This window comes from Callospermophilus lateralis, chromosome 18 (genome assembly GCF_048772815.1).
Source record: "Callospermophilus lateralis isolate mCalLat2 chromosome 18, mCalLat2.hap1, whole genome shotgun sequence".
In the NCBI taxonomy this organism is placed as follows: Eukaryota; Metazoa; Chordata; class Mammalia; order Rodentia; family Sciuridae; genus Callospermophilus; species Callospermophilus lateralis.
Window position 1 is genome coordinate 22,166,432 of NC_135322.1, and position 71,754 is coordinate 22,238,185.

Here is a 71,754-nt window from a genome sequence, read left to right on the forward strand (position 1 = left end):
TTACTTTTTATTGTATTTTATTGCACTTATTTCATTGTTTACTTTCTTTTTTCTGAGCACCCAACCGTAATGCTGACCTGTCCCCCATCTTACACAGTCCTCCTTTCTCCCATCCCCAAATATTTTTTTTAATATTTTTATTTTAATTTTTTTTAGTTGTCGGCGGACACAACATCTTTATTTGTATGTGGTGTTGAGGATCGAACCCAGCGCTGCATGCATGCCAGGCAAGCATGCTACCGTTTGAGCCACGTCCCCAGACCTCCCATCCCCAAATCTTGAACCATCCTCAGGTTGTGGGATCCTGAGCCCTTGGGTCTTTCAGTCAATCTGATCTGCCCCTTGCTTCAGGAAGAACCCAAAAGCTCAGCCCTTTGTGATCTGTCCCTATTCATTTGCTCAGCCTCATTTACCAGGCCTTCTTGACCTCTAATAAACAAAGGGCCACCTACAAATTGAAAACAAACATGCAAAACCCTAATAGAAAAAATGGACCTAGATAGGATCAGAAATTCATACAAGGTGAGCTGCAAATGTCCTATAAGTATGTGAAAAAACCTGTGCTGGGAATATTTAAATGAAGACAGCATCCATGATTATAATAAAAATTCAAAAGAGCAGCAATATTCGTAGCTAGTGGGGATATGCGGCAGTAGACACCTACCCCAGTCACTGTTGATGGGAGGATAAATTACTACATATTTTGCAGAGTAACTGAACATTATTTATTACAATTAAAAATGTGGCAGGAGAGTTTTACATACTAACCCATGTTTTTCCCCCCACCTGTTATTTTCCTATCCCCATCCTCTCCTACCCTCCCCCAATGCAGGCAGCTAGGCCATTCCTTGATCATTATCATCTCAGTAAAGAAGCCAGAGAGGGAGGGCTGCAAGTATTTTTCCAGCTTTAGAAAATACAATCCCTTAAGAGAGAAAATGGTTTGAGGAAGGAAGCTCCTTCCCACCCTTCAGAGATTTCCCTGGGTTGGGGGTCTATGTGAGTGGCCTGCAGGGGGAGAGGAAAATGCCATAAGATATGTCAGGGGCCATGACACTGGCCCAGGGAGGACAGGGAAGGGATGCTGGGTGCCCATTTCTCCTAGAAATGCTGGACTGTGGCTGCGGGGTGGCAAGAAGACCTCTGACCATCTCCCCAACCCACTCCCAAACCTCTCCATGCCCCAATCACACAGAGCCAAGGCTGAAGTGCCAAGTATCTAGCTGCACTGCTGAAGCCCCAAGAACCAATGACAGAGAAACACACATTCTCATTACACCACAATGCCCGGGCATTTTTGAGGACCTGAGTGATTGGAATTGTATTGGTCTCCTTTTTCACATAAGCCACTTGTTTCATTTTCTTCTCTTATTGCATTGGCAGATTCTCTGAAATAATGTGGAATAAGCCATCCTTCTGAGGGCAGATCATCTATTGCCATTTCAACTCTTTTATGGTTCTTTATCTGCTAACATGTTTCTACCTATTATTGAGCCAACCTGGGTAATGTATGTTTTTCTAGAAATTATTCTTTTAATTTTTTGGTTCTGAGGATTGAACCATGGTATTGCACTTCCCACATGCTCTTTCACTGATCTATACTCCTGGCCCCTGTAACTACTTTCTTATTTCTAATAATGTTTTTGCTTTTTTCCTTTCCTTTGAAAAAGGAAGGACTCCCTTGAGGGGAGTCCATGTAATTAATTTTTTTTTAATAAAGCATCATATTTGGGTTTATTTATATTATTTTGTTTTCTGTCTCATTATACTCAACATTTACCTTTATTAATTCCCTCCTACTGTGTGTCCTTTTGTAATATTTTAATTTCCTAAGTTAAATACATAAGTGGGATTTTCTCATTTTATTTTTAATGACAAAATAATTTATGTACTGTAAATTTTCCTCTAATTGCAGCTTTATCTATGTCCCTTAGATTTTGATGTAGTTCCTTTTGTGATTCCTTAATGATTTGGGGGGGGGGGGAAATCAGGTTTTTTTTTTTTTTAAAAAAAAAACTCTTGCCTTCTGTTTTTGCTGAGATATGATCAGAGACTGTGACATGTAGAATCTTGATTTCACTGAAACTCTCTAAAGTTTTGCTTATGGACAAGAACATGCTTGATGTCAGGGAACACAAGAGAAGAAGGGATATTCTCTGCTTACAGAGTAAAGCACAACAATTAAACTAAGCTCCTAACTCAACTGTTCAAATCTTGTCTACTAAGATCTTCTATTTTCTGGAAGACATAGGACATCATCATTACCCAAGAACACTTGTACTAGAAGAAAACACTTTATAGTGAATCTACTGAGGGAAGGGCAAAATTTCATTCATAAGGCAAAAAGACTTTATTGCTATTATATACCGAGAAGTAAAACTAAATATTGTAAAAATGTAACTATCCAATATTACTGAAATTTAGATTAAAATGTAAAAATGTAACAATTTTTAAAACAAATATAAATTCAGTGTACTTTCCCATATGTATACTATACTTGTTATACTTCTTATTTTTAAGTTTTTGCTTTGCATAAAAGCAATAAACCTCAGCTGAAAACAGTGGCACACATCTGTAAGCTCAGCAACTCAGGAGCCTGAGGCAGGAGGATCACAAGTTCGAGGCCAACCTCAGTAACTCAGTGAGGCCCTAAACACTGTAGGGAGACCCTGTCTCAAAGTAAAAATAAAAAGGGTTGAAGATGTGGCTCAGTGGTTATGCACCCCTGGCTTCGATCTCCAGTATCAAAACATCAACAACAAAACAATAAACCTCATAATGACTTTCTGAAGTAGAATGTATCTTATAAAATCGTGTGATAACATGACAAGACAACTCTCGGTTCACATTTGACTTTGGCAATAGTATTATGTTTTGCAAAAGGGAATTTATGGTTTTAGCTATTGTCCTAAGGGCCTCTCAATCCTTTGCAGTCAGGATTGCACTCGACAGAAACCCAATTTAGAAACTTAAACAAAATAGGCACTTATTTTTCTCATATGACAAAAAAAAAAAAAAAATCCAAAGTCAAACAGTTGAGCCAGTGCTGTCACTTATGGAAAGAACTGCAAATTCAGTTCCTCTAGGTCCTGGCTCTGCTCTCTTTAAGTTGCTTCTTTCTCCTTGCCTTCTTATGATGGCTGCTACACCTCCAGACATCATACCCACATTCTGATTCAAAGAAGCAGGCAGGACCCGAGGGGGAAAAAAGTTCAAGACAGCTTACTCTCCTCCTTACTTATCAGGAAAAGTTCCACAGAAGCCCCACAACCAGACCAAAACATGGCCAAAACATGATCCCATGGTTATCCTAACAGCAAAAGAGTATGGGAGGTGAGAATTTTTAACTGAGCACATCATCACTCTGAGCAAAAATGGGTTCCAATCAGAAAGAGAGAATGAATTTTGGATAGCAATTACAACTTCTGACATAATAATAAAACCATTTAAAAATATTTCCTTTATATTCCTGGTAAGACTTCTCTGTTCTTACTAATCTCTCTTGGTCAGTGGTTTTGCATGTAACCTAGCAATTCTCCAATATATCTTCTTAAAACATCCTAAAATACTACTATTTTCAAAACTCATGGTTTCATTTGCAATTAACTTGGATTACTATGTATTATGTGGTTATTTCTACAATCATTGAGAGGCTGATCATCAAAAATATTGATGCATTTGCTTGGGATAGACAAGTAACCTGAAGGGATGTTTGAGCAGACAATAATTTTGTAGAAGCTCAGTTTATTGGCACCTGAATTCAAACTGTGGCTAAATCTCTTACTAGCTATGAAAATTTGGGCAACTTTTTCAACCCTTCTATGTCTGTCTGTTTCTTCATTTGCAAAATGGGGAGGGTTTATCAATCATCTATTTCTGCAAAAGAAATCACTCCCAAAACTTTAAACAACCACCATTTTATTTTCTCATGATTCTACAAATTAACAATTTGGACTGGGCCCTGCTGGTCTTCATGCAGCCACGGTCATCTGGAACTCAATCGGGGCTGGCTGATCTAAGACAACTCACTCACACATCTGGTGATTGGTGTTGGATCACAAGTCTTCAAAAGTCTGAACTTACCTTTTTAACATGATGGTGGAAATGTTTAAGTGTTCTAAGCAAGAATGCAAGATGCAAAGTCTCTTGAGACCTAGCTCAGAAGTCACAAAAAGTAACTTATACTACATTCCATCATCAAAGCAAGTCACAAAGCCAGACCAGATTCACAGGGTGAAAAAAAATAGATTTCTCCTCTTAAGATGAGAAACGGTAAAGTCACATTGAAAAGGTTACGTGTACAAAGGTGGAAAGAATGATGATTACAGTCACTTTGTCAAAGAGAAGGTAATAATCATGACACACAGTTTGTGGGAAGGACTGCAAGAATTAAGACCTGTAAAGTGCTTAGAACCTTGACAAGCACATATTAAGTGTTCAAAGTGTGTTATTTTTTATTATCATCATCATTGTCATTGTTATTATATTAGAAGTACTCTTGTTTCCCAAAGCAACCTCTCAATTGAAGAGACTTGAATAACAGAATGTTAGATCATTTGCCCTTTGTATTAAAACATCCTATTGTAATTGTATTTTATCTGAAGATCCTATGAGTTTTACTTTATGTGTTTGCTTACCAAATTGTTTGATACATATGTGTTTATGAAGGTTTTTAGTTTCTCAGTGAATATTCCTTCCAAATTTCACAATTTCCTTCTCTGTCATGTTCAATACTTTACCCCTTGAATTCCATATTGATGGATAATCAAACTGTCACCTTACTTGCTTTTTGTCTGAATTTTTCTGGTATCTATTTCTCAACAATTAATTTGTATCTTTATTTTTGATGCATCTTCTGTAAATAGGATCTACTTGAATTTTCTTTTTTTCTAATTTCATAGGAAAATTTGTAATTTTATTTATTTATTTATTTATTTCCTACTGGAGATTAAACCCAGATGCACTCTACCACTAAGCTACAACCCTTTTTGTTTTTTATTTTGGGACAGGGTTTCATTAAGTTGCTGGGGCTGGTCTCGAACTTGCAATCCTCCTGTCTCAACATAGAGTTGCTATGTTACTGACATATGCCACAATACCAGTCAGAAAATTCCCAATTTATTATGGTAGATGATATATATTAGGTTAAACTACCTGAATTTTATTTTATGTTTACTAATTTTAATATATACTTTCTATATTATGCTTACTAACTTATTGTTATTTTTCTCTTTCCTCTTTACCTTCTTCTGCTGGTTTTGCCTCAGGTTTATCACCATTCTTTTAAAAATCCCATGATACTTTCACCCCCAGAACAGTTACCTTTCTCTCCCTAACAATTGTAGAAAGCTCTATTTATTTAAAGATATTATCTATTTCTTTTTAATTGTTTGTTCTTTTTAGTTATACATAACAATAGGAAGTATTTCATCATATTATACATAAATGGAGTATAGCTTCCCATTCTTGTGGTTGTACATGATGTGGAGTTATACAGTTCGTATATTCATATATGAACACAGGAAATTTGTGTCTTCCCTTCATTCCCCTTTGTCTCATCCAAAGAACTTCTGTTCTTCCCTCCAACCCTGACACCCTTACTGTGAGTCAGTATCTGCATATCAGAGAGAAATTTTGGCTTTTGGATTGGCTTTTGGATTTTGAGGATTGGCTTATTTCACTTAGCATGTTAGTCTCCAGTTCCATCCATTTACCAGTAAATGCTATAATTTCATTCTTCTTTATGGCTGAGTACATATTATGTATTTCTGTGTAACAAAGTACTCCAAAGTGTAGCAGCTTAAAATAACAGTCATTAGTTACCTGATAATTTCAGGAGTCCTGGAGCAGCTCAGCTGAGTCAGGGTCCTGTCTTTCATTAGCCTCAATCAAGTGTCCACCAAGGATGCAGTCATCTGGGCTTGACTGGGACTGGAGGGTCCTTTCCAAGCTCATTTATGTGGCTGTTGGCAAGAGGCTACAGTTCTTTGTCTCAAGGACCTCCCTCCATGGGGCTGCTCACAACATGGATCAAGTGATGTGAGAGAGACAAAGAGAGAGGTATTGGTGACTTTTATGCCTACTCTTGTTCACACTTAATTACTATTTTAGGTTCTTTCTCTTGATTAAAGTGGGTCCCTAGGTCCACCCCACATTCCTAAGAAAAAGAAATTAAGGTCCATCTCTTGAAGAGAAGATCATCAAAGAATTCGTGGACATATTCCCTAAGCTATCCCATAGATATACTGATTTCAAATAACCACCCTCCCATCTAGATGTTTTTCTTGCGGTTCACTAAGATAGAAAGAAGCCCTACCTTGCCCTCTTCCCTATACCACGCTCCACCCCTCCTTCATCCCAGTGTCTAGCCTCATTCCAAATTCCACTTCCAGGTCATTTCTTGGTTTTTCTTATTGTGCCCCAATTCATCTGATTTGGGGGTATGGCATTTCTCCAGTTTTTTCCTCAGACAGGGTACAAGACTTTGCCTGCTCTGCAATCCCTTGCCATTGCCCTGATACGTGAATGATAACTTATGTGGAAATAGGATTCTTGGGTCACTGTCCTTGTCCTTCAAGAGTGAAATCAGTGCCCACTCTCAGGTCTTCCATTTTCCAAGGCAGCAGACAAGAAAGCCTATATTAACCTGTGGGTTTTTTTTTTCCTTTGTAAGGAACCCTCCTTTTTGTTTGGAAGTTTATAATTCAGGAATTACACCAGGGTCTGTCTATGTCTTTTTTTAATTAATCCTTCCTGGAACTCTATCAGCCTCTTTAATCAAGGCTTTCTTCAGCTCAGAAAATGTTCTTTAATTAATTGTTCAATTATTGTCTTTCCTTTATATGTTCTTTTTTTCCCCTCCTTTTTTCTTTTTCTAAAAGCCCCTCTCCTTTGAATGTTAGATCCCCGGATTTGTCCTCCAAATCTCTTTCTGGTTTTGCACGGTGGTGAGATTTTTTGTGCACTTTAACTCTCAGGACATTGACTTATTTCCTGCAGTGATAATTCTCTTTCTGAGTTCATTGGCTGAATTTTTAAACTGAGAAAAGCTTTCTCAGATCCTGACAATCCTCTCCCACCATCAGTTCATCTCCCTGAGATTTTTTTTTTTTTTTTTTTTTTTTTTTTTGCTATAGTTCTCTTCCCTCCTCAGTAGTGCCCAGTCTTCTGGTTTGTCAATTTGGACTTTCGCCCTCGGGTTCCTGGATTCTCAGATCGGATGCTAGTTTACCTAGCTGGGGGGTACCTTGACACCCATGCACGGTAGGCTGCAGGTATTCTCTGGGCAGCAACAAACCAGCATGCAGTTTCAGGCAGTTTGAACCCTTATCTGAGCAATGAGCAAACTGGTACATGTCCCCCTTCTGCCGAGGGATGGTGGTATCCTGAGATTTCCTGAGGCCAGCAGTGATCCACGGACTGCCAAATTCTTTTTTCCAGGGGTGAAAGACACAGGACAGAGAGAGGTCCCTGCATGGTAGGAGGAAATCCTGCTCCTTCTCCAGCACTCCACTGCAAGTTGGCCTCACTGCACTTTGCAGGCAGAGGGGCATTTAGGAGAGGAAAGCAAGGAGAAAGGCTGCACTCTGCATTTCAGGGTGTGCGGGGGGTGGAACCAAGAGAAGACCAGGAATTCTTCAGGGGCTGGAAATCTGAACCAGAAGGCTTGGGGCATATTAGAATTGCCTGCAAGCTTCTAAAATAGATTAAACACAGGCCACATTCCAGACCAATTAAATCGGAATCTCTAGAGATGGGCGCTTCAGCATCAGCATTTTAAAAGCTCTATAGCAGGTGGATTCTACTGGACAGCCAGGCTAGAACCACGGGTCTGAGATTGTTGAATCAGTCTTGCCTAAATCTTGAAGGTGGGTGTTCCACCCCCTCCCAATGTGCTGATTGCATTTACCTGTTGCCATGGTTTTAAGATGGTTTGCCCCCACCAAAAACTCAGGTTAAGACTTGATTCCTCAATGCAGCAGGGTTAGAATGTGGAGTATCACAGAAGGTGTTCTGGTCAGGAGACAAAATCCTCATTACTAGATTAAATTCCTCTGGTGGGAGAGATATCCTGCTTTGTAGAACTGGAACGGTTACCTCAAGAGCAGATTCTCGTATAGCAAGAGTACCCCTTATGCTTTGGCTCTTCTGCACATGCCCGTTTGCCTTCCACTTTTCTGCCATGCATGAAGCAGCTTTCACCAGAAGTTTTCACCAGAAGTCGATCAAGCCACCTGTTTATGTAGCTGTGAAGGTACTATTTCTTCCTATGTCCCAGAACCTGGCACAGTGCCTGACACGTGACATTAAATGTAAAAATCAATGACTAAATCTGTAAAAATCTGTAACTTAACATGACTGTAAAACTAAATCACTAAAAAGGCCCTTCCAGCCCATTCAGTCAACAAGTCCCATGTAAAAAGTTTACAGTTAGAAAAATTAAGGCCAAGGGAGAAGCCAGAATTCCCACTGCACAGCATCCAGGCCAAGAGGTCTCCAGGAAGCCCATCTTTGCTTCTCTTATTTTTGGTTTCTTTCATGTTCTCTAGAAGGCTACGGTGTGGAGAGGTTGGGAAGCATAGTTACCGCTTTGCTCTCCCTCTTTACAAATTCAGTTTCATGCCTGTGTTCCAGGAATGAGTCTAAATATAAACTGAATATTGGCAAAATTAGCCTCATCCTATTCAACAAATATTTATCAAATGTATGCTATGTGCCAGGAACTGTTCCAGTATCAATTATTGTTTTTCCTTTACATGTTCTTTTTTTCCTCCTTTTTTCTTTTTCTTTTGTGATACATCAATGAATAAAGTAGAATAAAAAATCCTTACCCTCATGGGGTTGCACGATAGTATGGTGTGGTAGATGGTCTCCAAAGATGGCAGCCAACAACTCTACCACACCCGCCTGTATATGATGCTCCTTCCATCAAAAGGTGAAGTCTAATTTCCCTCCCTTTGAATATGAGCTGATTTTGATTAATAGAATATTACAGAAGTGAGACTGAGCCAGTTTGGGGCCTAGCCCTTGAGAGAACTGGCAGCTTTTGATTTGGGTCTCTCTCTTGAAGACCACACTACAATATGAGAAGTATAAAACCTGCCCAGAAAGAGACCTACAACCAGTCAGCCTCCCCAGCGGAGGCACTGACACAATAGTAATATGAACTTGATATTCCAGCTCAGCCAAGCCCCAAGTTGAACGCAGCCATCTGAGTGACCCAGCCGACATTATGTGGAATAGAACTGCCCAGGGAAGCCCAGCCACCCACAGAGTCATTAGAAATAATAAATCACTGTTGCTTGAAGCTACTAACTTATGGGATGGTTGCACCAATAGAAAACTGAAACGTTAGGATATTCAGACAATAAAAAACATAGTAGGTAATTATTTACTATAACCCATTTGATTTGTTATCAATTATCAGTGACTCCCAATTCTTTGGCTTCAGATCCATGAATATTTTCCTTCCCTTCTTTTTGAGGTAAACATCCCCATACTCAGAACCTTCCTCATAAATCTCCTTTTGGGGGGCATGGTCAGGTGGATGAATAGTCAGCCCAGGAGGTCTCCCCCAAATCTCACAAGAGTGTCTGCCTGGTACATTGTAGGTGCTTTCTCAATAAATTGGGCTGGTTCTGTCAGAAACCCTCCATTGCCTCCTCTCAGTCCACATCATATAACTGCCCCAATAGAAGCATCTACCAACAAGGAAAGAAATAACCACATCCCAATGTTTCTCTAGTCTGGAACACATAATTTGCCCAAGCTTTCTCCCTTTCTGAGGCAGCCTCATCTCTGCTTCCTTCACTTGGAGGGGACCCTCTGGGTAAAACTTCCAGGGTGGGAAGGTTTTTAGGCAGTATGTCACTACGGTCACTTGCTTCTCCTTTCTGCTCCCATCCACTCAATATCCCTGTGAGAAGAACACTGTGGCCTTGCTTGGGGAAACTTCCTCTACCCAGTGCAACTTATTTCACATCCTTCATCCTGAGAGCACACGCCTCAACTGAGCCTATGTATGTATTCCAACCACTGCCAGTGATTGGCTCAGGAACAGCATATAACTAAAGCTCATCCAATCAGAGCTGATGCTAGAACTTCTGTGCTTCCAATAGGAAGAAAACTTCCTTCTTCCACTGGAATATCTTTTTGTAAGGATAATGTAAACTTGAAGCTGCTGGGGCTGCAACAAAAGGAAGCTTTGTTGGGGGAATGAAATCAACAGAGAAAAAGCAGAGCCAAAGTTCAGACAGTGACATCATTTGAGCCCCTGGATCCAGCAGTTCCAGGAGCATGCAGATCTCATCAGCAGGAGTAAGAGATGTCAGAGGGACTCATTCTTTCAGGCTCAGATGCCGTCTTTCATTCTGAAAGACAGAGGGCATATTCAAGGAACCTAAACATAGTTTGCTGGCAAGTCTCTAAGCTACTCACAAGAATCGTGTCCAGTTAAATAATTAAGTTATTTTTATCAGCATATAAGCTAGATGATTGCAATTGGGGTGTGTGTATTGATCAAACCTCTTTGGTTGCAAGTGACAGGAAACTGATTCCAATTGGTGTAAACACGCAGGGAACTTATTGACTCACCTATCCTAACACAGAAAAAAACAGGGTAGTTCTGTCTTTGGGAACAGCTGGATGCAGAGATCAGAGCACTGTGGGACTGTCTTGAGCTTTCTCTTTTCTCTTTGCATGTCAGATTCACTATATTTTAAGACTGGTTTCTCTTAGTGGCAGGGAACATGGCCTCAGGCAGTCTTAGCATACTTCCTCAGAGCCAGAGAGAACAATCAGAGCTGATGGCTACCCCTCTAACTTCAGTTACAAAAATCCTGGGGAAGGTTTCTGATTGGCCCAGACTGGGTCACATATCTACCTGTGTAGCTAGGGCCAAAATATGTCATCACAGGCGGGAAGACTGGTGCAGATCTGGCTTCCAAGGGGGCCCAGAAGCAAGTCTTGCTTGTGTCAACTTGAAGAGGAGAGGGAAGGAGAAAAAAAGACAGGAGAGCTCTTTGGGTGGCCACGGAGGGAACTCTGTCTACAGCACAGTCAGTCTGACATCTAATCAAACAACAGTGTCCAGGATATGGGATATCCTGAGTCTCAGAATCCAGAGTGAGTTTCCTTCTTGCCAGCCAGGAGGATTGATAGTACTGTTAGGAGGAGTGTTAGGAGCATAGAGAGAAGGCTGGCTTGCCTTTGAATTATGCAAAGTGGAGTGTCATGGTAGCTTTGATGGTGTTTAATTAAATATTTGGCACATTTAATTAATTAAATATTTAAACATTAAATACAGAATCGGATGTGACTTAGTGGACATTATATCTCAATAGCCATTAGTCATTCAGCAGCTCTCTGAATGGAGCCTCTGTGGCCTTAGCCTCCCTCTCCTGCATGAAGAAGGACTCTGGGAGACACCTGGGGAGCATCATTAATTAATTAATGATTGCAACTGCACTGGGCTCTGCTGTTTTTAGAATATCATGTGTCACACAGGCAAGGGCCTCTCCTGTTGGGTCTCAGGGCCAGATACAGGAAGGTGGAATAGGCCAGGAGCCTATGGGTGGCAAATGAACCCATGCCTCTGGGCAGAAAAATCTATGCCCAGTTTATGCATACATCTGTCCCCTCATCCATCCAGAACAGCCTAGATTTGCCAAGTGCAGAATGTTTCCTTGGTTCCAGGCCATGTCCCCTTCCCTTGACCTGCCACCTACTAAGGAGGGACTGTGGGCTCCTTAATAGTCACAAAAGAGGAAATGCTGCCCCCATGTGGGGGAACATGCTCCCTCCATAAGGCCCAGGATGAAGTGAGAAGTCTTCAATTTCCCCTTTGTATAATGCTCCAGGATCCTCTGAGGTACCTATGACCACCCACCAAAGCAATGGGAGTGGTTCTGTAGTCTCTTCTGGAAACTTCCTTGGGAATGGCAAAGTTATCTATACTTTGCTCTCCTTGGAACTGAAGGACATGCAGCTCCTCTCTGCCCATGTGAGGTGGGAGGAGGCATGGATGTGTCAGTGGGTGGAGGATGGGGGGATAATGAGATGACAGGTCAGTGATCTTTCCAAAGAGTAAAAAGATACTGCCCTTAAGACAAAGTCCAGACTCCACGGAGGTGGCCCTGGTCCAGCTGCTCCTAGGAGCATCAAGCATCATTTTGACTCCCAGTCCCTCTCCTATCCCAATATTCTACACTCCAGACACAGTAGCATCATGACAATTCTGGAAAGAACTAGGGTCTGGGTTCTCTGGATCCTAGTATATTCTGTTCCCTTTGACTGAAATACTTTGTCGTCTTTCAGGTCTCACTTAAGATGGAACGCTGAAGGGACCCTGAAACCTGGGTCCACATGCTCCTTGTGCAGATTTAAGATGCCAATTTCTCCAGGAAATCGCCTTTAGTATGGAAACAGGGATGGGAGGGGGTAGGGAAGACAGACTAGAGAAGGGACAGATAGATGGCCAATAGTTTCCAGACACATCCCAGGGACTGGATGTCAGGGGCTTCCCGCAAGCACCTGAGACTCAGTGGCAGTGACTTGAGGGGATGGGTGACTTGAGTGAAAGAAGGGTGGCCAAGTGGAAAGCTCAGAACTGCCACCTACTGGCCACTGAGAGAAAGGGTCTGAAAGTGCTCCGGAAACAGCCGACCTAAATAATCCCTGGATCCCCCAGGGGCATGGGAAAGGAGAAGCCCATCCACACTGTTTCCAGGATATGTAAAAAGAGTGGGGGCGGGGGGGGGGGTGCCAAGACAGGGTCACAAAAACCATAGCCTATTTAAAATGGAAAATTTAACAGTTTTTACACCAAAATATATACAGCACAATGCAAGTAGGATTTTCACTAAATAAATGAAGGATTTAATCTAAGAAATATTTGCTCATGAACCAGTACAGGTGTTCTGGAAAGGCAGTCACACCTCTAAAGTAATTGGATGGATGCCAGCTTCTCTCCCTCTTTTTCCTCTGACAATGTGTAACTCCATTTGGAGCTGGCAGTCCCTTTGGGACCCTGAAACCTGAGTCCACATGCTCCTTGTGCAGATTTGAAAACCAAGGCTCAGAACAGGGAGACTCCTAGTATGTTCTAGCCCAAATGGGGGCTCGCAGAGCAGCCCGTCCCCCACCCCAGCAGTTCTTTCCAGGCTCCACAGAACTCTGCACCCCACTCTGAGCTTGCAGCCCCGGCACAAACATGACTTTCCAGGATCCGGGGGTCTGGCCACGCTGCCCACCTCCCCAGGCGCTTCACCATCCAGTGTCCTCTGCCTCATTTCCCTGCCCTTTATAAATATGCATTGGGTCTGAGAGATGGGGGGGAGGACTCTTTTTGAGGGAAAATTAGGCACAATGACAAACTTAGTTATTCATGCAAACCATCAGCCTGTTATCCCTGATTATGCAGGATGCAAACTGTGAGTATCTGAGTGACTGAGCGCGCTCATCAAAGGCGCCACCAGGCAGCAGGGCTGCTCCCAGCCCAGCCCACCTTGCCCGCCGCCTGCCTTTGTACTCTCTTCTCAGCCCCAGCGCAGGCCAACGGGCCGCCTCCCTCTGACAGCGCGCGTTCCTGACGCAGGGACCCCTCCGCGCTCTATTTTAAAGGATTAATTAACCTTGTGAGATTGGCGGGGAAAACTCCACCTGGCTATCTACTGCATGAAAGCATCCGCTCACCAGAGTATTTTAAGCTCACAGTGCAGACCATATGGTATTTCAAAGAACAGAAGTTGAAAGTACAGTACATATTTATTCCTTCCACAGAGAGCATTAAAGGGGTTTAAGTATTTTATTAAAGCTTATATGTGCGGGCATGTGTGTGTGCGTCTGTGTGTGTGTGTGCGTGCATGTATGTGCGTGTGCGTGTGTGTGTGTGAAGCGAGCGGAAATATATTTGATGCATGGAAAAAATAAATTACACAGATTTATTTTCATCTCTCTGCCAACCCACCCCATAGCAACAGTGAAAACTTGGTCTATGTAAACTTGAGAAAACAAGAAATATTTTATCAAGTCGTCTCAACTCACGGCTATTGCCAATTTTTCCTCTTTTTTGAAACACCAGCAGTCTGCTAGTGTCAGTACGGAAGGCAGAGGGAAAGAAGTGGGGGTGGCGGGTGGGAGACCCTAAAAGAAGTCATGGGCTAGGTCAGGCCCTTTCTTCAGGAGGAAGGGAGTTCAAAACCAGGACCACCCAACTCATGACTAGATACTAATCTCTCTGAACCTCAATGCCCTTATTTTATGCAACACTGATCTCACAGGGTTCTTGTGAGAATAAAATTAGAACTACTATAAAGGTGCTGAGAGCAGTGTCTGACCGGCCTATGTCTAAAATGTAAGAGTCTGATGATTGCATTCTCTCTCCCTTCTCTTGATTACAAGAGCCCCACCACTGTCCTTGAGGAAGTCCCTTTCTGTCCAAGTGATAGGTTGGAAACAACTCCATTCCCTAAGAGGGAAGCTATGACCAGACTAGGCCCGCCAGAGCCCTGCATCTCCTTGATGGGTTCAGGGGTGAGCTCATGATTCAAGTCAGACCAAAGAGGCTCAATGCTGAGACTCTCACTAGAATTGAGAAACAGGTTCCCTTTCCCCAACAGACTTGCTAAACTGGAAGTTTAGAACTCAATGCTATCCTAGTCCAGGGGGGGGGGGTATTGGTAGGAGAATCTAGGACAGAAATTTTAAAGGAAAAAAATAAGGTAGGGTAGACAAGCTGGTCAGGTTCAACAGCCCAGGACCTGATGTTTTCTTCTAACAAAGTCACAGGCTGCTCCAATCCTCTGCGTACCAAGCTGCTCTACCTTCTATAGCCAGGATTCTGCCTGCAAACCCCAAAAATGACTCTGATGGGGAAGTAGCCCAGTTTCAATGGGACCTGAGACCTGAGAGAGGTGGGGCCTCCAGAGCAGGCGCCTGAGGAGGGGTGTACAGTTTAGGATGGAATTTCAGGCTGTGGACTTCCTGATATACACCCCTTTTCACTCTGTCAAGGCAGTTTGTGGCCTCAGAAGTTCATTAAAACCACATAGTAGCTGGGCACAATTGCACCTGCCTGTAATCCCAGCTATTTAGGAGGCCAGACAGGAGGATCACAAATTCAAGGCTAGACTTGGCAACTTAGCAAGACCCTGTCTCAAAAAGAACATAAAAAGGGCAGGGGATGTAACTTAATTGTAAAGCACCCGGGGGCTCAACCCCAGTAGAGGGGGAAAAATTATAAAGGGACTCAGCAGAACTTTCACTTTTGTTTCTGGAGTTATTTTCCAACTTTATAAAAAGGCAGACGTGTCAGGCATGGTAGAGCATGTCCGTCGTCCCAGCAACTCAAAAGGCTGAGGCAGGAGAACTGTGATGGAGGCCAACCTCTCCAATTTAGGTAGACCCTATCTTAAAAAATAAAAAAGGTTGGGTATATGGCTCAGTGGTAAAGCAACCCTGGGTTGAATTTCCAGTACCAAACAAACAAAAACAAGCCAAAAAAAGACCCGACATAGCACAGGTGTCAGAGCTTGAACTTTGAAATATTCCAGATCTTCCCTCCCCCTACCATTCTATTGAAGAAAAAAAAAAAAAAAAACACTGGTAAAAGTCTCTCCTGAACCCTACACTTACCATCTTCTTTGCCTTCCTATGTTGTAGGAGAGAAAGTATGTTCAGAACACAATTCTGAACAATTCTGAAATTGGAAAATGCAATTTTTTAAATTATGCTACAAATAAAAGTTGAACCTCCATTTTATATGGTGGCAGAAGTTAACCTAATCAGTTCCAGGTTTTCTCCGACACTTTGCACTTTGTTCAGGCATGTCAGATTTAAGCTCAGTCAGTTCAGAATTTCCTTTATTCCCCTTATTCCTTCTGTGTTTCAGAGGCATTGGGGACACTGGCACAGGGAAGTTGTTCTTAGTCATCCAGAGTCATCCCTTGGAGGTCCTGCTCTAGTTATGGTCAAGTGATTCATATCTAATTAACTCTTCTGTAGACAACCATGAATTCTAACACCAAGAAGGCACCTAACAGTGGCTGAAAGGAAGATTCTGGAGGACAGTCAATGACTTTAAGGAAAAGAACACTAGGGAAGTTTCCCTTTTTATGGGCTTAAGCCTGAGAGAAGGTTCAGTCTGCTCCACAGAGAACCCTGACAGAAAACCTTAGTAATGAACTATAGAAATGATTCCTGAAAGTAAAGTCTTCTTAGGCAGAAAACGTTAAGTAGAAAAGTCTTAGTAGCTTGAAGAACTGAGGTCAGGGTAATTGTAGCAACTGAAAAGTGACTAGAGAAATGCAAAAAGAGAGAAAGACATAGAAGAAGAGTCCTAAAACCTATGTATAAAAATGCTGAAATCTCTGGCTGACCTCAGAATCTTTCATGAGTGAGGCAATCACCAAGCAGTGTAGCTAAAGCTAAAATAATTTAATTGAAATTTCAACTACAATACTCTGCAGGGAAGACAGAGTCTACAGTTTTGAGTTCATCTGAGTTTATTATCTACTTAAATAAAAACCAATACTCTTCATACTTGCAAATTTCTAAAAGACGACATCTTAAACGTTCTTAACATAGACATACAATAAGTATAGAGGCAATCATACATTGATTAGCTTGATTTAATCATTTCATAAAGTATAATATACCAAAACATTGTTTTATTCACTGTAAATAAATATAATTTTTTTTCTCAATTATATCTTAATAAAGCTGGGGGAGGGAAATCAGTACTCTTAAAAGGAATATAAAGAATCCAGTGTCAGCCAGGCGTGGTGGTGCATACCTTTAGTCCCAGCAGCTCAGGAGGCTGAAGCAGGTAGATCACAAGTTCAAAGACAACTTCAGCAACTTAGGGACGGCCCTAAACAATTCAGTGAGACACTGTCTCTAAATAAAATATAAAAAGATTTAGGGATATGGCTCAGTGATTGGGCTCAATCTCTGGTAACAACAACAACAAAAAAAATCCAATTGTTGTGGTTTGGATGAGAGGTGACCCCAAAAGCTCATGTTTGACAATGCAAGGTTTAGAGGAGAAATGATTGGGTCATGACAGCCTTAGTCCAATCAGTGAATTAATCCCCTGATGGGATTAACTGAGTGTGGTTAAAAGTGGGTAGGGTGTGGCTGGAGGAGGTGGCATGGCTTTGTGGTATATATTGGCTATCTGGTGAGTGTAGTGACTCTTTGCTTTCTGATCATCCTGTGAATTACTTGCCTCTACCATTCTCTCCACCATGATGTTCTGCCTCACCTCGAACCCTGAGGAATAAAACCTGCTGTCCATGGATTGTGTCCTGTGAAACTGTGAGCCCTCAAATAAACTTTTCTTCTTCTACAGTTGTTCTGGTTAGGTCTTTTAGTCACAGCAGTGAGAAAGCTAACTAAAACACCAGTGTCTCTATAACATATTATCACAACATCTAGGATAAAATCCAAAATAACCTGACACGTGTAAAAAGAAAAACACGACCCAAACTCTAGAGAAAAAACACTCAATGGCTACAAACAAAAAATGACTTTAGATTTTGGAAGTATCCAACAATCATTTTGAGGCAGCTATTCAGGTTAAATACCCCTTATGTGAAATACTTGGGGTCAGATATGTTTGGAATTTTAAAAATTATTTGCGTATATATAATGAAGATATCTTCATTATATATATTCTCTCCTTAGTTAGTCCCTGCTTTATAGTCTAGAAAGTCCAGTGTTCCTGAGGCTGAACACAAAATTCCCAAGTCTGAACACAAAATTAATTTGTGTTTCATATACCTTATAAATATAGCCTGAAGGTAATTGTACATGATATTTTTAATGTCTGTCTTCTGACTGCCAACTCTCACATGTGGTCAGGTGTGGAACTTTTCACTTGTCGCATCATGTCACTGCTCAATATTTGAGATATTGGAGCATTTCAGATTTCAGGTTAGGCATGTTCCATCTGTATAAGTATGCATATGAACATAAAGGAAAATCTGATCATTATAATTTTAAAGATAAATGTTCTCAGAGAAATAGAAATGATAGGCAATTTCACAATGATGTCACTCTGCTAGTGAAATCCACTGGTTGTTGCTGAGACATCTACACTTGCAGATCTCAGCTTCTAAGAAAGAAGAAAGGTTTCTCCATCCAGCTCAGAGTTATCTGGGTTAGACCATACTACTCCCTGTTCAGTCTCTTCTTTCAGAATAGGAGGCACCAAACAATCTACAAATCTTCTCTTGAGAAACACCTTAACTCTCTTTTAGGCTCAGGAAAATGTGACTGCTGCCCACAAAACCTGAGACCAGAGGAAAAAACCCAGAGCTTCTTCAGCTAGAACCCTACACACAAAGTCCACTCGATTGCAACCATGATACAGTGACAAGGGAAACTTCCTCTGGACTGAATCTTTCAACACCACTGTTATGGTTGGGATCTTAAATGTCCCCCCAAATTTCAAATGTAAAAATGTCTCTGAGAGCTATAACCATTGAATTAGGCCACCGATGGATTAACAATTTCAATGGACCACCACAGGCAAACGAGGCATGGCTGTAGAAAGTAGGACATTGGGGACATGCTCTTGGGGATTATGTCTTGTCCCTGGCTCCTCCAGAATTCATATTCTCTCTCTCTCTCTCTCTCTCTCTCTCTCTCTGCTTCCCAGCTGCCATGAGCTAAAAGCTTTCCTATGACATGCTCTTCCACACGACATTCTGCCTTACCTGGGGCCCAAGCAATGGAGTCAGCCAATAATGGACTAGACCTCTAAAACTATAAGCCCTAAATAACCTTTTTCTCCTCTGAGGTAGCTCTTGTCAGGCACTTTGATCACAGCAATGAAACACAACCACATAGCCCAAGGTTCTAAGAAAATGTAGGTGTTATAAAAGAGCTTTGTTAGAACTGTTCAGCTTAATTTCCATAAGTTCTTTCTGTCAAAAATAAAGACCTCTATTTCCATTCATAATGAAGTAAACATTAACAACTAGAAATTTGGACAAAACATATGAAACAATGCTTTTCATACCGACAATAGACATCAAAGGACTGACCTCCAAGAGAAGGGTAAAAGAGAAAACGAGCCTCAGGAACACTGGACTTTCTGGACTATAAAGCAGGGACTAAGGAGAGAACAGCAGGGGCTGGGGTTGTGGCCCGGTGGTAGAGCACTTGCCTAGCACGCGTGAGGCACTGGGTTTGATTCTTCAAACCACATACAAATAAATAAAATAAAGGTCCATCAACAACTAAAAAATATATATAAAAAAGAACAGCAGACCTACTGAGTTGAGGAAAAAGGGATCAGGGTTCAGGAAGCTTGGAACTGCTGGAATTTTCAAGATAGAAAACCACAGAGGAAGGAGAGGTACAGAGAGGAGTTCCAGCAATCTGCTTAGGAGTTCACCCATGTCAGCTGTTGAATATTAAGTTGTGCCTGCCTAGAGTGAAGCTCTGCAAGGTCAGGCCAAAAGGAGAAGGGGGCTGAAAGCTAGCATATGAACACCAGGCTGGGAAACATTTTAATTATGATCAGCCTCAAGTAAATAAATTTAAAAAAATCTTTAAAGCATCCAAGAAAAATATGTAGTACATACAGGGAAAAAAGTAGGAATGAGTGTTAACATTCTGACAGAAACATGATGTCTCAGAAGACAATTAAAAACTACAGTAACTGGCAAGCTAGAATTTTATACCTAGCAAAATGATCCTTCAAAAACTAAAGATAAGATGATGATTTTTGAGACAAACAAAACCTGAGAGAATGTATTACCAGCATACTTACACTATAAGAAGTATTAAAGAAAGCTATTCAGGTAAAAAATATATATATATATATCATCAGGTGGATACTGAGAAAGTAAAAAAAATGATAAGTATGTGGGTAACTATAATAAAAATTTTATTTTAAAAAAATTAAGTGGTAATTAAGACAAAAATAAAACTGGGAAAAATAACAAAAGAATGGGAGGGAAAAGAGAAAACATCTTGTTCTAAGGTTGTTACATTATTTGCCAAGTAGTACAATATTCTCTGAAAGTAGATTGTGAAAATATGTATTGTAAGCCATGGAACAATCACTAAAAATAATAAGCCAACAGTGGAAATTAAATATTTTTAAATCCTTACTTAAAGCAAGAAAAAAGAAAAAGATAAAAGAGGAACCAAAAATGCATGGGACGAACAAAACAGACAGCAAGATAGTAAATTTTAACTCACACTCGTCAGGAGTTATACTACATATAAATAATCTAAACTCTCCCACTAAAGAGCAGAGATTGTCATACTGAATAGGAAGGCAAAATCCAGAGCTGGGGTTGTGGCTAAGCAGTGGAGTGCTCGCCTCTCACGTGTGAGACCCTGGGTTCGATCCTCAGCACCACATAAAAATAAATAAGTGAAATAAAGGTATTGTGTCCAACTACAACTAAAAAATAAACAATTAAAAAAAAGAAAGGCAAAATCCAAATAAATGCTACCTAGAAAAAATTTATATCATTCATACTTTTTAAAAAAAGTATAAGAATTTAAAAAATACATATCACATAAACACTAATAATAAGAAAAATGGTTAGTGTACACCTGTAATTCCAGCTACTAGGCAGGTTGAGGGAGGAGGATAACAGGTTCAAAGCCAGCCTAAACAAAACAGTGATACTGTTGCAAAATAAAAAATACAAAGGGCTGGGATGTAGCTCTGTGATAGAGGGCTTTCCTTGTATGTGGAAGCCCCTGGGTCCATTACCCAGTTTTACAAAAATAAATTAATAAACAAACAGACATCAAGATGGAAACTCAGGATAAGTAACAGTGCCAGTGAAAAAAGATACACTTGGGCTGGGCGTGGTGATGCATGCCTGTAATCTCAGCTACCCAAGAGGCTGAGATAGTGGGATCACAAGTTTGAGGCCAGCCTGGGCAACTTAGTGAGACCCTGTCTCAAAATAAAAATAAAAAGGGCTGGGAAGGTAGCTCAGTGGTAGAGCATTCCTGAGTTCAACACAAAAGAAAAACAAAAGGTAGGGGGAATGGGGATATATCTCAATGGTAGAGTGTTTGCCTAGTGTGCACAAGCCCCTGGGTTCAATCCCCAGTACTATGGGGGCAGGGAGGTACACTTGCTTATCATATAAGGGTCATATGAACAAGACGATACAAAATTATTAGTGCTTACACATACAAAAGAAATGTCAAAATACATGAAACCATCAATTCCAAAAAACTAAAAAGGAAAACATAAAAATCCATATTTATAGTTGGGGATTTCAATGTTCCTCTCTCAGTACCTTAATAGAATTAAGTAGAAAGTAAGAATACAGAGCTCTTAAACAAAATCACCAAATAACTCAAGTTAACTGACATTTATAGAACACTACACTGAATAACAACAGAATAACACATTTCTTTCAGTTGTATATGGAATGTGTAATAAGTCAATGTGATAGGCCATAAACTAAGGCTCAATGAACTTAAGAGGGTTGAAATCAAAAGAATATATTAGCTAACTGTAATGAAATTAATTTAGAAATCAGTAACAAAAACATAACTAGAAAATCTCCAAATATTGAAAATTAAGTGACATACTTCTAATTAAATAGACTTCTAATAGAGCAATATGAAATGATAAAGGATACTGAAAAAATATTTTGAAATGAATGGAAAGGAAAAAAGAACATATCAAAATTGGTGGGATGCAGCTAAAATAAGTACTTCCAAAGAAACTTTTGGTTTTGAATACTCACAGAAGAAAATAAAGGTCTAAAATCAATTCTAAAAGTTGCTATTCCAAGAGGTTAGAAAAATAAGAGAAATTTTAACCTAATGCAAGTAAAATAACGAGTGAAAATAAATAAAACATAAAACAGGTAATTTATTTAAATGCATGAAACTAGTCTTTTTCTTTGAAGATGTGAAACTTTTTGGAGAATTTTACTACCTAATTTCAAGACTTGTTATAAAGCTATAGTAATCAAAATAGTATGGTATTGGTGGATGGATGCATGTAAGATTAACAGAACAGAAGAGAGTCAAAAAAAAAAAAGCCCACACAAACATGGTCAATTTATTTTTAATAAATATGCCAAGGTATTCAAAGAGGAACAGATAGTCTCTTTAAAAAATGGTGTTGAAACAGTTGGAGATCCAGGTGGGAAAATACTGAACTCTGACTCTTAATTCAAACCATACAGAAATTTACCTTAAAGTAGTTCATAGACCTAAACTTATTTTTTTAAAAAAAACAAAAAACATAAAACTACTAGAAAAACATACCTAAGACTTTGGAGTACACAATATTTCAAAAATAGGTCACAAAAATCAAACCATTAAATTAAAGAAAAAAATGATCAATTTGGATGTCAAAATTAAAACTGCTCTTTAAAAACCTATGGTTAAAAAAAATGAACAGGCAAACCATGGTGCAAAGAAAATAGTGTGTGTGTGTGTGTATCTGATGAAGGACTTATATATTATCTCTGACCACTAGTGAAAAATTCTCCAAACTGCACAACTTGGCAGTTCTTATTTCTCTTTCTGTAAATGGCCTTTATCATTAATTTTTAAAATTTTTTTAATAGTCAGTGCACCTTTATTTTCTTATATGTGGTGCCGAAAATGGAACCCAGTGTCTCGCACATGCTAGGCAAGCACTCTTCCACTAAGCTACAACCCCAGCCCTTTATCATTACTTTTTAAATTAGATTTCCTTTCTTTTTTTGAGCTGATTTCAGCAGTTCCTTGATTTTTCTAGATATAGCCTGTTGTTTTAAGATGTGAAAAAACTTCTTTTGGTTTATTGCTTATTTGTTAATTTTGTCTATAGTAAACATTTTTCATTTCATCATTTCTCTGGGGCTGGGGTTGTGGCTCAGCAGTAGAGCACTCCCCTAACACATGCAAGGCAAGGCACCAGGTTCAATCCTCAGCACTACATAAAAAATAATAAATAAAATAAAGGTATAAAAAAACCCTCATCATTTCTCATCTTGTGGATTATGCTTTGGAGGTAATGAGAAATCCTTTCCTATCGAAGATGTATTATTATCTATGCTAATTTATCAGCTTTATACTTTCACCTTTAATAACTATATATTTAATCTACTTGAAGTACATGGTATGAGGTAAAAATCCAATTTTACTTTTTATCCATTACAGAAAGTCAACACTCCCAGTGCCACTTACTAAATAATCTGGGCTTTCTCTAATGATATATGATTTTATCTCACATCACAATATTTTATAATGTCACATACATAATTGAGCTGTTTCTGGATTCTCCAAACTATTCCACTTATCTGTTTCTGTATCAATATCATATTATTTTAATTACTATGCTTTTGAAATTTGCTTTAATGCTGGTAGAGTAAGACATCCCCTTTGTTCTTCTTTTTCAAAATTATCTTAAAAGACTGTAGATATTTATTCTTCGATAAATATTGTAGAACCAGTTTCTCAAGTGCCAGTACAATTGAGCTGGAATTTTTACTGGAATTGCATTGACTACACAGATCGTTTGATGGAAAAGTTACATTCTTTCAAAGTTAAGATATTATCCCATTAATTGTGTATTCAAGTCTTTTGAGGTCTACACATTAGAGTTCTAGATTTTTATCCTTAAAGATCTTATGCATTTTTGTTAGTTGAATCCATGAACACCTCATCATTGTATAAGATAGCTTATTTTATAAATTTTCAAGAAATGTATTATTATTGCAGAGGACAACTCTCTTATTAGGTTACTTAATTTGTCAATTACCTTGTTTTCTATAATGAGGAACACTAGACAATAATAATGATGTTGACTTTTTGCTTCCAATCTTCACATCACTCAATTTCCTCACCTTCTTGCATTGGTCAGGACTTCCAAATGGTTGCCCCTTCATATTTGCAGGCTCCACAACCAACCTCAAATCAAAAGTACTTCGGGGGGGGGGGGAGCCAGGCAGTTTCATAGGTATTAAACAACACATGCATAATATAGTAAAATAACTACATAACATTTACATTGTATTGGTAATATAGAGATTAAAGTAAGGAGGAGGATGTTCATAAGTTATAAGTAAATAATATGCCATTCTCTATAAAGGACTTGAGTATTTTCAGATTTTAGTCACTTTAGGAGGATCCTGGACTCAAGGATACCAAGAAATGATTGTATCATCATGGCTAGAGGCCGAGCCAGAGGGCATCTTTATCTTCCTTCTGACTTAAAAGGATGAAAAAGTTTTAATTTTGGCCTAATGCTTATAAAAAATGAATGCAAGCATTCAGATATCTGCTAATCTTTGAGAAAAATTCCTGAAAATGGACAAGGTAGACTGGATTTGAGAGTAAGACACTGGGTTGAAATGGCTCTTCTACTAGTTCAGGTAAAACATGATGCGTGAAACATAATGTAGTGTAATAGATATTAGGGTAGCAGAGAATTGGGTGTCATGGAGATGAGTGTAGCTCATCATGAGTTCAGCAGAGAATTGGGGGTTGAGGGAGAAAATGATGTGATTCGGCAATAGATCAGATTCCCAAAAGTGAGTTAAGACTGATGCTCCATTTGAGGCTTGGCTGCTTGGCTAGGTGGATGGCAATGCCATTCACTGAAGAGATCAAGGGAGAAACAGTTTGGGGGTTCCTTCGAACGGGGGTTCCAAACTTCACACACGTTGGCCTAGAGATGCTTGTAGAATATGCAGTGAGGAATCTAGTAGTAGTATGGATGGAAGAACACGGAGTTAAGAGCAGGGGGCCTGGGTGAGAGGATGGAGATTAGGTGTGATGATTCCAGATGATATCAGTTAATGTTCACAAAGCATTTGGAAAAGTGCCTGGCATGAAGATACATGGCCTAGCTGCTGTTAGAATACCAAGATTATTCGCACACAGATAAGAGTTAAAACAAGAATGGAGACCTTCCAGAAACAGCCCAGAAGTCAAAGGTGACACGAGGCATAAAGCATGGCCCACGCTAATCCAGGCTGGGCAGAAGAAAACTAGCAGGAAGGGTGGGTCCCAAGAAATCAAAGAACGAGTACCAAGGAGGAGTGCGTGGCTGTGCTTCACAACGAACAATATGAAATGTGGGAGTCAATGCATCCTTCCGAGTTTTATATAGTTCTGTCTCCTCAGGGCATAGCCAGGACCAGGAAACCCGCGCACCTTGAGCTACTTTGGGACACGACGGACCTCAAAGACACCGGAGCGCCTGCGCACGCCCGGCCCCGCCCCTTCGCGGTGCGCCACCCGAAGAGGCCCTGAATAAGGCATACTCCGCCCCTACAGCTCCGGCCACGCCCATTCACGGTGAGCTCGCGCAGACTCTTTGCACTGACCAGCTGGTCCTACCCCAGCACTGCGGAGTGCCCGCGACCAACTTGCCCTGGAAGTAAGCGACCAGCTCCAGTGTACCCGACAGGCGTCTGGGTGGCACAGTTCCTTATTCCGTACGCCGGCGCTGTACAACCGGGACGGCCAGCTCGCCACTGCGCAGCCGCAGCCGACGTGGGGCGGGACGGGGGCGGGACCTACATGGAGGCGGGGATTGTGGGCGGGTCCGTGTCACGTGGGTAAACACACCGCACGTGGAGGGCAGCCTGAGCGACGAGGGCGGAGCTGGCTGGTGGCTCTGGGGAGGAGGCGGGCCGGCTGCGGAGTGCGCCCGCGCTGGGAGGCCCTGGGCAGGCGGCTGGGCGGGGGCGGTCAGGCTCTGGCCCGAGCCTCAGTTTGCTGAAAACATGGCAAATACTGACTTTGGCTAAGTCCGGCCAGGCCCTACCCTAGGGAACTTAATGAACTGGGGATAACTGTATAGAGTGTGCGCTTTCCCATTTCACAGATGGGGTTAAGAAACTTGCCCAAAGCCACGTGGCTAGCAAGTGGGGCAACCAAGATCCGACCTCGGGCAGCCGGCACCTTTAGAGCTTGGACTGTGGCTTACATTATAGGACTTCTGGGTCCTACTTCAAGCATTTTGCGCTGGCCCCTCGGGACCGAGCGTAGTCTGGGTCCCTTGGTGAAGCCTGTTTTCCTGTTTGTGCAATGAGGTAACAAAGATACCCGTTCCAGAAGAGACTTAGAGGAGGCTCTCTCCAAACCGTCGCGATAGTTTCCGTTCGGGTGTGGCGGGGACAGAGTCGGCAGGGACCTCTGGCCCTACATTGCCTCTCGCTGGACAGCCCCTCCTCCAGCACATTCCCTCCACGCTGTCTTCTCCTGAATCCGAGCAGAGGCAGCGCCCTCTGCAGGGGCAGCACCCATGGCACTGAGGCTCCTTCCCTAAGCTGACTTCTACCCAAGCCGGCCTCCTTTCTCTCCCCTCCTCCTCCTCCACCGTCCTCTCCGCGTGACCAGGGGAAGGCGCAGCACACGGAGTCGGCCCGGCCTGGGGCCCAGCCAAGCTGTCAGCCCAGATTGGCGGGGGTTGCTGGAGGCCTCGGAGGGGGACAGGAGTGCTCAAGATTGGAAGGAAGAAAATGTTCCAGGCAGAAGAGCTGAGCTGCAGCCTCCAGGGGAGTTCAGAACACCTTTCCAGGCCCAGCAGCCAGAGCCACCGTAGGGAATCCCCTACCCAAAAGGTGATACCTATGAGCTGGTTAATTGGATGTCTCCTTAAACCAGCCCAAGCTTCCCATGCAGTGCAGTGTGGTAGGGGACCCTGAAAATCTCTTCGTGTCTCAGCCTCCCTCACCGTTTTTTTTTTAAAACAGGGCTAATGTTATACCTACCCATAAAATTGCAGGAGAATTAAAAGAGTAAACAGGAGTCAAGCATTCACAGCAGTGCCCTGCCCTTTGAGGAGCACTCATTACTAGGGAGGAGTCCCATGTGGATGGGAACTGTGTACTTTCCTGCTGTCTCAATTCAAGTTCCCTGGTCCTAATTCTTTCCTCAAAGTTTATTTTATGAAACTTCCCATACAAACTTCTTCACACAGCAGCTTGCTAATGCAGTCACTGTGACACATCAGAACAGTGACATAAGATTGCATAGTGACCCACAAGCTGAATCCCCCTGCTTGCCTCCTGCCAGTTCACTTAAATACTGGCTAGCCTCAGCATGGCCCTCTCTGATAATGCTCCTTTCTTTGCCCACCCCCACCCCTTGTATCCCCAGGACCATCAGCTACCTGTTTGACTGACTATTCTGTTCCATGCCTTCCTGAACTACAATGTAATATTGGGCTAGGCACACTCCCTCTGCTTCAACCCCCTGCGTGGGTTTCTGGGTGGCAGACAGAAGCATGAAAAGCCCTGCCTAAGGCTTTGGTTAATGAAGACTCTGCTGTTTCTCTCCTGCAGATCAGGTTGGAGGTTCTTTTGGGTATTGTCCCAAGGAAAAGGAAGGTGGAAGCTCAGCCTAGGGCATGCCAGAAAGGAAAATTGGGGAACTTAGGGATAAGGGAGATCTCAATTGTGATCATTCCCTGCTAGGGTGAGCTCTCTCCTGAAGTCAGATGGTGGTCAGGCTTCTCCACAGGGATGTCCAGAATCTTCCTTATATCCCATGCCTGGCACAGAGACGACCGGTACTGTGGAATTAGGAAATCCAAGAGGATAAATGACAGTCGTCACACAACTGCAGCAAGAGGAATCCTGCTGTTGGAAGCAGAGTGTTTGCAGCTGTTTCAAAGCATGCTCACATCTCTGCTGTCACTCATTATTTAGGAGGGTCTTTGTTGTTGTTTCTGTATTTACTGCTTTTGACAAACCAGTATCCCTTTCTTTTTGTGGTGGAGCCAGGTAGTTCACATGGTCTGACTACAGTCCTGCCCAGAGACTGACACATGCCACGTGCCTAACCAGTCAGAGTTCTGCATTCCTCTGGCCACAACAATTAGTGATCCAGACTGGACCAATGAGAATCATCCCCAGAACTTTTGCTAGAGGTCCTGAGAAAGAGGTATTTGCTGGCAGAAATGTCAACTTAGAGATACTAGCAAGTATACTACATGAAGTCAGCACATGACAGACAAAGCAGAGTTAAGCAAAGTCAAGAGCCATATTCCTGAGGGTAGCATGTAAACACCCAGATCCAGTCATGCCTGAAATCTAGCTAGATCTACACCTTAGTTATTTGTCTGAATCCATAAGCTCATATGAATCCATAAATTCTTTTTTTTTCTCTTGGCAATTTGAATCATATTTCTCTTACAACTGAATTTTTTCATATCTGACCTTCTGTTGTACCAAAGACCATAATCACAATATTTGATTGAGAGTTGGGGCTTCATGTCACATCAGAAGTGGAACTTACCTGTAAGTGCCCCTGTCAAGGGCTTTGGCCTGCTCTGGCCTATCCCCTGGAACTGCTCTTGCCTCCTGACCACTGAGTTGGTGGCCACCCAAACTATTGGCCTTGATTGTTCTTTGGGCATCTGCTTTCTGGGTCAGTCTTGTCCATAACTATATCCTTAGGACCTGAAATAGAGGTTCTCAGCACACATTAGTGGAAAGAGTTCATGAAACATTGAGGCTTCTGTGGCTGGTTGGGATTTGTGAGGGGTTCAAAAAAATCAGGATCCCCTAGTGCTGCTTCCCTCCCCCACCCCGCCACCTGCCCTTGGTATGTGCTGGCCCTAGTATCCCATCCCCTTGACTCCCACTTCTGCTGATCTCTTTACTCACTCACAAGTATTCAACCCTAACCTTGAGCCATCTCACAGATGACAATATGGCCAGTAGAGTGAGGAATGAGTTTTCAACATTAACATACCCCTCTGGATTGCCCTACCACACTCTAAAGGCTTGGGTACTCTGGACACTTCCAAGAACACACTCCAAAAGACCACAGCTGCTACCCACCAGGAAGCCAGAAGGGGGGCATGAAAACCGCACAGGAGGAGAGAGGTTGCTGCTGGGACCCAGACTGTGCGCCTCCCAAAATGTGCAGTCGGCACATCTGCCTAGAGAAAAAGGGAGGCCCAGAATCACAAGCTTTGTTATTTTTACTTTTTGGTGCGAGGGGCCATCTGTGCAGGTTTGAGCTTGTCTGGAGGAAACCAGGATTTGTAGATGAAATTCAAATGCAGGATTTCTTTGCAGGCTGTCACGCTGAGACTTTCTCCAGGAGCTGGGGTGGCAGTGCTGATATTTTTATAGCAGCAGAGCATGCCAGAGTCCAGCAGCTGTTCAGGGTAAGTGTGCACACAGGGCCTTCTACCAGGGTGCTGTCAATGCCTCAGTAATGGTCTTCTCAGTGTTGGCTCCACCAAGGATGCCAGGATGGAATTGAACCACCAGCTGTGTAAACTGACCCCAACTGCCTGGAAGGAGGAGGTCTGGAGAACAGAAAATCCAGTGGGGAGAGGAGGTTGGCAGTTTCTAGAGATAAGGGTTAGGGAGGCTCTGACACCCTCCATTATTGCTGTGGATCCTTCCAAAACTACCTCAATAAGCATGCAATTGTAGACCCATGCTTAGGATATGGCCATTGCGCCCGTTTTCAATTATAGGTCACCCTCCTGCTCCCTGCATGGAAATTCAATTACTGCCCTGTTTGAGCTGAAGGTGGAGATGTCCAAGTTGGAGACCCCCTCTAGCATCTTCTCACAAACCAGGCTCCCTGGGGGAAGGGAGGATGCTGTAATGTGGGGTCGGGAAAGGCCATCCAATCTCCTTTTGACATCATCAGTGAGAGTCCTATATAGGGCCCTCCTTGTAACATCTGCTGCTGCCTGGGTACCAACCCACACATCACATGCTGATGAAGTTTGCATTCAAATAATAACATAGGTGTTATCTGTGAAAACTTGTCTCTAATTTGTAGCACAAAACATTGGATGTAGGCTGGATGCTTTCCTCGGCACTTCTCTCCCAGGCCAGATGTGTCACATCTCCTTCTTAAGGTGTCTACAAGGAAGAAGGGGAGAGGACATGAGATTTAGCGCATATAAGTTTAGAAACTCTTTGATGCTGTTCCTGATAACTTGTTCCAGGTCCTGGGGGTGGTAGGGTGGTGAGAGAAGAGGGCAAATGATTTGTGACTCATCCAGTCATTGCTGTGCCCCTTAACAGTCCTGCCTTTTTCTATTTTATCCCAAATAATTCAATCTAATAATAGGCAGGGGCTGTAGCCAAAAGTGATCCATAACTATTCACTTTTTTTTTTCTTCCGGAAGATCCCTTAAATGAATAATGGGATTTGAAGTATACCAAGAGGGGTCTTTAGCTCAGAAATACTGCCCCCAAAACACATGTACGCACACATTGTCACTGCACCCAGAGAGAACCCCATCCCAATGTGTGGGATCATAGCAAGGCAGAGTAGAGGAAGATGAGACAGGGACTAGGAACATAATGACAGACACTGCGAGGCAGGACCACTTTACCAGGGAGAGTAAGGTTCAAAACTGACATGGAGCTCAGATAAGGGCTTCCACGGCTTCGCTGGACTCCAGGCTATGCTGGGACTGACTAGCTTGGGCACACAGACTGCTGTGTTTTTGGGGGGTTTTTTGTTTTGTTTTGTTTTGTTTTTTCCCCACAGAAACAGAAGGATGAAATCATTAGCATCAATTGGGCACATTCAGTGTAGATTACTGACATGCCATTGTTATGAGGATAAAAGAAATATAATTAATAAACCCCACCCTGCCCGCCTTTTATGCTTCCACGAATTCAGTATTGACATCTGCATCTATCTCATCCCACAGATGAGCCATCCCTTTCAGCTGGCCTGGACATCGCTAAAATGAACAGTGCCGAAAATCACTCCTGGGATCTGTAAGCCTGTCTTTCTCAGAGGCAGTTTGTCTTCTGGCACAATTTTCTCCATCAAAGAGGCAGAAGCAAGAGAGGGTTTCCCAGCAGCCCAGTTCAGGTTCCATTCTGGGAGGAACAAAGCCTGCGGCCGTGGCAGAGGAACCCCAAGTTTCCTCCCACCTAGGATTTTTTTCTTCAGGGCCACCCGGCAGGGCAGCCAGTGACCTTTTGGGCATCAGTCCTTGATAGGTATGGAGAGACCTTTTTCAGGCAACAGCCTTGGAATCTCACCTGCCTCACCTCTGGCCTTGACATGCCTTAGATGGAATGAGGGCTAAAGGTCACCCTGGAGATCTCTGAGAGGCCAGGGGATTTGGGGGCCCACTTGTTTACCAGTTTGACTTCTGCCCTGTGTATCAGTCACCCTCACCTCCACCCCACTGTGGTATCTAGAAAAAAAAAAAAGAAACCTTTGCATGAAAGGAAGCAGGGGAGGTCTCTGAAGTGTGACTGCAAACCTGAAAACACAAAACTAGTCTTGCATCACCATCTGGAAGACAAGAGTTTGAGGAGAAACAGAAAGCAACTTTTAACCCCTGAGAGGCTGCACTTAGTCACTGAGAGAACATCCTGTTGCCTCCTTGCTTCTGAACAGGACTGCTGGCTGGAGGGCTTGCACTGTCCCTTGGGCCCAGGAGGAAACAGAGGCCCAGAGTAGGTAAGTAACGAGCTAATGTTGTTAGAGCCAAGACACTCCAGTAAATATGGGAATCATGAACTCAGATGTCTTTGGAAACCAGGCAGGTGAAAGAATATGTTTCTGGACACTGAGACATTTTGTACTGAAAGTTAACCATGGCCAAATAGTCTGGTCTTCAAAGGAGAAATATGCTTTCTTTGCCATTTTTTTCTTGAAGTACTCTACCTTCTTGATCTATACTGTTTTCTCCCATTCAATGGCTACAGATACAAGAAATATTTGTCTGTTCCAAGAAGATGTGCAGTGTGTATGTAAAGATAAACAGCTATGGAGTCAGAGACATCAGCATAAGGTACTATAGGGATTGGTAGGGATTTGGGCACATTGCAGATAGACTTTACTCTGCCTGTAGGACAGCCAAGAGCTGGGGAGCCCTATCTGAATGGGAATGCACCTAAGTTTTAAATGTTGGTTGAAAGGTGATTTAAAACCCCTTGGCAGCCTAAACACAAGAACTCATGGCTGCACCTGACTACAGGTCCTCATGCGCAGCCTCTGCATTAACCTCTGCTTTGGCCTCACAGTCTGGAGGAGGAATAGAGGATCCATTACGTCAGAGGAGTGTTTCAGATCAAGTCACCATCTTTGCAGAGACTGAGTACTCATCTCTTGTCTATAACAAGAGAACCATTGGTTAGATGCTTAGCAAGAGGGATGCAGAGAAGGTTCTTGAAGGCTCAGGTTGTGACTGCTGGAATAGATTTAATTTTGGACTTTGTTTCTTTTAAAAGGATGGTATCACTTGGAGGGTTCATCACCATTCTTTCCACAAATGAAGCTGGGTTCCTGTATGTCATCTCATCCTTGCAGCTCGCCCAGGAACTGGAAGGCACTGGTATGTGGCTCCTTTGCTCAGAATAGGACTGGGGCAGGGACTTGATTCATTCCTGTTAATGTCTTGCTTTTCAATCTTATTTTCTTCCAGAGGAACCTTTGGAAGTAGAGGATAGTGGCTATCTATGTAAGAATCCATTCATTCATTCTTGGAGCAAGTATTTAATGAACACCTGTTTTGTGCCAGGCCCCATGCGAGTCAATGAAATCATTTGGTAGGTAATCACTTAAAAATAAAAAAAACAAAAAGAGTGACTTTGCGTGCATATTTTATTTTACTTGATTCTTTTTTTCCAGATGGGATCTCTATTGTCCAGGATAGCCTTGACTATCTGGGCTCAGGTGATCCTCCTCCCTCAGCTTCTTCCAAGTAGCTGGGACTACAGATGCCCTGTACCATACCCTAACCCTAACCCTAAACTACTTAGAGATAATACAATGAAAAGAAACAGCCCCAGAGGAAAAAAAAAGCAAATATTTTCATTTATTTATATGTAAGTGTAAAAAAAATTCTGGAGCAAGGTACACATTATTAATACCAATATTGTTAAGAATAGATCTCTGAGGGATTTTTGCTTACTATGTTGTATGATTTTGAAGTATTCTAACTTATTATACCTAAAAAGCTCTACTTTTATAGCTAGAGTAAAACTAGTAAAGTTAAATAATAGCAACTTTAATAGAAAGAAAAGTCAGCAATACCGAGTGCTAGAACAGATGTGAGGAGGTGGGAACTCTTCATCCTCCCTGGCTGGGAGTGTAAATTGGTGCAATTTGGGAGAGGAGATGATTACCTTTAGAAAGATGCAAAGTCGCATGCCCTTTGACATGGCATTTCCACGTCTAGCAATGTGCCCTGCAGGAGTTCGCATGGGTGGTACACATGTGCGCAAGATGTCAATTACAGCACCATTTGTGATGGTGAAAAAAGAAATTGGAAATCTATTTGTGCACCAGGGTGGGAGGGAATATAAATATATACCACAGTTAAAAATGAATGAATGTGACTACTGGTATCAACATGGACAAACTTAAAAGTAACGTGGAAAGAAAATAGCAAGTGACATGATGTAAAAGGTTTGGTGCCCTTGATATAATTTTTTAAAAACCTAGAGTGGTGTTTGCTATATTTATTGCTAATGGAGCCACATGTAAATGATAAAAGTCTTAAACAAAAATGGAGTAATCATACACTCTACCCCTGGTAGTTGTTTCCTCTGAGGAGAAAAGAACCATGAGATTGGGAAGGGACACTAGGGAACTTCACTTGTGCCTGTCATATTGTATTTCTTTATTTAAAAAAGTATGTGGCCCACATAGTGGCACATGCCTGCAGTCACAGCTACTTAGGACGTTAAGGTAAAAGAATCATAATTTTTCGGCCAGTCTGGGCAACTTCGTGAGACCTTGTCTCATAATAAAGAATAAAAAGGGCTGTGGATATAGTTCAGTGGTAAAGTACCCCTATGTTTAATCCCCACTACCTTAAAAAAAAAAAAAGGAGAAGGAGCAGCTAATATGGCAAATCTGGGTGATGGGTCCACAGATGTCATTTGTGTTATTCTCTGCACTTTAAAATCTTTGCCAACCTGGTGGTGTAAACTGATCTTGTTGTTTTATTTTTCATTTCTCTAATGATTTGTGCTTTGAATAGTTTTCTTGGGCTTATTGCGTATTGCCAGTTCCCATTTTTGACAACTGTATTAATGGTGAACGGTGAAGTGAGTGTTGCAGTGGTGAGAGGGAAGGTGGAGGTACCCTTTGGGCAGGTGACCATTCAGGTTTAAGCCAGGTGGAGGCTGACTGGGGTAGAGATGCAACCAGGAGGTGTCATAAGTTTTGGAGTAGTGAATTTGCCCAGGGACAGAATGTCAAGGGGCAGTGGTGGGTGGCCCTGAAGGGCCCTATGACTCCTTCAACTTTTGTTGGAACAGAGAGGAGGGACTTGGGAGGAATGGTTTCAGGCATGTAATTGGGAGGTGTGCAGCCACAGAAGTTGAAGGATGATGGAACGTTTCTAGAGGGCAGGTGGAGTCAGCAAAGCTAAATGTGGCAGGGATGAGGGTGGAGAGCACTGTGAGATTTGTCACCTGGAGGTTGTGTAAGTCAGCTTTCCATTACTATAACAAATCCCTGAAATAATCAATATATGCAGAGGAAAGGTTTGGTCTGATTCCCAGTTTTGGAGTTTCTGGCCCATGCTTGGATGGGCACATTGCTTTTAGGCCTCTGGTAGGAGGGGTAGCACACTGTGGCAGCAATTTGTGGAGCACAACTGTGCCCTCATGGCCAGGTAGTAAAGAAAAGGCAGAGGAAGGGGCTAGGGTCCTACTGTCCTCTTCACAGGCATGCTCCTCATGACTCAAAACCCCACACTGGGCTCTATCCTTCCAATAGTGTCACACTGAGGGCCAAGCCTTTAACACATGAGCCTTTGGGGACCTTCCAGATCCAAACTAGAGCAGGTGTCTTAGATGGCCTGCATATATGCCCAGCTGGAGGGTGCTGCAGAAGTGACGGTGGTATAGATAACACTTTCAAAGGGGCTTCTTAGGAAGGGAGGAAGATGGGGTTAATGACTGGGGAAGAGGAAGCAGGCTGGAGGGAGGAGAGCACACAAGAGCAAACTGCTAAGTGCTCCTGGGGTCCCCCCTGCTCTCAGGTGAGCTGTGTGGGGCACACGGGGAATCCAGCCAGTCTCACCCTCAGCACTGTCCCCAGAGATGCAGGGTGAAGACATGTCCTCAGCTCTAAACCACTCACAGGAGTTTATTGTGAATCAGAGATCCTATCACACCACCACATCCAGCAGTGGTAGATTCAGGGATGGTGACCACCACTTTTTATTATTTTTTTAATGTGCGAAGCACTGGGATAAACATTTCCTATGCATTTTTCTCATTTCATTTCCCCTCAGTTCTATGGGATAAAAAACATTGTTGTCATCCTTAATCCTTATTTCATAACTGAGGGATACTGAGCTTGGAGAGGTTAAGCCCAGATCACACTAGGAAGTGGCAAAGCTGAGTCCCAGTTCAAGGTGAATGCCTGCAGAGTCCAGTGAAGAAATGACACCAGGGTGGGCCGAAGACAGGGTCAGACTCATTCAGGTAGTGAGATTCAAACTGGCATTGGGCAGGTTGGCAGGCAAATGCCTGCACAAAGGTACAGGGGCAGAAACTTGAGGGAGATGGAGGCAGTCATCCAGGCAGGGCCATTTAGAAATTAGTGTTGGTGTCGCTGATTTTTACAGACATTCCATTGCCTTCCTGCTTGTCCCCCGTATGCAGCACAGCCTCTTTCTTATGGTGTAGAGAGGCCTAACTCTGGGTTGTTTCCTCATCCTCTGCCTCCAGACTGGCTCTGAACAGGTCACTGTCACCGCTTTCCTCTTTATCAAACCCAACTTCCTGTTGCTGGGGAGACTACACCCATCTTCTATTTGATGTTCAAAAGCTCCTGTGACATGTTCTCTGTCATCTCTTCTGCCTCATCTTCTCCTTCCTCCTGATACACCTCTATCCTCTGACTCCTACTTGTGCCCAATTGTGAGCATTTTTTGCAAACTGCTGAGGCATGTTCAACAGCTGCACCTCTAAAGCACAGCAAAAGTGCTATTCCTGCCCTCTGCTCCCAGAGGCCCCCTGCTCAAACTAGGACCCTCATGAGATAACAGTTGTTTATATGTCTCACCTGCAGGCTCACCTGAGTCCCTTGGCCACAGTCTGTATCTTTGTCTCCCATATTGGTAGTGCTTAGCACACAATAGGGGATCAATAGGAGGACATCTCACACATCACGTTGGAAAAAGGATTAGACTTAACTTTTTGGATAAAGATGCTACAGTTTTTGGAATTGGCTTTGATCAGGACAGTGAGTTAAAGAGGGGGAGAATGGGTGGGGAAGGTTTATTTAATAAAGAATAACATTGCACTTCCATCTGAGGCTCTTGGGAAATAGTACCTGGTAAGCCAGTGAAACTGAGCACATTAGAGTCTTCTGGAGTTAAATTTGGAATTAGGACGAGGTAGGGAAAATCTATGCTCATTGAATACAAAATGCAATTGTCTGTCAGTGCAGGAACTGAAGTATCTGCAGCAAATTATATTTAAGACTCTATTGTCACAGGCAGATTAGCTAATGCTTGATTTTAAGTATAGGCTTCTAATGCTATTACTCCTGGTTAACTCTGCCTGGCAGGTAACCTTGTGGAACAAATGACTGCATTGCTTGAATAACATATTTGATCAAATAGGACAATTCTTTCAAAAATTGAGTTCTCTGTGGCAATTTGAGACCTGTAATCAGCAAATTAGATGATTACAGCAGGGATAAAAATAGTCTTCTAACAATGTCCAAGGTATAAATGTGATTTGAATTTCAAAATGCTGAACATGTGGTAGGAAAATGCACGGTTGGGTAAATATGACTAGACATTATCAGATTTGATTTTTCTTTCCGTCCCTGCTCTGAGCTAGAGCCTAATTTTGCCGGAATAAACTCCAATCTTGTTTGTGTTGGAGTTAGAGGATAGAGGTGTATCAGGCACTAGGCTGCAAATCTTTGATGGCTCCCAGCTTTCCCTGTCTGCTGCAGGTACTTGCCGTCCATGTGAATATCAGCACCATTGATTTACCCACTTGGTATTTAATAGCCTCCATGAAACAATAAGCTGTCCAAGTTTCATGCAGGGAAGATGACACTGGAAAACCTTCAAAACCCCTCATACAGAAACCTGTTGTTTTTTTTCCTCAGGCACAGTGGGCAGAGAAATGATAGCAACTCTGAAATATAGCCAGTGAGCAGGGGAAAAATATAAGGGTGTGGTATTTTGTGCCACAATCCAGTCTTCAAGGTTGGTCAATAGGTTGGTTTCTCCAACACAGAGCTAGCTTTCTGTCACTGTGACAAAATACCTGAGATAACTAATTTATAAGGAGGAAAGATTTATTTTGGCTGTTTTTCAGAGGTTCCAATACACAGTTGCTTGGCTCCATTGCTGTGGTCCTGTGGTGAGGCAGAGAGAACTCACTTTTATTAACAGTGCCTCTCCCTCAAAACCCTTTAAAGCATGAATCCATAAATAGATTAATCCATTCATACTGTCAGTTCTTGTGATCCCATCATTTCCCCAAGGCTCCATATCTGAACACTGTCACACTGGGGACCAATCCTTTGACCCATGAGCTTCTGAGGGACAGGTAAGCCCCAAACTGTAAAGTCAGACCAAGGGCCCTACATCATCTCTTTGGTCCTTCCTGTGCCACATCGTGGCCTCATAGCATCTGCTTCCTTGGGTTGGTCTGCCATTTCACCTCTGATGTGTAGTTGGCATTCCCTCACCTCAGTTGGTTTTAGCTGAATAGCAGAAATGACCTGGAAAATAAGTATATAGAGCCAATCAGAGAAAGCTCAAAGTAGCCACCAACTGATTACCAGCAAATGGAAGCTCCTCTCAAGAGGGGAGACTTGATTTTTACTTACTGGTGGCTCTTAGGGTTTCTGACACAGTCACAGAAATTGATCACTGTGGATTTTATTTACCCTTTGTTAGCACAGATGATTAAGAGCTCCCTGTGGCAATGTTGCCATTTGAAAAAAATCCCGATTTCCAGAAAAGCACCATTTATATATAAGGTATTCTCATTTCAGTGTTTTTAATAACATCCTTTGTAGTGTAAGGGCTTGCTTTATGAGCTATGAATTAAAATTTACCTCAGATATGCTTTCAGATCCATGATACCTCACATTTGTCAAGCTCTCAATTTTATAATAAAACTTTGCAAATAGAAATGTATTTCAGTGCCAATTTTACAGATAAATGCCGAACTAAGTAACCACTTTTAGGATTTTGCCAACTAGTCACAAATGGTCACCGTTCAAAGCTCACTTCTTTTAAGACAAAAGCACCTGAGATGAAGAAATAACTAGCAAGGGGTGGTCATCGTTTGACTAGATACCATTATATATGGATTTCTAAGGTGCTTATTAGGAAAACTGTATTAAAATTTGCCAGAACCACATCAATGTAAAAAAGTAGGGTCTCCTTCCAACTTGGAATAAATCGAAGATTTAAAATGGCTGGTTTTCTTTCTACATTAAATTTTTGCAAAATAAGATAAAACCGGCTGAAAATAAGTAGTATTTATTTGCTCATTCACCTTTCCTTGAGTGTATGCCCCTTCCCCCAACACATCGAAGCATAGTTAGAAAGTGAAACAAGACTGAGAATATCAACAAGTGATGTGGGCAGCACACATCAAGCCTTCAGGTGGACAGTGACCATCATCAAGGCACTTGGTCAGTTCCTCATTCAAGGAGCAATTTTATATCCTGACCTTCAGCCATATATTATACTTGGCATTTTCTTCTTAGAAGCACAGTTTCAGGCTACTATGTTAAGTTCTCCAAATAAAATCCATTTATTCTTTCGGTTAAGATCTGGGTAAGGGTATAGTATTAATTACAGATTTCTTTACAACCTTCAAACAGCCCCAGGGAGGAAATTATACTTATGAATCCTTCTAGATGTGGAAATGACTTTAGCACCATTGCCACTGATGGCTAATGAACCTGATGTGAGTGGCCACCTGTGCAGGAAACTGCAGAAGTGCCAAATCAAAAGTCTCACTCCCAGCTCCAAGGGCCTCAAGAGGTAGACAAGGCTGTGTTTGAAGCTTACTCCCTATTTTAAATGTTTTCTCTAGAAAGATTCAAGCTTCAAGAAGCATGAAGTAAAAAAGAGAACTTGACATAGCTACACTGAGTTGACTTCTAATTACCAGACACTGCTCATAAAACCAGCTGTCTTAAAGACAGTATTATCTTTATTAAAAACGGATAGACATAGCAGCACTTACAAAACAAAAGTTCATAAGAGGCATGGTACACTGTCAACTGATGTGTAAAGGGCAGGCCCTGCTGGTTGAGGCTGTGCATCACAATGCTTGCTCACAACCACCTGTTCCACTGAACACGAGGCAACCCAGAACACCCGAGGGGAGACCAACAGCAACAGCGGCACTCCTCAACTTCAAGCCTTTGTTATTTGTGTGAACAGTCAATCAAGTCAAGTATCACCCTCCTTAGCAGCATCTGGAGCACTCATTGGTGTTCTGGAGGTGGCTGGTGTACTTGACCCACTTATTTAAAAAAAATCTAAGTATTCAATAAAAAACACTTCTCCCTGTCCAATGCCAATCACAGAAATACTTCTGTTGCAGAAGAGAGATACTCTTCACTTAAATATCTGTAAAAGCTAGTACACGCCTCCACTGCAGTAGACAGGAGAGAACTATGAGCAGGCACTTCCGCACACTGTCTTTGGTGGAGAATGCTGGGGTGGTCACACTGTTTCCTGCTCACTGCTCTGCTTCTTACTGCTCTGTGGTGGGGTGAGGACCCCCGAGGGGGGAGGAGAAATCCTGTTTTGTTCGGACAATATGGCTTTCTTTGCTTGGGCTTTGTCCTATTGATAAGAAGAAAAGGGAAAACTGTTAAGGTGGAAGAACATATCCTTTGTTTCACTTACTATGCGTTATTGGTAAGGAGGTGAGTGAAGGGGAAAAACAGCAAAAAACCACCTAAGAGTCTATGGTCTACATGATAACTGACATACAGCATCTATAAACCAGAAATTTTCTTCAAGGAATTAAGAGAATTGGGAATTTTTCTAGGATGTCTGAAGGCTGCATGAAGTGAAGTGAATAGGTTATCCAGGCAGCTTTAAGGTTCTCTCTGGTCAAGAAGGATTGGAGAAAGAACATTACTAACCAGCAAATCCAAGCTGTTGACGTGGGTCTGTATGTTATGGGCATCTTCAGCAGGAACCCCCCTGAAGTGCTTTAGTTTGGAACTTCCTGTCTCTCTTATAATCATGGCAAATGGAACCATCCACTTGACACACTTCTCTATATCACACCATTGGTACCCTGTGATGAAAAGAAACCAAAGGCTCAACCAGATGTTGCAATTGGTGTCTAAGTTTAATACACTTTGTTTGTAAATTCACCAGAAAACTAACGTACCTGAAACCTTTTGCATCAATTCAGATGAAGAGAAATGATACAAGGCAGAAGCAGCAAGTACACCGTAGGGAAATTCTAAGCAGCCAACATCAAGGACACAGAGATCTAAAAGCTATAAGAAGAAAAGAACGCTGAAACAGAGGGGCACACACATCACTTCTAGAGTTCTTCACTCTAGCTGTGGGGTTAGGAACCCCTAGAGGCAATGGAGCTACTTACCTCTGCAATCTGTATAAAGATTTGCTGGGGATACTGCGGCAATAGCACTTCATATACGTCATTTAGATATGCAACCTGCATGTATACATTCAGCCAGGACACAATGGTCAAGGGACTTAAACGCCACTTAAGGGCCTAAGGAAAACAGGAAAGAGACCAATGGATGTGAAAAGAAGTTCAAGATATAGCCATTTTCCACACCACAATGTGCCCATCTAAAGACCTATCAGATGTGCTCAAACTTAATGTGAGAAATACTTAGTGTTTTAAAAATGACTGGAAATAACTTGTAACCTACCTTCATTATCACTAATTCCATAGTAAGAATTTCATCTCCTGAACAAGCACCATCTGTAACATAAGCAAATTGGTGCAACTTTGGAGGATAGATTTCCTAAGAGCAAATGAAAGATACCATTAGCAAACATCCAGTATCATAATAATTTCATCTTATAATGTGCATCTGAAATTATTTTTTAGTACCCTGGCATGGAAAAATGATACACTGATGTGATTACTACAGGAGCTACTTTAACAGTTCAGTATGTGTTAATTGTAAAAAAAAATGAAACTCCAACCTCCACTAAATGAATGAATGAATGCATATGGTGATTAATAGAACTTTACTCAATGTATTTTTAAAATTTTCACCTTCTCAATATCTTTAACATGTCTGGAAGTTGGGCTCAAACACTCTTCTATTGTCACACCAAAATTTTTATCTTCTTAGTTCAAGGTTCAATTTTTTTTGCTTAAAGTAACTAAATTAACCAAACATTTCATACATTATACATTTATTCCTCTCTTCTCTTCATTAGTCCTCAGTCTTTCTGTATATGTCTTAACTTTAGAAGACTTCAAATTAGAAAAACTTAGGATATACATTATAGACAAATAGCTGACCTCTTCTCCTAATCTTAGGAGGAACTCAAGAAATGAAATATTATATAAAATATTTGAAATTATTTACCTCAAGTTTGGCAGCAATAAATAAAGCTGAAATCCCAATAAGCTGTAAAAGTGTTTTTACAATATTTTCTTGCGTTGCCATATACCGATCAAAGAAATCTTGTGCCAAGTAAAACGTCTCCCTGTGAAGTTTATAGACTTCACACACCTGAAAAAATATTTAGTAAATTTTATAACAGTTACTCAAGGGAAAAAAAAATCTTGCCCTGAGTTTTGGTAAAAGACAATATAATCAGACCAAGAGCGACAAGAATAACTTTGCTTTTCTGAAAGGACTGTTACCTTGTTTGTGCCTAAGCACATGTACAAAGACAAACTTGGGCGTAGATATAAGGATTAAGTTTCTGTGATCTATCTAAGTTTCTATGCAAGTGTTTGTAGGCCAGAGAAGGAAGACAGGTTTAAAGCCTGGTGAGAGCAGGCATTTTTTTCTTTTTTCTTTTTGTAGTACTAGGGATTGAACCCAAGGGTGCCCTACCACTGAGCCACATCCCCAGCCCTTTTTAAAGAGAGGGTCTCACTTAGTTGGCCAGCTGGCCTTGAGCTTGCAATCCTCCTGTCTCAGCCTCCTGAGTCACTGGGATTGCAGGTGTGTACCACTACACCTGGCTGAAAGCAGAATTCTCATGAAATAAGACAAAAAAATCAAATTTATGAATTTTCTCAAAAATGCTGTCCCCTTTTATAAGTTTCATGATAAGTCAATTTAAGGAAAGAACGCAATAGTTCTTTTTAACTAAATGATACCAATAAAAAAGTTTAAAAGCTGGAACTCAAATTTATTTAAAGACTACAATATGCCCCAAACACTATAAATCATAAGAGGCAAAAACTTTGTTAAAAGCATTAAAAAGATTCAGAGACCTAGGTTATAATTTAGGTTCTACCTTAAACAAACACATTCATTTCACTATAAAATTAGGACAATACCTGTTCTGCCTACCTCTCAGAATTGAGTATCTGGTGAAACAGTATACAAGATGGGATTAAAAAGGGACCAAGAAAATATTAGTCTTCAACTCAGTACCAACACCAAAAGTATGATTATGCACGTAAAACTCCAACACCACCACTGCCACTCACCAAGAGGCTATCTCCTGTAACTGCAACTGTTGGGGTTAACATGTAGAAAGGTGCCAGAGAAAAACACACAAAATTCTGCTAGAAAATTCTATCAATCACCATAGATGATTTCTAAAGTTCAGATTAAGCCATATATAGCTATTTATAAAATATGTCCTTCAAAACATAATGGCATTAATTACATTTAAAAAAGAGAACCTCTCGGTCAAATTTTTTGTCATGGTGATGGGGACTGAACCCAGGGCTTCACACATGCCAGGCAAGAACTCCACCACTGAGCTACTTCCCCAGTCCTCAATTTCAACACTTTTATAATAAATTACAGCCTAAAAGATTCACACTTATTACATCCAACACTTCCAGAAATTATAAAATGTTATACAGGACACAGAAGGTCATTGTGACATGGTAAGTCCATAGTGGGCAACTGCAAGACCTGTACTTTAAAAAAGTAGGCCTTCTAAAGAATCTACTACAAAAAAAAAAAAAAATGTTGACATCCTTAGGGGCCAATGAAGAAACACAAATTAAGAATGATTAAAAAAAACCTTTATGTACATCATTTCTAATCTGCACAAACTCTGCTAGAAAATATTACAGATGAGAAAACTGAGACTCAGGTGACTTGCTGGACTTAAGCACCTAGATGGTAAGTGGCAGCAGGGAATTTCATTCTAGGACTAACACAACTGTGGTTTGCATACCCTGGAGAATGCTGACCTTCTACAGGATATACAGTATGACAGTGTTAACACATTTATAGGGAATAGTTAGACACTCAACTTCTACATGTTCTCTTTCATAAAGTAGATGTGCCTGAGAGGGTCCTCCCATTTCTCAGAAGAAAAACACTTCTCATCTACCCAAGTATTTGAGTAGCCATCAAGCCTCCCTTAAGCAAGGAAGTTATTTGCAGTGCATCCCAGTAAGAGGTGCACTGCCAATAAAATTTCACTTTTTATATTAAATGATTATCTTGCTGATTTGTAATACTTGTTGTTTTGACCAGTTGTTGCAGAAGTATGACAGTGTGATCAATTAGAACAGTATGGTCTGTTAGGAAATTGTTCTGTGAGGAAAGAAAAATGGACTTCTGGAATTTAAAAGGGAACAATGTGAAATTTGACTATTAAAGATAAGCTTGTTCATATATTTTTACAAGTTATGATAGTGGCTATCAAATAGCTGATACCTGCATTCCAGTAGATACACTTAAAAGCAATTTAATGAACAGAGCTCAAATATCAATATTTACAATTTATTGGAAAATAAAGTCTTTGCAACTATTTAACTTTGATGGAAAAAATTTGATGCCAACTTTAAAATACCTGCAGGATAAAGAGATCTTAGAAATTCTTATAAGAATGCGAGTAAAGCCAGGTGCAGTGGCTCATGCCTGTAAACCCAGAGACTCGAGACTGAAGCAGGAGGATCTCAAGTTCAAAGCTAGCCTCAGCAACTTAGTGAGGTCTTAAGCAACTCAGCAAGACCCTGTCTCTAATAATATATAAAAAAGGACTGGGGATGTGGCTCAACGGTTAAGCGCTGCAGGGTTCAATCCCCTCCCCCCATACCCAAAAAAAAAAAAAAAAAAAAAAAGCAAGTAAAAAGTTTAGACTGCTATACTAAATATACCAGGAAAGCTTCTGAGATATCGAATATATTAATGGAATCAAGCACACACAGATAGCTTAATAGCAAAGAAGGATCTAGAAATGGCCAATGAGTTCAGTGAATGGGAAGACCTGAGCTCACCTCCATTAACCAATCCAGAAGAATTGCTCGCATTTTAGGCTGCAGAAGAGGGTGTCGCTGCAAAAAGTGCTCATCCCTTAAGTACATCTTTTCCTTGTTTAGCATGATTTTCCAAACCTCCTCTCTATTTGCCCAGCTACAGAATAAAAAAAAAAAAAAAACCACACAAGTGTCAGTATGCATCCATACTAAGGAGGACTAATAAGTGGAGTAGACGTTGGAAGTCATGTAGCAAAGTCAGCACTTACTTCAGTAAAGGAAGTGGTGAGGCTCTGGATGGTGTAGATCTCTGAGGCCCAAATGTAGAATTTGTATATACCAGCTCATCCTCCTCTTTGTCAGGTGTGGGGATCAAGGAGCAGGGATTTGCACATACTGTATTATTGTCCCAAGGCTGTAATTGAAAAACACATTTTAAAATGTTTGATGTAAACCAGCTGTTTTTACATTCATGGATTTGTAGATTAACCAGTACTTCAGAAAACATCACCACACTGAAGAATAATATCCAGGACTAAATATTCTAGGTTAAGATGAATATGGCATGGACAAGTAAAAGAGGGTAATGACTCCCAGCTTTCATTTCATTTCCGTCACTAGCTTAGGAGTCCATGCAGTGAATTCCTAAGGAAGCTAAGAAATCAGCAGCATTTTATCCTCTACACTATCACCAGTCAACTGAGGTGCTTGAGCAGCAAAATGGACATGGAAGAGGTAAGATACAGGCAAATAGCTCTGACATTACAAAAAAAGACTAGCCAAATATATCAGACAAACCTTTTGTTTTCCCCAACTCCAAACAAAAAATCAGCCACCTAGTTAAAACCAAATCAAGCAATGGTCACAGGTAATACGAAGTCCATGGAGAGAGAGAATCTAGACCTTTGAATCCTACCCTCAGATCCTTGCAGTCAGACTCAAATAGCTGATGAATGAATTATCATTAAGAACCCAAACAGTATGCTTGTATTTGAAAGATTTCAGGAATTTCAGTATTTGGAAAAGACTAAGATCATTTTGTCATTTTGAATATTTTCTTTTTAAGTCACTATTTACCATCCTACTGTAAAAAGAATTATTTTAATTTTTAAAGTTGTAAAATTGTAACTGAAGATATTAGGCAGGTGACAATCCTGCTAGCATGGAAGTACTATCTGAGCCACTTGTCATTTTTTTAAAACAGAGAGATCATTATGTTGACTAGAGAATAAAATAGACACCTGGAACAACTGTAATGAACATGGAAACTCTGCTCTAAGTGCTCCCTTGAAGACAACCCATGTTGTAATCTGGGTGGCTGAGAGTTATCACCTCTCAGCCACCCAGATATAATGCCACAGTCCTATCATTACAGTTGTTCAATACATGTTCAATACAGTGGCTGCCACAGCAACAGGCCATCTTCAGAGCAAACCCAAATGCTTTGTCTAGTGAGAAGGGCAAAGCTGGATAAAGCTCTTCCCCACTCAATGCAGAAACAATTGGGCATGCAAATTATCCATGACAGCTCCTGCCAACAGCTGCGAAAGAAAGGCAACTTCCTTTTGGTTCTAGTATCATATGTTGGTAGCATTTCCTTGACTCAAGGTTCACATTACAACTGTTCAAGAATGAATTCTAGTTCTGAAGGCACAAGTTGGGTGTCACCCTCCTAGGCCAGATGGCTGGCACTTCTGAGTGCAGGCTTATGCAGATAAAACTAACCAGTAGCAGTTCCCAACCTGCAGTTCATAGACAAATTAGGTTTACTACAAGCAGACAAATGCTTCCAAAGTTGGCCTTTTTAAGAGCCAGTGGATGAGTCAGAATAATTAAATCAATGTCCTTCATCTTCAGTGTATACCAAGTTTCAAAGGAAGCAAGATCAGTCTGACTTTAGTTAGGAAAGAATGGGACAACAGCAAGAAACCAACTGTGACTATTGCTAACTACTTAACTTTATTTCTGCAAAATTTTCTAATAACTAATAGTCCAGGATTCCATTTCAAACAAAAAAGTTGGGTCTTATGTGAAAATTAAACAAAATGGACATGTGAAATAGATTTTAGGTAAAAGGGCACTGTTCATTAAGAATGGCCTAAGGTAAGAATCACCAAAAGTTCCATGTGGTCTTGAGGAACTACAAAGGCACAATGGCTTCTACTAGCTCAAATTTGTTATAGTAGGCTGATAAAAATCTTCTTAATTAATAGGCAAAAAATCTGTTGAACCCCCCAATTCTAGCTTCATGAAATCTTTACAGAGAAAAAACAAAAATGCTCCATAAATAGGTGGATAATTTTCAAGATACCATCTATTCTCTAAGATGTGCAGAAACCTATTGATTAATTTCTGGACAACCATGAAAATGCCTTCCTGGGAGAAATGACATTGCTGTTCATACATCACAGTTATCACCTCTCAGCCACACAGATACAATGCCACAGTCCTATCTGAGGCACTTAAACAATGTTCAAGTTATATGTTGAGAACAGAAATGCTAATGAGAACAGAAACTCCAAGTCAACATATGGATGGGTTTGCTTCATCTTGGAAATTTCTATTCAAAACACAGCTGGAGAAAAGAAACAATCTTGAATTTCACAAAGCAGGGATTCATTTTATAATACCCACAAAAATCAACCTGCTTGATTTGAAGGCTCTTTTAAGGGGAGAAAAAGAAGAAATGACTTTGGATGACTGTCTTATTTCCTTTCCTGCAGAGAAGCATTTCTTTTAACAGAGACGGAAATCAACTCCTTATTCAATATTCAGTGGTCTTTCCCAGAGATGCTTTTAACTAGGGTATTATATATAGTAACAACTGCTATTACAAACAACATGGCCCATCACTTTGAAGCACTTCGCTCTTTCAGACCAGCTACCATGGCTATTGCTCACTGCTTTACAAAGTGATGTGTGTCCACAGCAAACTTTATTGGGACTACTGCCACACTCAGGTCAAGTACTGTTCCTGCTCAGCTTTTTATCTGTGATAGAGGCAGAAGGCCTGACTAGCTAGTTTGGAGATAGTCTGCTTCCCCCATTGGAGCCCTAACTGCAGACTCCAGCCATTTCTGGAGGTAAAGAGATAATTCAAGTTTTTTCTGCAAGGAACTTCTGATGTTTACAATGATATCACACTGCATACAGGAAATTTGGCAGGAACTCCATAAGGAGGGGCAAGAGAAATGGAGTAGTCAATAAAAAAAAATGAGTTGACACACAGACCATTACCCAGAATGTTCCACTAATACTCTTGCTGAAGCCAGGTTAAGCCCAACAGAACTGGTCCATGTGGGGGGATTGCTGAATGGGCTGGAGGAACATTCAGGGCCACAAAAGGGGTAAAACTTTGAAACTTGACTTAAAGGAAATGAGAAGTACTAAAGAACCACTACAAAAAACAAATAAAAAAAACAAAACAAAACTGCACAGGTGTGGATGGGAAGGAAGAGGACAACACACAGGAGCCCTACCCCACCCAGTTCACTAGCCATTAGAGACAAGATTGTAGGCCCAATTCTGCTTCTCACTTGCTTACAGACTCTGGGTTGCTTTCTTCCTCTAATTGAATCCCAGTTTCCTCATGGGAAAAAGGAGTTATTTGATGTGCACTCTGGTTCTTGTAGGTGTTAGCACATATCTGCAACCTCAGAGAGAGCCATCAAGAACACAAGCCCTTCCTGGAATCTCAAGGCTAGCAAAGGCCAGTGTGCACTGACAGTCCCAGTACTCAACCATGTGGACTGTGGCTCTAATTAGAGAAAACAACTCTAAACCAGTATCTTCAACAGGAGACAAGAAAGTCTAAAACCCAGCTGGACCCAGGAGAGCTGGAGGCCCTCCATGAGGCCTAATGGGAGGCCACCTACCTGACTGCCACACTGGTCTCTCACAGTCTTGTCAATTTTGGCAATTTCTTCATCTGGATCCTGCAAAAACTAACATAAAACAATCCACAATCCCCAAAGAAACACAAAATAACCCAAAGACAAAAAAAGAGAGAAGGGGAGAGGGATTAGATTATGAGTACCATTTCTGGCAGTGACCCTCCCACACGCACCAAGTCCTATCAATAGGTATGTGCGCAGACCCATGTCTGGTACCCAGGTAAGATGGGGCGGGGGGAATAATCTCCAATCTGTCCCCTTTGTACTCACAACGGCCACATTTGCCTTCCTTTTCCTGGAGCGAACAGAGAAGTCAGTGCCACCTTCTTCTTTCATAGGGTCCCGTTCGTTCCCATCTCTGCAAAGCCATGGTGGCAAAGAAATTGAGGTGAGATCTCCCCAAATCTTAACCAGCCCCTCCCCCACGGCTGCACACCCTACCCTTCGCTGCAGCCAGGCCACTCACCTCTCCTTCCTTTCCCTTGGCATGGCGCAGGCTCTGGCTCTGGCTACGACTTCAGACCTGGGGGGCACGAAGCGGGCAGCGGTGTGAAGACCACGGGCGGAGGGGTCCAGGTCCCGCGGGCCTGCCCCGGGCACCCCTCCCCCCTCCCGCGCGGACGGCGGCGGGAGCCTCCCGGGCCGGTCGGGAAAATGGCCGATGGGCCCGGGGTGGCCTGTCACCCGCGGCGCCGCCAGCAGCCCGGGATTTCGGGTCCGAACCCGTAGTGGAGATGGGGGTCCAGACGACCCCCGAAACCTTTCAGTCCCATCTTCTCCCTTTGGGCCGGGGTTGCCTCAGTCTTTCCTTCAACACCTCTCCTACCCGTCTCTGAGCCACCCTACCCGGGGCACCCCGCGCTGACGCCTCCGGGACCAGAAGACCCGGCGACCCGGCCTCGCCCCACCCCCACTCCCGGCCCGACCCGGCCCGACCCGGGTGCTCTGGGAGTCTCCGCCCGAGGCGCCTGTCTCCGCAGTCCGCAGCGGGGCCTTACCCGAAGCGGTCTCCGCGGTAGGCAGGCGCGCACGAGCCGAGGCAGGAGGCCGGAGGCGAGCGGGAAGCCGGGAGGCGGGAGGCGGCAGGCGGCGGCGGGCCGAGCGCGCGGCGGTGGCGGGATCCGCGCCTGCCCCCTACACCGCTTTGGCTGCCGAGCCGGCTGCTCCTGCGCCCGGCTTAGAGCGGGACATTTAAAAATCCCTGCGCGCGGAACCGGCCCCGGCCCGCCCTCGCGCCTCCCAGCCACCTCTGCCCCGCCCCGCCCGGGCTCGGAGCCCCTCAGCGGCAGCCCCAGGGCCAGGGCCCGCCCAGCCACCGCCCTCAGGACCGCCCCCGCCTCGGCGCAGGCCAGCGAGGCGCTCAGGGCCGCTGGGGGCGGGGCCAGATCGGGGGCGGGGCCATCCCAGGGGTGGAGTCTCTGGGGCGGGTCCTACGGCGGAACCCGCGAGGGGCGGGGTTAAATGACAGGGCCTGCGCGCCGGAGGGACAGGACGCGGGACGTGGTGGGCGGGACTACAAGGCTGTGGCGGGGCCTGCGCGGGGTGGGACGCGGGAGAGCGAGCCGGCCGGCCAGCGCGCGCGGTGGGGGGCGGGGCCGTGCCGGGGCCGGACGCGGGAGAAGTCTGGCGGGAGCTGCGCGGAGGGGCGGGCCGAGGGGCGGAGCCCACCGGTGCTGCGGCTGCAGAGAGCCGCGTGGCCGGCGCGGGTGGAATGTAAACACCGCTGGCTGCGAGGGTTCGGGACCCGGCTGGGTGGTCCTGGCCGGACTGATGCATGAGAGAACCTCGGAGCGGAGAACCGGTCGTCCGTCTGCCTCACGCGCGCGCGCGCACTGCCCTCCTAGCACGTCCTCCCCGCCCCTGAGACGCAGAGTTCCGGGCCTTGAGTGCGCGGCGTGGATGTCCCCAAGGTCACAGTGCCTGGTGCCTGGGCTTCAGGCCGCTGAGTCTGTGACCTCCTGTGGGCCAGGTGTTATTCCTGGCTGCGTGTCCATTCATCTTATTAGTGCATTCATTCATCATTCAAACTGTTCACATTCTGTTTCCTTTACACGTCTCTCTTCCGCAACCCACCCCCCCCCCACCTTAAGCATCAAAAGACCCTTCTGACACTAGGATCCCCGTGCAACCATCTCTCGATTAAAACCTCCCAGTTGTTTCTCATCAACCTTAAGATCAAATACACATGCATCATTCTGGGGTACAAGGCTCCATGGATACTCGCCTCACTGGCCTCAGACCTGGTCTTGAATCCTGCCCTCTCTCCCCTCACCTTCTGTTTCTCACCTCTGGGCCTTGGAGCTTGTCAGTTCCTTTTTGACCCATTTGAGTTGCTCATCCTGTGAACTTCAAAGTCTTTGGTGACCACTTCATCTAAAACACGACTCTCCCCAGGAGTTCCTCTCCACTGCCCTCTTCACGGTACTTGCCACCATGTTTCTTGCTTTATTTCCTTGTCTCTCGCTCCTTGCCTCGCCTGTCTAGTTCACTGCTATATTCCTCAGATCTTGACATCTGAGGAGGAAAGGGAACACTTCGATCGTATTTTTTATTTTGGTACCAGAGAGTGAAGCCAGGAGTGCTTAAACCACTGAGCCACATTCCCAACCCTTTTTGTATTTTGTTTTGAGACAGAGTGTCTTTAAGTTGCTTAGGTCCTTGCTGAGTTGCTGAGTCTGGTATGGAACTTGGGATCCTACTGCCTTAGCCTCCTGAACCACCACAACTGGCTACACTGGTATTTGTGAATAAGTGACTGAAAACACTGACCATGCTTCGTGGAGCTTACAAGCTAGTGAGAAGCAGGTATTAATTGATCATCATTTGCAAGTACCTTCTGTACTCAACTTCTAGAGAAAGTATGTAACAGGGCTTTGAAAACCTCCAAGCCTCCTCCTCATTTACAGTCTTGGTCTTGTCTCCTTCCATGACTGTCTTCATTGAATAAGACAGTCATTGCCTAGGGTTTATTGAAGAGAAGCTTATGTCATCCCCAGAGGTCCTGAATAGGATGTTGGCTTAGGTGCCGGCACTCTAAGGCCAAGACTGCAAAGATGACTTGCTTAAGACATCTTATATAGGCATGAAATCCAAGATCTTGAACTCCCAACCCTGTGCTCCTTGTTAGTAACAATAACAGGTATTGATAGCATTTCCAAAATGGCAGCTTTGGATTAAGCCCTTCAAAGTGTCATCTCAGTTAAACTTCACAATAATTATATTACATTGATACCTTGATTCCCATCTCACAGATGACAACTATCTACTTCCTAGTCACTATGAGGATTAAGTGAGATGAATTAAGCACAGTGCCTGGCCCACAATAAATGAGTTATTGTAACTTATTGAATAGGGAGTCTTCTTTAATAGCTGTAGCAATGTATACTCTCATCAGAAAAGAGTGAGAGTTCCAGATACCCCAGATCTGAGCTGACATTTCTATCAATAATAAAGTGGATAAATAAATTTTGTTGTATTCATTTAGTGGAATACTATACAACAATAAAAGATACAAATCACTGAAACACAAATGAATCTCATATAATGTTGAGCACAAGACGCTAGGCACATGTGTATGAAGTTTACATTTATTTGAAGTTTATGAAAAGGAAAATTGGGCTGGGAATTTCAGTGGTAGAACACATGTTTAACATGCACAAGGCCCTGGGTTCAATTCCCATCACCATGGGAAAGAGAGAGGAAAGAGAAACAACAAAAAAAGAAAAATTATGGTGACTGGCCATTGGAACAGTAGTTGCTTCTGAAGCAAAGTGGTAATAACATGGGGGTACACATGGGAAACTTCTAGGCACTAAACATGTTTTATGTTTTCATCTGAGTGGTGGTTACTTCCTAGTCACTATGAAGATTAAGTGAGATAATGCAGATGAATTAGTACAGTGAAAAGTGAATGTATTAATACCCACAATGCACTTGCAACAGTATCTGGCACATACTTAAATGCTCAATATGTGTTCATTGCCATTCACATAGGAAGTTGGGGGGGCCTTCACTTAGCGTCATATGTGACCCAAGCCCTGATGATGGTGGAGGAATAAGGACAGAAGTAAGGACTGAATATAAAGGTCATGGAGAAATAAGAGCATGAGTATTTCAAAGGGGAAGTTCTTCCCAGATAGGATTCCTTAACACGGTGCTTCAGGGACCCAGAAAGCTGCCTGCAGACAATGCAATCCTAACGATGGGCCTGTATGCACGTTATTGGGCATACTTGCATAACTTTTACCAGCTCTTCAAGGGCATCTTAACAGAAAATTAAAAGTTCTGCTGCAGAGAAGGCTGAGCATAAAAGGTGAAGACTGTGTCTAATATTGGGGCTGAGAGGTTTTGCTCTTGGGCAGCCAGGATGAGACAAAGGAGGGACACCTTGTGAGGCTACACATGGGAAAACTAAAAGAGGGGCCAGTGCAAGCCATCATGTGGGGACCAGGCAGGATAAACAGGATCAGGTTGTCAAACAGAGTAGCTGCAGCCCAGTGCTGGGGAACCCGAGTGTGGGAAAGCCCCAGAGGCTTGGCTCCTGTCCTCCCTCAGCCCAGGAAATCTGTCTGCACAAGCCTGCCAGGCCAGCCAGAGCGAAGGGCCCAAATACGTGCTCTCCCGGGCTTGGTTACTGCTTATATCATGCTCACTGCTGTGTATGGGCTCCAGGGCAGGGAGACTGCAGACCAATGAATGGTTATAGCTCAGGCCTAAATTCCTCTCATACTGGGGAGCAATCTCAGTCAACCTTTCTTTATTCTGAATGCTGTAATCAATAAAAAATGCCAGTGAAAATTAAAATTGGTCTCTAAATTTAGAATTTAATAGAACAACAATGGCAGCTGACATTTATGAATTCTGTGCTAAACTCAGGGTTGCCTGGAACAGAGACTAATTTGAAGACATTTCTAGAAGTAGGGGTGTGTGTGACCAGGTCAGGGGTATTGGTGGGGCCAGATCTGCAGCAACAAGCTGCTCCCTCAGTATGGGCAAAGGCACAAGAGTGCTTTGTTTTTTGTTCGACCACCATATCCCCAGCTCTAATTTAAATCTCCTCATTTTGGGTTTCTGAAGACAGGCACAGCTGCAAAACAGAGGAGGGGCTTGGAGGGAGAAGGCTCTGGCATCTCCCTTCTGGTCAGGGATCAACATTTTTCTCTAAGCAACACCCTCTGCACTTTGATGGGAGAGAGGGACTTGGCCAATCAGAGCCCCACATTCCTGGCTATATGATTGGTTTAAGCACCGGCATATGGTCCAAGCCAGGCCAATGACAATCCTCAGGAGTTGCTAGGCTGACTGGAAGTGGGCCTGGAGCCATGAGGCCATCTTGCCACATAAGTTGACCTGCTTTAGAGGGAAGTTCTTCCTGGAGAGCAGAGCCAGAGGTGCTGGGAGGCAGGCTTCTGATCTATTGAGGCCCTGTATCCAATCATGCCTAAGACTGGATTACTAGAAACTTTCTGGATACTGGAACCATTGAATTATTTTCATGTACTGATTTATTCAGATGAGATTGGATTTTCTCATAATTTGCAACCAAGAATCCTGGATGTCATGGGTGAGTCAAAAGTTGAGAAACTGTCAAACTTTGTCTAGCCTGGGGCAGGCCCATTCTTACTCACCCGTTAGCCTCTTAGTGGCCCCCTAGGCCCACGTAGGCCCTTGGCTACAAGATCTGAAAAGCCACTGACACATGGTTGCAGGGTTGCCAAGCCTAGGTGTGGGAGTGAACATTAGGTTCCTTGTTTCAATGCCCCAGGAATCCTGACTTCCCTGGAAGCAGCCCTCAGTCACTCATGTGTGTCAGTCACATAGTAATCGACTTATGAATTGCCTGGCATCCTGAGGAGTACCATGTGGCTTCCCAGGGGTTAAGCACCAGTGGATCAGGGTGGACCTGCCTAGTCCTGCCCTACAGTAAATTTGAGGAACATTTCATACTAGTTGGGGGCAAATTGAACACTAAACGAGCAGGATTTACCAAAAATACTACTGGGCAGAAGTTTCAAACAGACACTAGCAGCCCTCAGAGAATTAGCAAAAATTTAAATTCCTGTACACAGGAGAGTTTCTGGCTCATTGAACAGTAGTATAATTTGGCAAAGTTGAGCCCACAGCTGTGCACAGCCACAGCATGAGGCTGCCCTATGGGTGAAGCAGCTTCATCCCTTGTCTGTACTAGGTAACAACTTGGCCACTGTGGTAATGTGACCTCGAAACTCTACCTGGGAATTCAGGGCTGACTCAGTGCCTGCAAAGTAGGGTCCTGGATGAGAGAGGGTCAGAATAGAAGAAACAAGAGAAGGGGTCAGATTGGAAGTAGCCAAGGCCTAGCAGCCTGAGCATTCCCAGAGCCCAGCCCAGGTTCTGGAAAGCCAGATTTGCTAAATAAATAAATGGATGGATGAATGGATAGGGGGCAAAGGTAAGAACTACAGAAAACCTTTTCCAGGTGGTGGTGATAGGAAGCAAGGAGTCTGAGTACATGAAGCTGAACCCAGGGCACATTCTTTTGCTGATATTAGGGACACAAAGGAGATTCCATACTCAGGGCCGGGCTTCCCTGCCTCCTACCACCACCCTCCCTTCTCATCCGCTCTGAGGGCCTCTCCACCTTCGACCTTGCTACAAATTATATTTTCCATTTCTATCCATTTGTTTGAAAAGGAAAATCTCCTATCCCTACCCTAAATGGAAAACCAGCATTACTAGCCACAAGGAGAAGGAAAGTATCAAGATGTTTATATCTAAAGACAGAACAACGTGAGGCAGAGAGTGCTGCCTGCCCCAGCCATGAGCCTGAGGCCTGGTATCTTCCTGTTTAAAAAAAAAAAAAGTTGACTATATGATCCCACTTATACAAGGAATCTGGAGTAGTAAGATTCATGGAGACAGAAAATTGAGTAAGGTTCCTGGACCAGGGGAGGGCAGAGCAGGGAGTCACCATTTAATGACTACCAAGTTTCAGTTGTGCAAGATAAAGAGTTATTTGGATAAATAGAAATGGTGAACATCATGAACATCCTAAATGTACAACTTAAATATGGTGGAGAGAGCCTGGTATGGTGGCACACACCTGTAATTCCAGATACTCAGGAGGCTGAGTTAGGAGAATCTCAAGTTCAAGGCTGGCCTAGGCAACTTAATAAGACCCTTAAAAATAAAAACTTTACAAAAGGTTTGGGGATGTAGCTCAATGCAGAGTGCTTACCTAGCATGGGCAAAGCCCTGGGTTAGACCCCTGGGCTAGTACCCCCCACCACACACACAGAGAATAACAAAAAACACCAAATGGTGATAATAAATTTTATGTTCCATATATTTTATGATTTTTTTTTTAAAGATAAGCAAACAGAGAGGTCTTAAAGACTTCTCAGCTTTGAATAGGCTTTCTCCTTGATCAAGCTAAATATTTAAAGGTGAATTGAGAAGCTAGCTACTCACAGTGTGATGTGATATAACCTCAAATTGAGGTATAAAAATGGGTTTGGTGTAAGGAAGAAGATCAGAATTGGCCAGAGGTGTGGGAAAGCTAGAGGAGGGATCGCAAGTCTGAAGGGAGGACTTTCGGGAGGGAGGACTTCAGGAAGAGGCCCTGGGTGGAATGTACCCAGCAACAACCCTCGCTATGTTGAAGAGATGCGCCATAGGTCTTCTGTGGCCTTGGGGAATCAACTCACCTCTGGGCCTCTCCTCTATCTCCTCTGGCCAGAAGGAGAAAAAGAGGCTGGTGTGAGGCTGGGAAGCGTTGGTGAGTTCAGTGTTCCTGGTCTGGGGTAGAGCCTGGCTGTAGTTTGGGGATCTGTCCCTTGGCTCTCAGAAGGAGTTCTTTCCTAGATTTTCTCTGATCAGTTTTTGGTGGGGAAGATCAGTGAGCTCAGTTCCTGTGTTTGGGGACAGTTGATCACATTTCCGGCCTTCATGGCCCTCTTTTTTTCTTTTTTTAGGGGGAGTGGCGTCGGATGGCTTTTATTTCTGCAAATGTCTTCACAACCTTCTTGATGCTGGATAACAGAGGGGAGCTGGTTATGAATGTGCCATTGAACTGGGCCCGCAGCTGCCTTGCACACAGCCAGTGCTCATTAAGCACGATGAATTCCGACTTAAGCCTGAGAGCTGGCAGGCCTGCTGCCCTCATCATGCTCCCTAGGTGCAGGGGCAAAGGAGCCTACCTGTCCGAACAGAGCAGCCAGAGAAGTACAGAGGAGGGAAGCACCTAGCAGCAGGGCCCCTGGACCTTCAGGATGCAGAATGGGGCAGGAAGTGGTCACTGAAACTGACTTTGTCAAAGTCACTGCTATGCTGAGTGTGTCCCCCCAAAATTTGTTTTTGAAACCCCAAAGGTGATGATGTGAGGAGGGAAGACCTTTTGGAGGTGATTAGTGCCCTTAGGAAAGAGGCCTGAGACAGCGCTCAGCCTCTCAGACCTTCCAGGACCTTGAACGTAGACTGTTCCATCTCAAAAACTGTGAGAATTACATTTTCTAATGTTTATAAGCCATTCAGTTTGTGGCATTTTGTGATAGCAGCCTGGATGGACTAAGATTGGCACCAGTGTCCTCTATCTTGCAAACTCCAAAGGGCTTTTTCCAGGCCTGGGGTTCGTGGCCTTCCCTCTGTTTTAAAGAACATTGCTGCTCTTGGCTCCAGTGACAAGTCACCCTCCTGGTTCCTTCCCCCTGCCTGGTTGCTTCTTCTCTGTGTCTTTGCTCCTCCTAGTCTATTTAAATGATGAAATCCCTCACTGGGAGCCTTCTCCATAAACTTCCTCCCCAGGAGCTCCTGCCACTCCCAGTCCACACCTCTGCCCTGCCTACAGGACATCCCACTTGTTTGCCTGCCAAGTAATTGCAATATAAATGCTCCAGGGTGAACTCTGGATTCACTACCTATTGAGGGCCACAGCCGAGTCGGGATGACACATGGCATTTTGCCAATAGTATTGGTTGAGAGGCAAGCCATTAAGATGATGCTGGATTGATTCGGTTGTATATTAGACCTGTCCTCCTCGGCCTGCTACTTTGGAGTTCTCGTGGGGATTCCGGGAGAGTTCCCATTGGTTGGGGAAGTGCGGGAGGAGGGATTTCCGGAAGAGGGATTTCCGGTTGTTGGTTCCTGGAGGAGCCGTGTGGTTCGGGGGAGTTCCCAGGAACGTGTGTGGAGTGTGCTGGTGGAGTCCAGAAATAAAGTTTGTTCCTGCTTCGGTGGCTGGTGATTTGTGCCCAGCCAGACTGCGGCACCTACCTGCTTCTCCCTTCTTTCAGGAGATGGCACCACCATTCGTTCTCTCAAACCCCAAACCTGGAATTTATCCATGACTTCCCCTTTCCTTGTCCTCTACAATACACAGATCAGCAAACCCCCATGTTTTCAGCTGGCCCCCAAATGTTTCCAATCTGTTCCTTGCCTCTTTCTCTGCTGCCCTCCCAGACCAAGCCACTGTCCAGTGCCTGGATGCCATACTCTGTCCTGAATAGGTCTCCCACTGGCACTGCCTCTTCCCTGCTAAATGCCTTTGTCACTGAATAGAGCCATCTCTTTTCAGAAGTCAATTGCATCAGATCTGCCCTGTCTTAAAGGCAAATGACAGCTTCCCACTGATTATGGGATAACGTCATCTCTCTCGGTGGTGGGCCTCTCTCCCACGGCTCCTTCTGCTCCATCCTCTCTGGCTCGCTTCCCCTTTCCCTGGCACGCCAGGCCTTTTGCTGCTTTGACGTGTTTGCACCTGTTCTTCACCCGCACTCCCTTGTTCTTCTCCAGCTTTCTCAGAGACTGGCTCCTTCAGTGTCAATATCCTCTCCTCACGCGGGCCTTTCCCAGCCACGATCTCTAAATTTAGTCGTCTCTGTCTCAGGACTGTTATTTTCTATCTCACCTCTTAACCAATTTTCTCCCAGCACCCTGTTTCATTTAGGATTCTTTTAATGAGAAAAAAAAAATTTTCAAACCTATACACGAGAAGAAAGATGATAGTACAATGAGTCTTCATGTCCCGATCCTGTTTATTTAATAATTAACATTTTGTCATATCTACTTCATTGAGCCAGAGTTGGTTTTTTTTTTTTTCCCCCTTTTGGCTGAAATATTTTAAGGCAAATTCCAAACATGATGTCATTTCCCTTTAACATACTAGAGCATGCGTTGCTAAAAATGTTTTCTCACATAACCCTAACACCAGTAAGACACCAAAACAAAATGAACGATAGTTCTTAGTGTCATTTAATATTCAGACTGACATCAAATTTCCCAGTTGTCTCAAATAGGTCTTCTTAGCTGTTGGCATGAATCACAGTCCAAACGGTATCCACACGCGACATCTGGTTATTGTATCCTTTGGTCTTTTTCACCCTGTAGGAGCCCCTTCTTTTCCATCTTTGCTGTAGAAACCAGGTCAGATTCCTGTAGAATCATTTCACATTCTGGATTTGTCTGTTTGCTTCTTTGTGGAGTCATTTTTAACTCCTTCCTCTCTTCCCTGTATCTCCTGTAGATGGGAACAAGTTCTAGAAGCTCAGTTAGATGCATGTCCATGGGTGATGCTCCATGTTCTTCTATCATCACCTCTAGTGCCTGGCTGTCTCGCTCTCATGACGATTGGCTGGTGGGGTCAGGTGGCAACAGCCTCATTCCTCCGTGGTAAAGTTCCCCGTCAGCTTCACACATCACAGTTTTATCCATTGATAATTGTTTCTCCAATCAGTTATTTGATCACAATTTTCTAAATACTGCGCATTTTCTATTTCCTTTATTTATTCCAAACTAGAAGCATATCCCCGGGGGGGGGGGGGCGGGGGGCAGTGTACGGGAACGGTCATCCCGATGCAGTCAAGGGATGAGGTGCATCGTCTGTAGAGAACTTAGACACAATCATAAGATGGACTAAGAGTCCTCTGCTTCTTATCGTTTCTGCGTCCTGGTGATTCTGAACCGTGTCAGTCATGAAACACTCCTCTCCTCTGGACACACTGCTCCCTGCCCCTGTCCCCACCCCCACCTGGACACACTACTCTTTATTCACTAAAGTCTTCTGGAAAGAAATTTTCCAGGCTATTTGGTTGCCTTGAAGTACGGCTCATATGGTGGAATAAACGCTTCATTCTTTTAATTAAGCTCCATATTTTTATTCTTCATAGCACTTGAGACATTTTGTAATTAGACATTTGTTTACTTGTTTGGGGCCCTTTTCCTGTCAGAAGGAAGCTGCCCACGAGCATATGGGAGGCACTCCATATTTCAAACATTAGAGTGAAAAATAAGTGAAGGAAGTCCAGGAAGGGTGAGTGGGCAGGGTCCAAGGTGGGGGGTGGGTGGAGAGAGCATTCCCCGGAGAAGACTCAGAGCAGGTGACGGTTCTCAGGTGGGTCTGCTCCCAGCCTGAGGTGGGAGGGGAGATGACTGGGGCTGATGGAGCCCCAGAGCCACCCTCCAACTGTGAGGAGCTGGGCTCTCTTCTGGGGGAGCTGGGGCAGAAGGTCCACCTCCCACCCATTGCCTTCTAGGATATGACCTCCTGTCTGGAGCTTACTCCCCAAGAAGTACACTCTGTACCTGAGCAGAGATTTGGCCAGTTCTCAGCCAGCACTCCCCTTGCTCTCCGCACCTCTCTCTCTCTCTCTCTCTAATTGCTCTGTTTTCCTTCCACTTCACAAGTGGGTTGGCTAGTCACACTGAAGTCTGTTTTATGTACATATAGAGAGTTAGCGAACACAAAATATGTGGTAAGCCGTGTTCCATCTTTATGTTATTAACACACAAAAGCAAGAAGCTCCAAGTTAGAGTATCTTGCCACCAGCCATACGGTGCGAAGTGAAGTGGAAGACAGCAGAAGCTCACCAACCTGCCTCATCAGCGAGCTGGGGCCACAGGCTCCTCCCACCCTGCTGTCCGGGCCCAGGCTGGCCAACCTCCATCAGCTCATTCATTCATTTTTTCATTCATTCATTCATTCACTGAACTCCTGTCACATGCTTCAGACTGTTCCCCTACCAGAGAGAAATGGAACCAAGGTAGGCAGAGACCTGTCCCTAGGGTGGGACAGGGGTCAAACCATCAGTCAGTCAATCAACACATGAAAAAGGGATGTTTCCTATTGTCATAAGAAACCTCAAGAAAGTAGCTGGGCCATGTGATAGAGAGTAAACAAAGCCAGGGCGGACTGCCTCAGATAAGGTGGCTCAGGAAGGCCTTTCCCAAGAGGATACATCTGACCTGCAACCTGAGGCACAAGAAAAATCCAGCAAGAAGAGTTACGGGGAAAACATCCCAGGCACAGGGAATAGTGTATGCAAAGGCCCAGTGGTGGGAATTACTTTAGTGACTAGAGGAACAGCAGGCAGGCTGGAGTTGAAGTGAGTAAGGGACAGTAGGGAGGGAAGGCGAGAGAAAGAGAGAGAGAGGGCAGGTGAGGTCTCATGGGCTGTCCTAGGGAGTTTGAATTTTAGCCTGTTGCTTTAGATGCCCTTGGAGGCTTTTAAGTTGGAAAGTGACTCATGTGCTTTACATGTTTAAAGGTCACTCTGCTGTTGGAAGCTTGGATTGTGGGGTACAAGGGAGATTAGAAGCAGGGAGGCCAGTGGTCCAAGCCAGGCAAGATGGCGGCTAGGTCAAATTGCAGCATGTGGGATGGACACAGGGACAGATGGATTTATAATAGAGAGAAGGCAGACTGCCCGTTGCTAGCAGACTTGGGTCCTTCAAAGAGACTCTGTGTTGGATCCTTCTCCAGGGCTTCAGAACTTGAGTGCTCTCTGCTCCTGACCAGGTGAGACTAGAATAAGCAAGTGTTTATCCTGGCAGGGATGTGGCCACCCTCTGCCCAGGGACCCCAATCTCCCAGCTCACCCCTGCACCTACCCTATGCTTCTGGGGAGCCAGCTGACTCTGGAGACTCTAGCTTCCTTCTTTCTTCTTTCTGTTTTTTTTTTTTTTTTTTCCCCTGGCTTGTGCATCTGTCCATATTTATCCATTGCCATTAGATTCAAGGCCCACCTCCTCCAGGGAGTCCTCCTTCTTGTTCCCTCTTCTGAATGTCGTGGCCTGTACTTCCCTTAGACACTGACCTAGTGCTCTCTGTCTAGGTGACCCGACTTGCAACTTTAGTCCTAGATGACAAGGGTTCTCATAAAGGACAGAACTCAAATCCTGCTCACCCCTGCCTTCTTTATGGATTTTGTCAGAATTGTTTTCATGATCAGTAACAGAATCTCAAACTGGCCTGAGGAAAAAAAGGGACTTACTGGCACATTATATTGAACATCTGGGGTTTTCGGGTATTGCTGGGTCCAGGGCTCCAGTCACCAGCACTGTGTCCAGCACTTGGTCCTGCTGTCTTACAGGCCCTCTTCAGGTGGTGGCATGGATGGTCAGCTCTGCTATCTGTACAGAAGTCCTGGACTTCATGTCCGTTAGTCCAGCTTGGATCATGTGGCTACCTCTGTCTTAATGCTAACTCTAGGAGTAGCCTGTTCTGCTTGGTCAGGATTAAACCACATGCTCACCAAGAGTCAGGGAAGAGGTGCTTCTCAAGGGAAATCCTGGACACTGATCAGGCAAGACCACAAAACCCCTGGAGATGGACCTTCCTGGTTCTTTCCTTCCTCACAAATCCCGTGTTCAGGGATCTGCAGACTCTCTCTCTCTCTCTCTCTCTCTCTCTCTCTCTCTCTCTCTCTCTCGTTCTGTCATTCATGTCTACCTGTCTTTAATGCTCTAGAGGTCATCCTTTCTTGCCAGAGCACAGTGACAGCCTCATAATTATTGACTCCATCCCACCCCTCCCAACCCCCCACTGCCCATCTTCCTTGCAGCAGCCTAAAGTGATGCTTCCTAAAATATAAGAGGATTATGGCCGATGGATCCCCATTGCCCCCTGGATGAAGTCTACTCTTTTTACGAAAGTATGTCTACCCCTTGGTGATCTGACCTTGTTCTTCCTCCAGGACCTCCAGCTTCAGCTCCTTTTTCCTTCTGGGACTTATGCTCCAGCCTCCCCAAACCACCTCACGTTGCCCCGTGCCTGGGCCTAGAATGCCCCTTCCCAGCTGGTCTAAGGGGCACACTTCTCTTCAATGCCTGCTCCAGCCCCGCTCCTCCAGGAGGGCCTCAGACTCCTCAGGTAGTCAAGGACACCCTTTGTTGGGGGTGGGCCTGCTGAGCTGGGCCCACTCTGGGGATCGTACTCTCTGGCCCCAGTTTGCCCGTCAGGTACCCATGCTTCTTCCCGTCCTCCTTACAGTTGCTTAGGTGCTGTCAGGCCCAGCGATGGAACCTGGGCAGTGTCTGTTTCCAGGCCTGGGAAGGCAGAATTGAAAGCCTCCTTCCTGCCCGGGCCTCTTTGGCTCTCAGTTCAGTTGCCTCCTCCCTGCACCTCTCCCTGATCACCCTCTGAAACGCTGCCCTCAGTCACCTTCTCGTATCCCTAGTTTTATTTTCTTCATAACTTTTAGCCCCGCTGTCATTGTCTCTGCTTGTTCACTTTGTGGCTTTGTCTCAACAGCCTGCACCCACCACCCTGGCAGCTCCACGAGAGCGGAGTTCGGTTCCTGCCACAGCCCCGTGCTGGGCACTGTGCCTTCAACCAAAGGGGCCAATAAATAACGGTTCAGGGAATGAACTTCAGGATGTCCCCATTTGACCCACCTTTGGGACAGTTGTCATAGACCCAGAGGCTGGTACAGGGGTGGGAGGGGGTGAGTGTTCCTCTCCATATCAAGGCCCCTGTCCACCCCAGGGCTCTGATTTTAGGCAGCAGAGGCCATTCTAGAGAGACAAGAAATAGCTCATTTCACATTGGGCATCTCAAGACCTAATTCACATTGAAATACCAATGATCCCAAGGCAAAAGAATCTGCAGATGGCTTGGAGACAGCTGAGCCTTCTGACCTGCCCTCCCTCCCAGTTGTTCATTCATTCGTTCCTTCATTTATTCCTTCCTTCCTTCCTTTCTGCTGCTGGGGATTGAACCCAAAACCTTGCACCTGCCAGGCAAGCACTCAACCCCAGACTCATGCTGCTCTCTCTTTTTAACTGAACTTCTAGGTTGCCTGAAGGGACCCCAACCTCATTATCTGTCCATACAGACTTGAACCGCATCTTTTCTTTCTCCTCCTCTCTCTCTCTTTCTTTCTTTCTCTTCTCTCTCTCTCCCATGTCCTCTTCATCTACTGCACAGTGTGTGGCACAGGGTAGGTGCATGAATCTATCTGTTGGCTGACTTGATCTATAACATTTTCCTTATTGGGAAAGGGGAGATGCTCTTTTACCCCAATTCTTCCTCATCCTCTTCTTCCATTTTCAAGTTTCCTAGTGCACAGTAGCTTGATACCTGGGTATCATTCAGCCCCTTCATTTGGTCTATCCATCCACCCATCCACTCATCCATCTATCCACCTACACATTCATCTATCCACCAGTCTACTCATCCATCTATCCATCTTTTTTTTACTCATCCATCCCTCCATCTATCCATTCATTCATCCATCTATGCATCTATTTATCTACTTATACAACTATTCACCTTCCCATCCATCTATCCATTCATCTATACATTCTACTATTCCATCTATCCTTCTACCTATTTACTCATCCATTTGTCTATTTATTTCCTTACTTATCTATCAGTCTTCCCATCCATCTCTCCATCTACGCATCCATTTATCCATCAGCTCATCTACCCATCCATCCACCCATCTATTCATCCACTGAATATGGACTGGCTCTGGATGAATGCCACAGAGTAGGAAGTGGTGGGAGTAAGGGAACAAAATGAAGGCATAGCTAGCTATACTGTGAAGTGGGGCCTACAAACCCAGGTGCTGGCTGAAAGCAAAGCAGATGGGGTGTAGACAGCAAAGCATGGTGCTTGCATCCATATGGAACTTCTTAATCCACCAGGCTAACATAGAAAAATACTTCCTCAGCCTGCTCATGGCCTGCTGGTTCCAGATTGATTCCTACCTGGATCTACTAGTAGAACGACATTATGGCACATCTTCATTGTAAGAACAATTTATAGGTTACATATAAGACAAAAAACTTACCCCTACCACCATCTCCAAACCCATTTCTCACACTAGAGGTGAGCACAGTTAATGGTGTGGAGGGTTCCTTTCCATAGCAGTTCTCTATACATTTCTCATATTTGCATATGGATGGGTGTGTATGAGTGTGCATTTACATGGAGATGTGCCCGATTTTGGTGAAGGAATCCTTTTCTAAAATTTAAACAAAAAATCACTGGGGGTCAGGCACAGGAGCACATACCTGTATTCCCAGGAAATCGAGAGGTTGAAGCAAGAGGATCAAAAGTTGGAGGTCAGCCTCAGCCACTTAGTGAGGCCTCAAGCAACCTAGTGAGATCCTGTCTCAAAATAAACAATTAAAAGAGCTGAGGATGTAGCTCAGTAGTAAAGCACCCCTGGGTTCAATCCTCAGTACCAAAAAAAAAAAAAAAAAAAAAAAAAGTGGGCTCACCTTTTGTGTAGGGGCGGATGCATGTAACTGATTTTATTTTATATTTTCTTTCTCAAGATCAATGCTTTCTGTGGCTTCCTCTACTTAAGAACATGCCCCATTCTTTTTCATTGCTGCTGTGGTAGGCCAAGCTTGCATGGTTCATCTGGCCACCATTCTAATATTGTCAGTTTAGTATTTGTCCCCAAAGAGAGAGCTCTGGTGGATCTTCTCATGCCCACCTACTTCCTCAGGTCCTCGATGGATCACAGATTGGCATGACTGCCACTTTCTTCCAAGGGGCCTCGTTTGCACCCAGCCAATAAGGAGGGCCTGACCCCCAGAGCTGGGCCCTCTGATAGGCCATGCCTCTCTCTGGACATACTGTACCAGAACCTACTGTGAACCAGACCTGGGACAAGGCACTGAGGCCTGTTGGCAGCCTCAGTGCTGCCTCATGGGGCTCCTTGTCCATGTGGACCACATAAAACAAGCTGCCCACCACCTGTTCATGTCAGTGCTGGGCTGGAAGCCCGAGGCGAGGACTGAGCCGGGTGGCGGCCAACCGGGACCTAGAATGAGTGATGCTGTTGGAACACAAGACCAGGCGAGGCCTGCGTGCTCCAGACCCATCACCCCTGCAGCCCAACGCCTGGCTCTCACAACCCTAGGATAGTCCCAGGGTCTGCCCCACCAGAGCCCTCTGCCCCTTCTCTGTCCTCTGCCCCACCCCCTGAATCCTGCACTGGAAAGCATCCCTAATTCCAGCGGGCACCACAGTTTGCAGCTCCTCGGGCATGCTCGGCACAGGTGCCAACTGTTATTTCACTCTCCCAGCTTCCATTTCCACAGCCCGGCACCTGCAAAGCCCCCCATTAGAGTCATGCCAATGAGAGGGGGCTGCGGCTGTGTGTGTGTGTGCGTGCCCGCGTGCGGGACCACGTGCCCGTCTGCCGGTGCCTGCAGGAAGCCACGAGGGAAATTTCCAGCACAAAGACCGTATGCCTGAGAGAGAGGGGAATTGCTCAGCAAACTTCAGAAGCGATCAAAATGTCCTTTCCATAAAGTCCCGGCTTAAAAAATGTGAGCAGGTGCGTATACAATAGCGAGTCAGTTGGGATGGATTACTATAGAATACCATTTCCGATCATTCCAGATTATGAATTCAAAGCATAATTTTCTGTAAATTGTCATTCTTGTCTGGTAAGGAAAGCTAATTTTTTCTTCATATAGGGGGGTGGGACACCACTCTACTGGGTGGAACAGCACCTGCTGGAGCTTCCACATCACTCGGGGACAGCCAAGATGGACTGGGGCTGACTCTCCCAGAGCACCGTGACCAGAAATATTCGCAGAAGGCCAGATGCATTCCCAGAGTGGTCAGGGAGAACGAGGAAGGCCCTGATCATGGGTGCTGGGCCTTTAAGAAGAGTGACTCGGGTGGGTTTTATGTGGAGATGTGGTGCAGTTGGCCAGGAAAGGCTAGACTTGTTGGCAAAGCATCAGAGTCAGTGTCCATTATTGATTGATTCACTCAATCAGTGTCTATTGAGCATGTCCTATGAAGGGCCCTCTTCTGTGCATTGAGGTCACAGCAATGCTGAGATTTCCCTTTCCCTTGAAGAGAAGCAGGATCAAAGGAGTGGTGGGGGTGGTGGACGGCAAAGGAAGCAAAGGCGACTCAAGAAAGGGCCTGATATAGGTAGCTGAGGCTGGAGGAAGAAGAGGAGCCAGGTTGGGGCCGATGGATTTTTTGCATTCATGCACTCCAAGTGTTAGGGCTCCTGAAGATCAAGCCAGGTGAGAGAGGAGGCCAGGGAGGCTGGAGATAGTTGGTGGGGGGTCAAGAGGCCAGGCTGGGGCCGCAGCACATTCAATCAAAATGCATGAAAAGCCAAGGAATGGTTTTGAGCAGGGGAGAGACACCACGGGTTTCTGACAGAAGCTCCCTCACACTGTGGAGAATTGACAGTAGAAGGTGCAGTGAGGGGCGAGGGCTCCCCAGGCTGGGAGAACCAGAGTGGAAGAGAGGCCTCCCTCCACTGTGGATCTACCCAATCCCACCCTGCCCCTCCTTGACACTGTCCCCCAGGGCATCCTTGGGGGAGTGTGGTGGCTCAGTATCAGCAGCCACCTGTCCTCCCAATTGAACTAAGGAAGGGCAGTCCCTCCAGAGGTGTCAGAACTGCTTTTGCCATTACAATGTCAGGAGACCCTTCAAGATGGAAAAGTTAGAATCTGCTCCAGTATGGAACCCGTCTTCATGAAGACTCATTCAGATGCCAGTGAAAGAAACTGGAGTCCATAGGCTCAAATGAAAACCTGAAATGAATGGCTCCTATTATTCCAAAGTCTGGGAACTTCAGGTATGGGTGGATCCAGGCGTTTAAATAATAATGACAGGAGTCTTTTTATTTGTCTCTTATTTCCTCTGTGTTGGCTTCATTTTTCAGGCAGATAGTCCTTGAGTGATGGTAAGAATGTCACTGGCAGCTCCAGACTTAACCTCTTGTCAGCCAAGGAGAGTCCTTTGCTCAAATGAGATACTTCATGGAAGTCCAAGAGGTAAAGCAGACTGATAGAAGCTGTTGGGCTGGAATCAAGAGAAATATCTGCCCCCTGAACCTTCCCTCTGGACACAGCAGGTAGCCCCTGGGAGGATCCTGTGGAAACATGGTGCTCTGCCTACATCTCTACCTCCCCAGTATTTTGCACCTGTCTGTTCTGCACCCCTCAGTGAAAATTGAATACCCCTTCTCAGCTGTGGGAAGGGCTTGGGCCGAGCAGCCTCTGGGTGCTATACTCACTCCCGGCACAGAGGCCCTGCCCAGAGGTGATATTGGAAACAAGAAACATTCCACCCCATTGGAGATAAGATCCCAACAGGACACAGGATACACCCACACTTCCACCCTTGAGATGCAAAGAAGCCACAGTGCTCTCTCAAGCCAGACCAACGCACTCCTCAAGAACACAGGCTCCGGGGAAGTCTAAGTTGCTAGCCGTGTCATCTTGAACAAGTCCCTTAATCTCTCTGTGCCTCCCTCTCCTTGTCTATAAAGCAGGTGGTGATAATAGTACTAAGGCTCGTTTGAGGACTAAGTGAAGTCGTGTATGAGGTACCTGGTACTTAGTAGGTGCTCCATACACCTTAGCTACCTAGGATCGTCATCAAGTATAACTGATCATGGGGCCCATCTGGGATTTGCCTGCAGATCAGGAGAACCATCTCCAGCCGTCTCCAACAAAAAGGGTATCACCGTGGCCACTACAGTCTCGCTGAGTTACCGAGAGACTGGAGAGACTGGAGAAATCCCAAATGCATGTTCCCTTCCTCATAACGTCTCTTGCTTGAGACTTGCAGCCCTGGGAACCAGCATCCCATTGTCTGAGCCTGGCTCCCACCCTGCCATGTGGGTACTCCACGGGGCAGATGGGGTCAGGTGTGCATCCCTGGTTCTGTGTCATAAAGGGGCAACAAGAGGCAGGCAAAGAGGATTGCCCTCGCACCCCAGGAGCCCCAATCCCACACACGTGCAGTCTGGACATCTTTTCATCCACTGCTCAGCTCGGACCGACACTCATATTTTGAGCTTTTAAGAACAAGGCAAGGCGACCTGAGGCTTGGGTGCTCCAGGGGCTGGCCAGGAGTCCTGGCTTTAGCCCTTCTTGACACTGGGCCCTGGAGCCTTATCTGTAAAACGTGTGAGTTGGGACAAACCTTCAGAGCAGCAGGATTTTCTGATGTCTGGTGTCCAATCAAAGTCACACCGGTGTCCTGGCTCCATCCCACCCCCACTGCTGGGCTCCTGGCTTCTTAAGTGACAGCAGTGGAGTGATAAGATTGAGGGGAAAGACAAGCGGGGCTTGGCTCTCGGGACAGGAGCGGCTCCCACCTTCTCCCTGAAACCTTCGGACTCCGGGCGAGAGGGTGCTCGGGCCAGTTGAATGAGCTGCTGGTTCCTTTCCATCTGCAAAAACGGGAATGGGACGCGGCTCTTCTCAGCCATTGCGGGTGCTGCAGGGATCCTGCGTCACACGCTCTGAGTACAATTGAAAAGGCACCAGGGACAGCTAAGGTGTTATTACTATTACTATTGACCATAAAATGCTTGACAAATGATTGCAGAGTCTGCAGGCAAGGAGGAGCCTTCCTTTCTGGGGAGAGATTTTAGGGCTGTTTTGAGAGTCTTTTTGGAGCCACAAACCCCAGCAGAGGGAGGCGGCTCTGAGGAAGCCTTCAGGAACAAAGATGCTTGGGGCTGGGAAGTCTTTGATTACCTTACATCTGTTTTTATGGAAACTTCTGGGAGCAGCCGAGGGGAAACGGAACTGTAAACAGCGCAGCCGGTGTGGCCTCCTCACCAGATTGTTAATGGGGACTCGCCAGCGTGGCTCCCCGGCGCCTCGCACAGATTTGGCCCTTGGTCTGCGGCAGGAGTTATTAAATGATATGAGCACACAGAGAGCAGGAGCAAGCCGCAGAAGAGAAATCAGGGTTTTATGCCCCTCGGTTCTGTGCAGTAAAAGAAAATATCCCTGTTAAGTGCGAATTAATTGGCTCCCGTAATTGGCGCGTGGTGCTGCCTCGGGCCTCTTGGTGGGTTGGGGAGGAGAACTGGAGGCCTGTCCACTGGGCTGCAGAAGCCCTGTGGCTCAGGAGCAGGGTGGGAGTCCACACAGGCTCGCTCTGCTGATGAATTGCTTCCTGCTGTCTTGCAAGGAGCCTTCGTGGAGGAGGGCTCGCTCCTGGTAGGAATGCAGGTCAAGAATGTGACAGGCATGCAGAGCTGCCTGCTGGCCCGCAGCCTCTTGCCCATCAGCTGAGGGCTGTCACCCTTGGTCCCATTTGCGTCTTGTTGTTGCAAGAGCCTGCGTTGCAGTCAGGCACTGTGAGGCAGGTGAAGACCCACACACACACACACACACACACACACACACACTTCAGTTTCAAAAAGAGACCTTACATCTGCTCAGCATCTTAGTCTGAGACCATGCACAACGGTGCATGTTGTGCACTCCACAAGAGCCTTTGGACAAACCCCAGTCTGCACTCGCTTGCCATGCCCTGTACCTTTGGAACTGTGCTAGCTCAAGCTACCTAGCAGACACCTGGTTCTGGTGTTCTGATCCACTGTACACCTCCCCACATTCTATTATACCCCTGTTCCAAACAGCATAGGGCCTGTATCCTCACATTCCTTCCCCTCTCTGTGAATCCAAGTGCATCTCATCCTTCAAGACCCATGCCAATGCCGTCTCCTCCTCAGAGCTCTTCCTAATGAGTGAACTCCTGAGCGTGGTCTGTTGTCCCTGCCGTCCTTCTGCAAACAAAGCCCCCCATGATTGTTCAGGGAATTACTCCCTGCCACCCCAGCCACTTGGGTCTGGATGAGACCATGATCATTGTTACTTCTCCCACCCACCCCTGTAAACTGTTGATCTGTCCCAAGTGGGCTCAAGACTCAAGCCAGGACGCTCAGAGTTAACCCTGTGCTGTTCTGAAATTGCAGCTCCAACAAGAGATTTCGCCCTTTTGTGAGAAGTAAGGGTGTGAGAGCCACCAGAGGACCTTGCTTCCTTCCCCTACGGAGGCCAGCTTTGGAGATGTAAGGACATATGTAGATAAGGCAGTCCTAGTCCCTCAGGCTGGCCTCTCCCCTGGAACCCTGTTATTAAATGCATACCTGGGTGAAGCAATGCCCTCTCATGGCTCAGCAGGTTGTGCTTATCTGGGGCTGGTGGTCTGCCCCAGGGACCCTGGGAAGGGTTTGAATGAAGGTTGGCCCCAGAAACACAGTCCCCTCCTATCCCACCATGATACTCCTTAGGAACCAGTCCTTCCCTCCTGCCCCTTTACAAGAAAGGGCCCACAGCAGTCTCAAGAATTCTCTAGAATTCCCAGGGCCTAATTCTCAGCCTTTCCTTTAGCCATGGATCAAAGCTGGGCTGGTGGGAGGTAAGTGGAGAGAGACTGGCTGGGCTGCAAGCTGAGTGCCATTAAGGTTTGTCCTTGAGTTCCCTGGGAGGTGTAGGGACTGCTCCTGATGTGTCTGACAGGCAGCCCTTGGGACGAATGTGTCTTCAGCCTCTCTGTCCCCTGATCCATTTCTGCAGAGCTCAGGGTCCTGCTCGCTCGCCTGGGTGATGCCATTGCTGTGGTTTCCAGGGGATGACCAGGAAGCACGAGGCACTAAGGCTCAGGCCCCCCTGTGCCAGCCCAAGACAGGATCAAGCAATGCCACTGCCATAGTGCCCGAGCCTCAGGCCCCCCATGATGCCCAGGCACTGAGGCCAGGATGAGATGGGCTAATGTGGGAGGATGCCAGGCCCTGGCACACATCAGTGCTTCCCGTGGGTGAAGCTATTCTCAAAGTTTTCAGCCGGGTCCCCTCCAAATAAGCCCTTCAATCTGAAACGCCCCAGGCCCAGAGAGGTGGGAAAGACCTGAGTTACTAGGCAGACATCTCCTGCTGAGGAAAGTCCGGAGACTTCCCTGAAACTGGGCACCCTGACCCTACCTCTGCCCCACAGGAGAACAAAGGGGAGAGAGATGCCTTCTCTTGGATTCTGCCCTGTCTGCACTTGGCAGGCTGAATGGAATGAGGTCTTGGAAATGTTGAAAAGTGTCCAGTTGTGTCTACAATGTAGCAGATGTCTTCATTGCAGACGTGGTGTGGGAAGTCCTTCCCTCTGCAGAGAGAGTAGGTATGCTTTATTTATTTATTTTTTTAAAGATAGAGAGAGGAGAGAGAGAGAGAGAATGAGAGAGAATTTTTTAATATTTATTCTTTAGTTTTCGGCGGACACAACATCTTTGTTTGTATGTGATGCTGAGGATCGAACCCGGGCCGCACGCATGCCAGGCGAGCACGCTACCGCTTGAGCCACATCCCAGCCCCAGTAGGTGTGCTTTAAATGCCGCTCTCGGCCGGGTGTGGTGGCACATGCCTGTAATCCCAGTGACTCAGGAAGCTGAGGCAGGAGGATCACAAATTTGAGCACAGCCTCAGCAATTTAGTGAGACCCTGAGCAACTTAGTAAGACCCTGTCTTGGAATAAAAAAAAAATAAGGCAAAGGGGATGTAGAT

At 44.4% G+C, this 71,754-nt stretch overlaps 1 protein-coding gene and 1 long non-coding RNA gene across 3 annotated transcripts; one reads left to right on the top strand and one right to left on the bottom strand.

Moving 5' to 3' along the window:
• Window positions 1–25,288: 25,288 nt before the first annotated feature.
• Window positions 25,289–32,470, top strand: LOC143384385 (uncharacterized). The gene is made up of 7 exons (XR_013089307.2): window positions 25,289–25,372; window positions 29,028–29,119; window positions 30,638–30,935; window positions 31,342–31,404; window positions 31,653–31,738; window positions 32,178–32,281; window positions 32,372–32,470. It is a non-coding gene; the product is annotated as an uncharacterized LOC143384385 (long non-coding RNA).
• A 6,041-nt stretch (window positions 32,471–38,511) lies between these two features.
• On the bottom strand, window positions 38,512–49,401 carry Ccne1 (cyclin E1). 2 transcript variants are annotated; one of them, XM_076838262.2, is made up of 12 exons: window positions 49,204–49,401; window positions 48,672–48,728; window positions 48,476–48,563; window positions 48,188–48,247; window positions 44,582–44,727; window positions 44,334–44,469; window positions 41,497–41,643; window positions 40,825–40,920; window positions 40,527–40,661; window positions 40,308–40,419; window positions 40,054–40,211; window positions 38,512–39,748 (listed from the first exon to the last, which is right to left on the bottom strand). In XM_076838262.2, the coding sequence occupies exons 2-12, from the start codon at window positions 48,692–48,694 to the stop codon at window positions 39,626–39,628; spliced, it is 1,224 nt and encodes a 407-aa protein (XP_076694377.1). In that variant the 5' UTR covers window positions 48,695–48,728; window positions 49,204–49,401; the 3' UTR covers window positions 38,512–39,625. The 2 variants fall into 2 exon arrangements, with proteins under 2 accessions (XP_076694377.1, XP_076694376.1); XM_076838261.2 differs by having other exon boundaries at window positions 48,188–48,256.
• Window positions 49,402–71,754: the final 22,353 nt, after the last annotated feature.

Bases quoted from the DNA above. Each gene is read 5' to 3' on its own strand.
- Ccne1 (XM_076838261.2), bottom strand. From the start codon at position 48,694: ATGCCAAGGGAAAGGAAGGAGAG. The intron at 40,662-40,824 runs GTAGGTTACAAG...TGTTTTCCTTAG, and splicing joins TGGAATTAGTGATAATGAAG to GCCCTTAAGTGGCGTTTAAG. The intron at 40,420-40,526 runs GTAAGTAGCTCC...TTCTTCTTATAG, and splicing joins TCTTTATACAGATTGCAGAG to CTTTTAGATCTCTGTGTCCT.